At 42.8% G+C, this 66,834-nt stretch overlaps 1 protein-coding gene across 1 annotated transcript; it reads left to right on the top strand.

Moving 5' to 3' along the window:
• Positions 1-11,931: 11,931 nt before the first annotated feature.
• Positions 11,932-57,548, top strand: LOC124254327. The gene is made up of 3 exons (XM_046688249.1): positions 11,932-12,259; positions 52,459-52,710; positions 54,042-57,548. The coding sequence occupies exons 1-3, from the start codon at positions 12,193-12,195 to the stop codon at positions 54,422-54,424; spliced, it is 702 nt and encodes a 233-aa protein (XP_046544205.1). The 5' UTR covers positions 11,932-12,192; the 3' UTR covers positions 54,425-57,548.
• Positions 57,549-66,834: the final 9,286 nt, after the last annotated feature.

Genomic DNA, 66,834 nt, shown 5'->3' with positions numbered 1-66,834 from the left:
AAACACGCATCAGACACTTCCAAAACTGGCCATCGCATTGCAGGAAGAGTGGGGAAGAATTCCGCAAGGACGACTTACTCAGTCTGTGCCGAGACGGCCTCGAGCAGTAATTGCTGCCAATGTTGGCCATACAAAGTATTGACTTTGACGCCATCTTGTAGACTCAAGTAAACAGAAACACAACAATAAAGTCTGCTGGACGTGTGAATTTTCACCATTTGCTATTGAAATTACATGAAATAATTGCCCTAACGCAATAGATTCTTCTAAAACTGGCTTATGCGTTTTTGTTTTGTTTTTTAAAGTGTGTATTATCACCGTCATCAGCACCATTGCCGTCACCGCCATAATCATTTCCATTGTCGTCATCATAAACATAATCACTATCATAGCCACCATCACAAACACCATCACCGCCGAAAACATTAACACCATCACCGTCACCGTGTAGACATATCATCACTTCTTCATCACCGTCACCATCATAAACGACGTCATCGTCACCATCATAAGCATAAACACCATCAACATCACCGTCACCGTGTAGACATATCATCACTTCTTCATCACCGTCACCGTCATAAACACAATCATCAGCAACATCGCCATCCAAAACATAATCACGAGTGTCATCATCGTAAACGACGCCATCGTCACCATCATAAATGACGTCATCGTCACCACCATAAGCATAATCACCATCAACATCACCCTTAAAAGCAACATCACCGTCATATCATCATCCTATCAAAATGATCATCGCCGCCGTCATCATCATCATCATCATCATCATCATAACTCTTTCATCATCAGCGGACATCTATCTCGTTAGGAACTACTTGGGAGAAATTGACCTCTATCATAAATTGTAACTATGTATATGTATGACAAATTGGCTGTTTTTAAATTTGGTGTTATGGCTTTTCTATTTGCAAATAATACTGTAATGAAGAAATAAATATTTTGAGAAACTTCTTTAAACTTTGTAATTAAAATCGACTTATGTAGATGTGCAGACTTGTTCGCTACATGGCTAACATAATGTCGATCCGACATAAAATTTAAAGTCATTCACTCATTCCTTCATCTTATAGAGAGACTTGATGTTTTTTTCAGCTTTCAGCAAGACAAAACTATGACTAAATAATTTTTTCGAAAGATATATACTGTCGTAACAATATAGGTTTTTCTTTTAACAGTCTGAATCATATGTTGTTTTCTACACGAATTTCTTGGACCGTCTGTGAGTTTCTATTAAACAACCAGCGGTATGTATGCAAAACACACCAGTCCCTCGTCAGCTGTAGGGTTAATCCACGGATATGCTGAAACTGACAGGGACGGATCGTGTCAAGAAATTCGCCGAATAAGATATTTTATTGGTGTATTGTGGTACATTATAAACAGGACTGTCTACCTTCGAAGTCGAATAACTCTCATTTAATGTCTGACAGTTGATAAATTACGCCATGGACAAAAGGAAAATATATTTGTGTATAGGGGATGTTTTATTCATGGGCACTTGGTTGCTTTTGCCATGGTTGAGCATTTATACTGTATCTTTATGTTGTACTGACTGTATACAGCACACTCGCTCCTGACGTGGGAAAATAGGGGACACCTTCACTAGCATACTCGCTCCTGACGTGGGAAAATAGGGGACACCTTCACTTGCATACTCGCTCCTGATGTGGGAAAATAGGGGACACCTTCACTGACACACTCGCTCCTGATGTGGAAAATAGGGGACACCTTCACTGACACACGCTCCTGACCTGGGAAAATAGGGGACACCTTCACTGACACACTCGCTCCTGACGTGGGAAAATAGGGAACGCCTTCACTTGCACACTCCCTCCTGATGTGGGAAAATAGGGGACACCTTCACTGACACACTCGCTCCTGATGTGAGAAAATAGGGGACACCTTCACTAGCACACTCGCTCCTGACCTGGGAAAATAGGGGACACCTTCACTGGCATACTCTGCTCCTGACCTGGAAAATAGGGGACACGTTCACTGACACACTCGATCCTGATATGGGAAAATAGGGGACACCTTCACTTGCACACTCGCTCCTGACCTGGGAAAATAGGGGACACCTTCACAGGCATACTCGCTCCTGACCTGGAAAATAGGGGACACCTTCACTGATACTCTCGCTCCTGACCTGGAAAATAGGGGACACCTTCACCGACACACTCGCTCCTGATGTGGGAAATTGAGGAGCCACCTTCACTGACACACTCGCTCCTGACGTGGAAAATAGGGCACACCTTCACTGACACACTAGCTCCTGAAGTGGGAATTAGGGGACACCTTCACTAACACATTCGCTCCTGACGTGTGGAAATAGGGGACACCTTCACAGACATACTCGCTCCTGATGTAGGGAAAATAGGGGACACCTTCACAAGTACACTCGCTCCTGACCTGGGAAATTAGGGGACACCTTCACTTGCACACTTGCTCCTGCCCTGGAAAATAGGGGACACCTTCACTTGCACACTCGCTTCTGATGTGGGAAAATAGTGCACACCTTCACTGACACAGTCGCTCCTGATGTGGGAAAATAGGGGACACCTTCACTGACACACTCGCTTCTGATGTGGGAAAATAGGGGACACCTTCACTAGGATACTCGATCCTGATGTGGGGAAAATAGGGGACACCTTCACTGACACACTAGCTCCTGACCTGGGAAAATAGGGGACACCTTCACTTGCACACTCGCTCCTGACCTGGAAAATAGGGGACACCTTCACTGACACACTCGTTCCTGATGTGGGAAAATAGGGGACACATTCACTGACACACTAGCTCCTGATGTGGGAAATTGAGGAGCCATCTTCACTGACACACTCGCTCCTGGCGTGGAAAATAGGGCACACCTTCACTGACACAGTCGCTCCTGATGTGGGAAAATAGGGGACACCTTCACTAGCATACTCGCTCCTGACGTGGGAAAATAGGGGACACCTTCACTTGCATACTCGCTCCTGATGTGGGAAAATAGGGGACACCTTCACTGACACACTCGCTCCTGACGTGGAAAATAGGGGACACCTTCACTGACACACTCGATCCTGATGTGGGAAAATAGGGGACGCCTTCACTGACACACTCGCTCCTGACGTGGGAAAATAGGGAACGCCTTCACTTGCACACTCCCTCCTGATGTGGGAAAATAGGGGACACCTTCACTGACACACTCGCTCCTGATGTGAGAAAATAGGGGACACCTTCACTTGCACACTCGCTCCTGACCTGGGAAAATAGGGGACACCTTCACAGGCATACTCGCTCCTGACCTGGAAAATAGGGGACACGTTCACTGACACACTCGATCCTGATATGGGAAAATAGGGGACACCTTCACTTGCACACTCGCTCCTGACCTGGGAAAATAGGGGACACCTTTACAGGCATACTCGCTCCTGACCTGGAAAATAGGGGACACCTTCACTGATACTCTCGCTCCTGACCTGGAAAATAGGGGACACCTTCACCGACACACTCGCTCCTGATGTGGGAAATTGAGGAGCCACCTTCACTGACACACTCGCTCCTGACGTGGAAAATAGGGCACACCTTCACTGACACACTAGCTCCTGAAGTGGGAATTAGGGGACACCTTCACTAACACATTCGCTCCTGACGTGTGGAAATAGGGGACACCTTCACAGACATACTCGCTCCTGATGTAGGGAAAATAGGGGACACCTTCACAAGTACACTCGCTCCTGACCTGGGAAATTAGGGGACACCTTCACTTGCACACTTGCTCCTGCCCTGGAAAATAGGGGACACCTTCACTTGCACACTCGCTTCTGATGTGGGAAAATAGTGCACACCTTCACTGACACAGTCGCTCCTGATGTGGGAAAATAGGGGACACTTTCACTGACACACTCGCTTCTGATGTGGGAAAATAGGGGACACCTTCACTAGGATACTCGATCCTGATGTGGGGAAAATAGGGGACACCTTCACTGACACACTAGCTCCTGACCTGGGAAAATAGGGGACACCTTCACTTGCACACTCGCTCCTGACCTGGAAAATAGGGGACACCTTCACTGACACACTCGTTCCTGATGTGGGAAAATAGGGGACACATTCACTGACACACTAGCTCCTGATGTGGGAAATTGAGGAGCCATCTTCACTGACACACTCGCTCCTGACGTGGAAAATAGGGCACACCTTCACTGACACACTCGCTCCTGATGTGGGAATTAGAGGACACCTTCACTAACACATTCGATCCTGACGTGTGGAAATAGGGGACACCTTCACTTGCATACTCGCTCCTGATGTGGGAAAATAGGGGACACCTTCACTAGTACACTCGCTCCTGACCTGGGAAAATAGGGGACACCTTCACTGACACACTCGCTCCTGACCTGGAAACTAGGGGACACCTTCACTAGCATACTCGCTCCTGATGTGGGAAAATAGAGGACACCTTCACTGACACACTCGCTCCTGATGTGGGGAAAATAGGGACACTTTCACTGACACACGCGCTCCTGACCTGGAAAAATTAGGGGGACACCTTCACTGCACATACTCTGCCCTGACCTGGAAAATAGGGACACCTTCACTGACACACTCAGCTTCTGATGTGGGAAAATAGGGGACACCTTCACTTGCATACTCGCTCCTGATGTGGGAAAATAGGGGACACCTTCACTGACACACTCGCTCCTGATGTGGGAAAATAGGGGACACCTTCACTGACACACTCGCTCCTGACCTCGAAAATAGGGGACACCTTCACTGACACACTCGCGCCTGACGTGGGAAAATAGGGGACACCTTCACTGACACACTCTGCTCCTGACGTGTGGAAATAGGAACCACCTTCACTGACACACTAGCTCCTGACGTGGAAAAGAGGGGACACCTTCACTGACACACTCGCTCCTGATGTGGAAAATAGGGGACACCTTCACTGACACACTCGCTCCTGATCTGGAAAATAGGGGACACCTTCACTGACACACTCGCTCCTGACCTGGAAAATAGGGGACACCTTCACTGACACACTCGCTCCTGACCTGGGAAAATAGGGGACACCTTTACAGGCATACTCGCTCCTGACCTGGAAAATAGGGGACACCTTCACTGACACACTCGCTCCTGACCTGGAAAATAGGGGACACCTTCACTGACACACTCGCTCCTGATGTGGGAAAATAGGGGACACCTTCACTAGCTTACTCGCTCCTGATGTGGGAAAATAGGGGACACCTTCACTTGCATACTCGCTCCTGATGTGGGAAAATAGGGACACCTTCACTGACACACTCTGCTCCTGACGTGGAAAATAGGGGACACCTTCACACGACACACCTCGATCCTGATGTGGGAAAATAGGGACGCCTTTCACTGACACACACCTGCTCCTGACGTGGGAAAATAGGGAACGCCTTCACTTGCACACTCCCTCCTGATGTGGGAAAATAGGGGACACCTTCACTGACACACTCGCTCCTGATGTGAGAAAATAGGGGACACCTTCACTTGCACACTCGCTCCTGACCTGGGAAAATAGGGGACACCTTCACTGGCATACTCGCTCCTGACCTGGAAAATAGGGGACACGTTCACTGACACACTCGATCCTGATATGGGAAAATAGGGGACACCTTCACTTGCACACTCTGCCCTGACCTGGGAAAATAGGGGACACCTTTACAGGCATACTCTGCTCCTGACCTGGAAAATAGGGACACCTTCACTGATACTCGCTCCTGACCTGGAAAATAGGGGACACCTTCACCGACACACTCGCTCCTGATGTGGGAAATTGAGGAGCCACCTTCACTGACACACCTGCTCCTGACGTGGAAAAAAATAGGGCACACCTTCACTGACACACTAGCTCCTGAAGTGGGAATTAGGGGACACCTTCACTAACACATCTGCCCTGACGTGTGGAAATAGGGACACCTTCACAGACATACTGCTCCTGATGAAAATAGGGGACACCTTCACAAGTACACCTGCTCCTGACCTGGGAAATTAGGGGACACCTTCACTTGCACACTTGCTCTGCCCTGAAAATAGGGGACACCTTCACTTGCACACCTCGCTTCTGATGTGGGAAAATAGTGCACACCTTCACTGACACAGTCGCTCCTGATGTGGGAAAATAGGGGACACTTTCACTGACACACTCGCTTCTGATGTGGGAAAATAGGGGACACCTTCACTAGGATACTCGATCCTGATGTGGGGAAAATAGGGGACACCTTCACTGACACACTAGCTCCTGACCTGGGAAAATAGGGGACACCTTCACTTGCACACTCGCTCCTGACCTGGAAAATAGGGGACACCTTCACTGACACACTCGTTCCTGATGTGGGAAAATAGGGGACACATTCACTGACACACTAGCTCCTGATGTGGGAAATTGAGGAGCCATCTTCACTGACACACTCGCTCCTGACGTGGAAAATAGGGCACACCTTCACTGACACACTCGCTCCTGATGTGGGAATTAGAGGACACCTTCACTAACACATTCGATCCTGACGTGTGGAAATAGGGGACACCTTCACTTGCATACTCGCTCCTGATGTGGGAAAATAGGGGACACCTTCACTAGTACACTCGCTCCTGACCTGGGAAAATAGGGGACACCTTCACTGACACACTCGCTCCTGACCTGGAAACTAGGGGACACCTTCACTAGCATTCTCGCTCCTGATGTGGGAAAATAGAGGACACCTTCACTGACACACTCGCTCCTGATGTGGGAAAATAGGGGACACTTTCACTAACACACGCTCTCCTGACCTGGAAAATAGGGGACACCTTCACTTGCATACTCGCTCCTGACCTGGAAAATAGGGGACACCTTCACTGACACACTCGCTTCTGACGTGGGAAAATAGGGACACCTTCACTGACACACTCGCTCCTGATGTGGGAAAATAGGGGACACCTTCACTGACACACTCGCTCCTGATGTGGGAAAATAGGGACACCTTCACTGACACACTCTGCTCCTGACCTCGGAAAATAGGGGACACCTTCACTGACACACTCGCGCCTGACGTGGGAAAATAGGGGACACTTTCACTGACACACTCGCTCCTGACGTGTGGAAATAGGAACCACCTTCACTGACACACTAGCTCCTGACGTGGAAAAGAGGGGACACCTTCACTGACACACTCGCTCCTGATGTGGAAAATAGGGGACACCTTCACTGACACACTCGCTCCTGATCTGGAAAATAGGGGACACCTTCACTGACACACTCGCTCCTGACCTGGAAAATAGGGGACACCTTCACTGACACACTCGCTCCTGACCTGGGAAAATAGGGGACACCTTTACAGGCATACTCGCTCCTGACCTGGAAAATAGGGGACACCTTCACTGATACTCTCGCTGATGACCTGGAAAATAGGGGACACCTTCACCGACACACTCTCGCTCCTGATGTGGGAAATTGAGGAGCCACCTTCACTGACACACTCGCTCCTGACGTGGAAAATAGGGCACACCTTCACTGACACACTAGCTCCTGAAGTGGGAATTAGGGGACACCTTCACTAACACATTCGCTCCTGACGTGTGGAAATAGGGGACACCTTCACAGACATACTCGCTCCTGATGTAGGGAAAATAGGGGACACCTTCACAAGTACACTCGCTCCTGACCTGGGAAATTAGGGGACACCTTCACTTGCACACTTGCTCCTGCCCTGGAAAATAGGGGACACCTTCACTGACACACTCGCTTCTGATGTGGAAAATAGGGGACACTTCACTGACACAGTCGCTCCTGATGTGGGAAAATAGGGGACACTTTCACTGACACACTCGCTCCTGATGTGGGAAAATAGGGGACACCTTCACTGAGGATACTGCTCCTGATGTGGGGAAAATAGGGGACACCTTCACTGACACACTAGCTCCTGACCTGGGAAAATAGGGGACACCTTCACTGACACACTGCTCCTGACCTGGAAAATAGGGGACACCTTCACTGACACACTCGTTCCTGATGTGGGAAAATAGGGGACACATTCACTGACACACTAGCTCCTGATGTGGGAAATTGAGGAGCCATCTTCACTGACACACTCGCTCCTGACGTGGAAAATAGGGCACACCTTCACTGACACACTCGCTCCTGATGTGGGAATTAGAGGACACCTTCACTAACACATTCGATCCTGACGTGGGAAAATAGGGACACCTTCACTGCACACTCTCCTGCTCCTGATGTGGAAAAAAGGGGACACCTTCACTAGTACACTCTGCTCCTGACCTGGGAAAATAGGGGACACCTTCACTGACACACTCGCTCCTGACCTGGAAAATAGGGGACACCTTCACTGACACACTCGCTCCTGATGTGGGAAAATAGAGGACACCTTCACTGACACACTCGCTCCTGATGTGGGAAAATAGGGGACACTTTCACTAACACACGCGCTCCTGACCTGGAAAATAGGGGACACCTTCACTTGCATACTCGCTCCTGACCTGGAAAATAGGGGACACCTTCACTGACACACTCGCTTCTGATCTGGAAAATAGGGGACACCTTCACTTGCATACTCGCTCCTGATGTGGGAAAATAGGGGACACCTTCACTGACACACTCGCTCCTGATGTGGGAAAATAGGGGACACCTTCACTGACACACTCGCTCCTGACCTCGAAAATAGGGGACACCTTCACTGACACACTCGCGCCTGACGTGGGAAAATAGGGGACACTTTCACTGACACACTCGCTCCTGACGTGTGGAAATAGGAACCACCTTCACTGACACACTAGCTCCTGACGTGGAAAAGAGGGGACACCTTCACTGACACACTCGCTCCTGATGTGGAAAATAGGGGACACCTTCACTGACACACTCGCTCCTGATCTGGAAAATAGGGGACACCTTCACTGACACACTCGCTCCTGACCTGGAAAATAGGGGACACCTTCACTGACACACTCGCTCCTGATCTGGAAAATAGGGGCCACCTTCACTAGAATACTCGCTCCTGATCTGGGAAATATGGGACACCTTCACTTGCACACTCGCTCCTGACCTGGAAAATAGGGGACACCTTCACTGACACACTCGCTCCTGACCTGGAAAGTAGGAGTCATCTTCACTGACACACTCGCTCCTGACCTGGGAAAATAGGGGACACCTTCATTTGCACACTCGCTCCTGACCTGGAATATAGGGGACACCTTCACTGACACACTAGCTTCTGATGCAGGAAAATAGGGGACACCTTCACTGACACATTAGCTCCTGATGTGGGAAATTGAGGAGCCATCTTCACTGACACACTCGCTCCTGACCTGGAAAATAGGGCACACCTTCACTGACACACTAGCTCCTGATGTGGGAAAATAGGGGACACCTTCACTAACACATTCGATCCTGACGTGTGGAAATAGGGGACACCTTCACTAGCATACTCGCTCCTGATGTGGAAAAATAGGGGACACCTTCACTAGTACACTCGCTCCTGACCTGGGAAAATAGGGGACACCTTCACTAGCATACTCGCCCCTGATCTGGAAAATAGGGCACACCTTCACTGACACACTCGCTCCTGATCTGGAAAATAGGGGACACCTTCACTGACACACTCGCTCCTGATGTGGGAAAATAGGGGACACCTTCACTGACACACTCGATCCTGACGTGGGAAATAGGGGACACCTTCACTGACACACTCGCTCCTGATGTGGGAAAATAGGGGACACTTTCACTGACACACTCGCTCCTGACCTGGGAAAATAGGGGACACCTTCACTGACACACTCGCTCCTGACCTGGAAAATAGGGGACACCTTCACTAGCACACTCGCTCCTGATGTGGAAAAATAGGGGACACCTTCACTGACACACTCCTGCTCCTGATGTGGAAAAATAGGGGACACCTTCACTGACACACTCGCTCCTGATGGCTGGGAAAATAGGGGACACCTTCACTGACACACTCGCTCCTGATGTGGGAAAATAGGGGACACCTTCACTGACACACTCGCTCCTGATGTGGGAAAATAGGGGACACCTTCACTGACACACTCGCTCCTGATGTGGGAAAATAGGGGACACCTTCACTGACATACTCGCTCCTGATGTGGGAAAATAGGGGACACCTTCACTGACACAGTCGCTCCTGACCTGGAAAATAGGGGACACCTTCACTGACACACTCGCGCCTGATGTGGGAAAATAGGGGACACCTTCACTGACACACTCGCTCCTGACGTGGGAAAATAGGGGACACCTTCACTGACACACTCGCTCCTGACCTGGAAAATAGGGGACACCTTCACTGACACACTCGCTCCTGACCTGGAAAATAGGGGACACCTTCACTGGCACACTCGCTCCTGATGTGGGAAAATAGGGGACACCTTCACTGACACACTCGCTCCTGATGTGGAAAATAGGGGACACCTTCACTGACACACTCGCTCCTGATGTGGGAAAAATAGGGGACACCTTCACTGAGCACACTCGCTCCTGATGTGGGAAAATAGGGGACACCTTCACTGACACACTCGCTCCTGATGTGGAAAATAGGGGACACCTTCACTGACACACTCGCTCCTGATGTGGGAAAATAGGGGACACCTTCACTGACACACTCGCTCCTGATGTGGGAAATAGGGGACACCTTCACTTACACACTCGCTCCTGACCTGGGAAATAGGGGACACCTTCATTGTCACAGTCGTGAATCTAAAGTCTAAAGAACTAAAGTCTCACCTTGTTTTAAGATTTATTTTTAAAACATTTCTGGTTTGTCAAAATGATTGTATGACACGTTGAAGCACTGTCAGAAACTGATGCTCGAGTCAGCTGTTGCAGCGTAGCTGAAGAAGTAGTTGTAGTAAACAACGTTTATATTTCAAAGGCGAAAATTGATCAAGATGCTAATGTTGAGGAGGTAGAAATATGTTTAAGGCGACGACGAAGACGATGATGATCGTGATGGGTTGAGTTGAGTTGGGTTACGTCACATCGGCATTATTCCAGCCATATAGTGATGAGATCATGTCTGCATTCATAAGCATTTTAAGTACAAAGTCCAAATGAGTTTTGTGTTAAAACATATATAGAAAAACATAGAAAAATATCATAGCACCAAATTTAAAAGCAAGCAATTCGTTATTCACATTACATAGTTACAATTTGTGATACACGTCAACTTCTCTCAGGTAGTTCACAATGAGATTTTCGTGTTCGTGATGAATGTTGTTTGTGATGATGAGTATAATGCTGCTGCTGATACTGGTGGCGAAGATGACGACGACAGCGAGAACGATGGAAGTCATCGACGGTGACGACGACGACGACGACGACGACGACGATGATGATGATGATCGCGACGAAGACGCGGCCCATAAGGATGTTGTCTAGACGATGGTGTTGTGGTGAAGATTCGGTGCTTGTTAAAGGCTGACAGAAAACAGACAAGATCACTGACATAGGCGTTGTTCACTAGTATCCACCCTAGTTCCACCCCGAACCTCCCAGTGCTACCCAGCACAGTGGCGACCCACCCACAAACTACGGGCAACATCCACAATATTTGTGTTGAAGATGATAAACGCCGTTTTCGGTGTTGCTGCTTGACCTACACCTGCGGTTGTGTTATAACAAGCCAAAACAAATATCATACATTAAGTGTTTGTTTTAGTTGAACAAAATGTTTAATTTTCCAGCTCAAAACAAACAAATCAAACTGTCTACATGCTCCTTTAGAGCTTGACAAACATGTGTTTTCCGTCATAAGCAGCATCACAATACGCGTAACAGAGGCCATTTGATTCCTTTCTCTTCAATAAGGGGCGCCTCAAGTGAAGCATGCCGGTTACATAGTATTCTGTAAACTCATTAAATATGTAAACAAGTCCCTTTCCACGGGAGGTTAGTCGCCAGCCAATAGCACCCCAGAAAACTTGCTAGGAGATCATAATGCTGTAGTATCAGGTTGCCGATTTGAGCTTTACGGGCCTAGCGAGAGAGATCGCCCGTTCAGTCAAGCCACAGTCACGGATTGGAACGGCGTTCGCCTCGCTCGGTGTAAGACGAAGGAAGGCTTCGCCAGACTCACGGAGTTAACCGACGTTCGATATCAACACACCAGCAACGTTGAGACAGCATCAGTGTTGTGAGCGACTACTGCAGCGATGAATGTGTGGAGAAAGATCTTGATTCTGTTTCTCCATGGAAGTTTACTCTACGTTGTATGCAGAGGTAAGTACGGTTTCTGTTCAATAGACGATGAGAGTTGGTGCAGGGCAGTTTCTGCTTGACTTGTGTTGTTTGCTAAGACGGGCCACACTGAGGTTGTTAATACACCGGCGTGTGTTCTGCGGTCTATACGTTCTTTGTTGGTTTACAGTCACGTTTAAATGAATTGCTAGAAATTAGATTTTGATGAGGTGACTCTATAAACTGAGTGAAGGGTCTTGACAAGCGTGCGATGTATATAGTTGACGGTAACGGCTCAGGAGCAGGTCGTCGGTGCGGGCAAAGGGAACTATCCGATCTGTTATGAATGATGTTCACTTACAAGGTACTATTGATTCAAGCTTAATGGGAAGAATCCACGGAAACTAATTCATATTTACATTCCTATTTGAATAGCACAGGAAGCACAAAATACAGGTGTTTTCGTTAGAAACCGACCCCGTCAGTCACGGACCGCGGATTGATCATGTTGTCATTTTGATTTATGGGGGTTGTAGATTTCGGAAATTGACACCACGTATAATCCTGGGTTAGTGACGTTGTCTGTGAACTGACCTACATGTGTACAAAACACATCGTGTATGTGACCACGGTCAAGATGGGTGCTGACCCTACCCGTGGCCAGGTCTGATACTGAGGTGGGACAGGGCGAGATCACGTGCATGGCTCGCGTCCCCCTCCCTTCAAGCCCGGGGGTCTGGAGTCAGAGCGTATATTCCCAAACACCTTGCTTTGTTTACAGTAACCCGTCCTATCAATTTTCCGTGCGTAATGTGCCGTATGTCTAACAAAAAGTCGTGCCAACTCACAAAGGACAGCAGAAAGTCAGAGAGGCTTTTAGCCCAGGGACGCGAAGGACAGTAAAGAGTTTAGAGCTGTGTTTGTTTTGGGGATAGGGAACGTGCTGCTACCGGCTCCTGTCTTTATATCACCCGTGTAAAACCTTGTTCAGTTCTTGCGCTTTGCTCTAACTGCAACGGTCGGAAGTCTAGGCTAAGGAGGTAGAAACCCCGAACCTCCCTCCGTCCGAGATGGCCAGCGCTGATAACGCCAGGATAATACACGCTATACATATAACAGCCTTTCTCTATTGTTTAAGCCTACTTTGCACCAGTGTCGGGTTCGCCCTTTTTCTCGGTGACTGTGGCTTCCCGACACAAGGGCTTGTTTTCACCTTGTCTGTTTCAACAACGATGCACGTCGAAACGAAGAATGTCGTCGGTTTCTGTGTACACCATGTCTATTTCTGTCTCCATGCTCCCGATAGCCATCGATTGTTGGAAAAGTGGGTCTATTTCTTGTCCGCCTCCAGCCTTGTATCGATCAGAACATTCTCACTGCATCTACCTGTGACTGCCGAACGAATTTGTTACAATAATTGTTTCTAAATTACAATAATTGTTTCTAAACACCTTATATATACCTGGAGTTATTTTACTTACTGCTAAAAATATCTGCTCTCATAAAACATTAATGTCTGACCTCATAAAGCCAACGATAGTGTTCTGAAGAAATATCCTGAACAAGATTGAGTAAAACCATGTACAAAATAGAACCGACATCAAGTAGTATGCAGTTGTGAGTAGCACTCGTCTCAGTATATAAGTATACTTATTTCCTCTGAGAGTTAACCTCATAAAAGTCTGTAACACTAGCTGAGATGCGCCTATGATATTTCTGGTTCGTTATGAACAATGGACTACATTATACAATTCCACAGGTTTTATACTTTCAAAACATTATGTAAATCCACATCTTGGGTCTCATTTTAGAATAACGCAGTCTAATTTACAATAAAGGTATAAGATCTATTTATTTCAAAAATGACAGATGATATGTGTCGGGAATTTCAATTAGGTTTATGTCTCAAGTCCGCGCCTCCGACAGAGATGTGTGTGACATTGATTGAGATGAAGCATGTACATATCCCATGCAACGGGAGGCCTGTCAACTCGCCCAATGTTGTTCATGCCTAAAACACAAGTTCTCTTCGGGATATCGATTTTAGTATAAATATAGCTTTATTCTATCTGTAAGCTGCTGACTGTGGGGCCCTGAGACAGATTAGCAGGGGTTCTGAAGCGATGCAGAAATATTCGTTCTATACCGTCCCAAAGGATGCGACACTCGTGAAGTCCATTTATTAAATATGAGCGTCTGTAAAGTATTATACTACAAAGCTTTTATGTTAGTGATGACTCAATAACAACGACTTTTTATGGAAAATATTCCATGACGTAGATATGTATTTGTTTATTATACCTTTACATCACGAATAATTTTACTACGTTAAAAACGAACAGTACACGTGGTAAACAGCTTAAGCATTCAAGTTTAAATAGCTCATTATACAACTGCTTAAAAAGAGACGATATATTTCCATGAACTATTGCATTTTGCAAGATGGATTCGTACCACATAACCTTTTTCAATTTTTCAGCAGCGATTTCTTATCAGCTGTTTCCTTGAAAAATTTATTAGCACAAAAATGTGAACGTTGACGCCATGAGAAGACTGTAAGACGATGAAACAATGCCCTGTATCATTCCGTACTAGAACACATGGAGTTTTTATCCAGATTTCCCAGATTATATTCGTCGCTTGTACTTTTTATGAGCCGAATCTCTGATGGTGAAACACATGCCCTACTCCGTCAGACGGGGAGTTTCATGAGTTCCCACGTGATAATAGGGATTATTACGGTGAAATATTTTGCCCCCTTTGGAATCAGTTTCGGCAAAACAATATCACATATTATGAGTTTAAGGTTATACGTACCATTATGAACTCGTCGGTATTACGGTATATCACAGAGCCTGTATCCAGCCTGAACTAGATAACCTAGTGGTTGATAGTCTAAGCAAGGTCCCATAAACCATCGAATCTACTTTACTCACTTAACTACTATCAGTACACTTGTACTAAGGAGTACCACATATATAGGCTCTATATGTATACATATGGCATTGTCATGGTATTGCACGTCACAGAAGTATTTTGTATGGATACTAATCTACCAAACCTGAAGAAACAAACAAACAGTCACGATTTAATGATTATTGATTCATAAAACACAGTTCGTACAACTTTGGGATTCAACCAATTTTACCCTGCCTAATTCCACAGTGAGATGAAACAAAAATATGTGCTTAATATTGCCACGTAGTTATTTTATGCTTGATACAAGTTTTATCTTTCAGTAATAGCTACGTTTCTGTAGCCATAAACACAAAAATAATGATCGTTGTGAAAATCGAATGTGAACACATTACCATAGAAAATCTATGCTATTTACAAAGGCTGTGCGTTAATGACAACTGCCACACTCTCCCCTTCCCCCTCCCCCCGAACCTAACCACGGCCAGACTAGCGTCATGGGATATACTAATCTTGTTGAACAATCTCAAGCCTTTTGTTTAACACCGGAGCTGGGTCGAACCCAGAAGCGCTTATTAGCCGCGTTTGCGTGTCTGAGGTAATTTGCCACGCTGAAATAAACTGCCAAATTGCCAAGTATGGAAGGAAAATAGTAGCTGTGGCTCGGAACCCTTGTAACAAAGGGGAAGGGGGTTGGGAGTAAAGGCTTGAGAATAATGGAACCAGAAACACTGCCTAAACACTGTTATAACAGGACAAACACACTCCATTCACGACCGATGGTGTTGTAATAAAGAGTTGCCACGAAACATGTATTGTCGAGTCAGGGACATATTCAACTGATCAATTTGCTCACAACGGTGTGCGTTTAATGTTTGAAAACTAAATGCACAATTTGGGTTGGATTCCTTTAAAACATTTTTTTAAGAATGTAAAAAGGATTATTGTTTGTTAAGTGATGAGATGAAAGGTTTGTTGACTTTACAAGAACAAAATCGACAGCAAATATTAGTTTTATCGGTTGATCGGTTGAGAAGCAATTAGTGATTAAGTGCATTGTTAAATACAAATAAAGTTTAAAAGTTGACGGTTATGGCAACTGGCTTGAGTAAATTACATGGTTTGAGTGACAGGTAATCATATGTACATTTTCATGTAGAGAACTATTTTTTAAATATTGTGAATCTATTGAAAATCCTCCAAACAGACAATTCGTTCTAAACAATGTTACTTATTTACATTAAGTCTTATGATCCATTTGTGAACGTGAGAAGAAAAGACAACGTCCGTTTTGTAAAGATAAATGTCAGTGAAATGTTCAGGGCCAACTGCTGACGTTTTATTTTTAATAGACACATATCGTTACCTTGTTTCTTTTTTCTTTCCATGTCTATTTCACCTGAGGCCAAGGAGCAGTTTGTAACAAAGGATGGGGCGTCGGGGTAGCCTAGTGGTTCAATCGTCCAGTCGTTACGCCAAAGACCCGGGTTCGATTCCCGGCATGGGTACAATGTGTGGAGCCCATTTCTGGTGTCCCCCACCGTGATATTGCTGGAAAATTGCTATAAAACTAAACTCACTCACTCACTGAATGTAAGATACGACCATGTTTACGTTGTTAATTGCTTGTCAATTTCAGTGATGGATCTCAACGCCCTTGTTAATAAGCTTTTATATTCAAGGCAAATATTTGCATTCCTTCCGTTGATAAAACGTCAATATACTCCTTACTGATCAGAAATAACTCGACGGCGGTTATATCTTCATAAGAAAGTCCCATTGTGGAAGACATTTCCGCTGTGGCGTGTCTGCCGTCAAGCAATTAGCGTTGTATATGGTGATTGAAGGTACGTATTTCACCACTTTGTGAAATAGACATGGCGAGCAGATCGTGTTCATGGCGTTCTGTCGTTTCATTCACCAGGACGTCGTGGACTACTTGTTGACTTACAATACGGACCTATTGAGGGGCATTTGGACATGGGGCTTCGCTTAACGCCGAGTCAATATACTTCTCCTCAAATCAGATTTGTAAGTAGCTGTCAGAGCCGACAGTAATGGCTGTAAATAGGTGTATAGTTGGAGCCGGGACTGCGGAAATGACTCGAGTGTAGGACCAAGATCAAATTTAATATTGGATTTTAGATATTCAGGAAAAAAATGCGAAATGGGTTTTTTAATGCTTTCTCCTCGAATTAAGTGCGATATTGTCTGAGTGGTTTTCCAGGCTGTACAAAATCGCAAACAAATTGGTTTAATATGCTTTCTACATTTTTTATACACTTTCAAGTAAGTCGAGTTGTAGCCCGATCCGCCAGGCGCTCAACGAGGCCTACATTTACAGGCTAAGTCTATTCACTGTTACTATCCCTAGTACCTCTGTCTACTCATTTTCCTCACACGTCCCTAATTTTACCTCCACGGTTCAGTGACAGTGAGCAGGCCCTGTTGCAGAGTCGACATTTGATCTCAATTATGAAGGGTTTAGATGGGTCTCCTTTCCCAAACAGCGTGTACTTGGCGGAGGATCGACTGGCGATACGTATGCCTCTATTAACGGGTTTAATTATGTACATCGGGATTACGATAGCCATTTCATTTCCAGAATAATGTCAAGTTGAATCGTAGCCGTGTACACATTTGAAGTTGTTAGAATACATGTGGCGTTTTCATTCAACACGGACGTCGAAATGGCGCGCCTCTCATTTATCAATTTACAAATGGAAAACACAGTTAAGTATTGTTGTCTCTGTCGAACAATATCCAGTTGCCCATTAACGTCTGAGTGAACTTAAACTGGATTAAATTATGAGGGGTATGTTAATGCATTTCTAAGCAATATTGCAACAGACAGTGGGAACTGTCTAATTAAGATATTAACCACAAGGGTTGTGAAAGTACAGCTGGGTGCTCTTGTCCAATGGGATATCGACATTTAATATCCTGGTAGACAAGAGAACATACAACTACTGCATCGTTGTATCTAGAGACGTTTTCAGATTATTTTACCCTCATGAAGCTTGAATGGACAGGAGTACGGATTAACAGGGTTAGACTGTTCGATAGTGAAACCTGACAGTCGCCACACGAGCAGTACTTGCACAACCTGCAACTTGTGTCATTAGCACAACGTGCAACTTGTGTCATTAAAACGGACACCACGTCACTGTGCAACTTCATAGATAGGAAATCAGTCGTTCCCAATCAAAATGTACATTTTGTCAACTTTATGCATCAACAACGTCAGTGAGCCTGACCACCTGATCCCGTCAGTCACCTCTTACGAGACATATGGGTTTCAGAAAGCCAATTGTATCCTTCACCAAACCATGAGATGAGTATCGTGACCGGGGTTGGGTTCATGCTTATTAGGATACTTGACTTCGATCTCGCTATTTTTTGTGACTTTGTCTTGCTCCGTAGACATCCTCAAATTGAGCTGGAATATTCAAATCCATATTCAATTCGTTAATCAGTATATATTCGCAGTCTTCCGTCATCTTAACAGAGGACACATCCGCACCTTTAGTCTGTCGTACAGACCCTGAAGCAAATATATCCAAGAAAGCCCACACAAGTCTAGAAAATGTGGCAAGTCTAGATTTCCTCAGCAGGGCTCCTTTTCATTATATTTTATATTTTTTTACTATGAACTTTTTTCAGTAAAATATGTTCATTTCAGAGACTAGTTGTTAGTCTACCGCACCTTGAACACACAGAAACTATGACTACATTCAGAGCAGTTTGTGGCCCAGTGGTCAAAGCGTTCGCGCGCCACGCCGTAAAGCGATATTGCCATTTCTTGTGATATCTTATGCTGTGCTATGTTTTGATATACGGTAGAAGGGATCCAGCTTCATATGGCAAACATCTGGACTGTCTACAGCCGTGTACCCTCTGCTAACGCTTAGTCTCTAAATATATATCATTTTAATTGTAACAAATAAACCCATTTAAATTGAAAAGGAGCCCCGGAGAGACCTAGAGATTCAAACCTGGGGAAATCTAGACTTGCTTCATTTAGGGCTTTAGCATTGAAGGGAGGGCTTGGCTGTAGGGAAAATAATATGGTTCAGGGACTGTGAGACAGACTACCTCTCTTGGAATGTTACCCACTATTTTTGTGACAGGCTCTGTTTGAGACAAAGACCTTCATTGCTAGCCACAGCGAAGCTATTTTCGTGGATTGTTTTGTTCTGACCGAGTTATCAATCTAATACACTCTGACCTCTTTAATCCGCACACTTGTCTAGAAACCGCGCACTTTCTGAATTAGTCTATATCTGTACTGACGCAATATCAGAGAGTTTATCAGAGAGTGCGGAGACAACTGATTCCTTCAACCGGGAATGTGTCAAATCTGACGATTTTACTGAGAATAGTACCGTCTGTTTAAACCAGGTTCAGTGTATACAGATCACAAATGACCTAGAACGGTATTAAATCAATTTCCACGCTTTCACATTTCAGGAGCTATGCGAAAATGGGTTAAATTCACATTTCACCTACATTATGCTTAAATGCTTCATTTCTCGGACAGAAAAATAAATAAAAACATCGGGCGGTTGTATGGCGTGAATATCGACTGTCTATTCTTCGGGTCCAGTCAAAACCCGCCCCAAGGGATCATGTAATAAACAGCGCTAAACAATTTGATACATATGTTTGGTCGTGCAGTGGACATAATCTCCCCCCGGGGAGACGTGATGTTAATGACGGCAATAAAACTCAATTGGGATGTGCCTGACAAATTCTTTTATATTTTCTACTCTTGCTAATGACGACAATGTACCCAAATCGGTAGTGGTCTGACCATAATTATTTTACTGGATGTTGATACAGTTGCAGTTAACCCGCCATGTAAATATGTTAACATTGATTGTCAGACGGACTCCTCGGTCGGAAGTGTGTTTCACAAGGTCTACTGAGTGGATAGAAATGATGTCAGAAGCTTCGGCAACAAAATGACTCCTTGCCTAATAATGATCATATGTTTAATGGCATGCGTATTTCAATATACGAAGGAGAACGATGATTGATCGGTCGTGGTTGTCATGATTGAACACACAGTGTTGTAGATGATAGGCGTCATATTACTGTCAATATTAATGAGGTTGATAGACCATGCGGCACCAGCCTCTGACAGCCTGAGCCTGTGGTAACAGACCGATTGTAACATGGTCGTCACAAGTGACTTTGTTAAGAGAAATGTGAAAACTTCACGTCATGATAATAATCAACGTAACTTCGCGTTTCAGTGAAATGTAAATCGGGGTCTGATTTCTATCGATACAGATGTTGTTTATAATGAGTTTTATTATATACTCATGCCAATAATGGTTGTCAACCCCTTCAATATTTTTAATTGGAGAGGGTGTGGGGGTTGGGGTGGGGAGGGGATGACAACCATTATTGGCATGGGTATATTATCCACACTATTGGGGTGTAATTCGACAATGTGACCTGGCGATGTAGATCTATCATCTTTCACTGTAACTAGTATCAGCTCTGTAACCATGTTCCTGTAGCACTGTAACCATGTTCCTTACGAACTTTAAACCCATGTTGGCAGACCGCGACAGTAAAGGCACACTCAAAACCCATTTCAACCTATCAAACTTTAACTGGTTTGCGAACGCCGTTGACTGAGAGGTGGATGAGATGTTATTAGATAAGCGTCTACCAAACATGCGACTAACAGCCCGGTAAAAGCGCCCACAGCCTCAAGGCGGGAGCAGTCATCCTCTGACAGATAATTTCTACTATTTTCGTATTTTCTCAGCAATTACATGGTATTGTGCAACTCAATGGCGCCACTTGCATTGTACCTCGGGCAAATTTGACATTCTGTACTAAAACATATTGGCAAGATAAGATCGCCAACGTCTGCCTACAGTTACCGCGCCTTTGCTTGGCTGAATTCGGAAGAGCAGACGATAATTCAGACCGGAAACGCCGCCATCTTGACTCGGTTGTGCTATAATTCAGTCTAGCGATCTTTATCAATATTATGAAATCCACTGAAGTACCCTTGTCTAATTAAATAATATTTGCCAGTGGCGCCTATTAGGAGTTTGATAGCTTGGTGCCTCACTATTCCCACGTTGGTGGAAGGGCGCTCCAGTGTACCGACGTGAAAAACGTCACCGGCATGACGACTAATGGACGTCGGCCTGCTTAGAGGGAATTTACAATCTACAATCAACGGATTGACTTGCACTACAAATGTCAGAGTTTCGTGTATTGCTGTTCACTATCACCGGGCAGTTAGTGTTTAGGGATACATTACCTCCGATATTTCCTCCATTGATGCTCTGTCATCTGCCTGAAACAGATATATTTAAACTTGCAATCGGCCATTAAGATATTCAATACAACTTCAAATGTGCTCCAGCTTTGTTATCAGGGATATTTTATCACAGACGTACTTTCAAGTTTGAGTCCCGATAAAAGTTATTTGTATTGAATGTACATCCTCTTTTATCAAGGATATTAATTTCCATTGTTACATAGAAATATCCTACTGGCTACCATTGCTTCATCTGTCAATCAACGCCATCATATTTTCATCTCCATCCTGTATATAGGGAGCAGTGGGGCGGCCCAGTGGTTAAAGCGTTCGCTCGTCACACTTCAGACCCATGTTCGATTCCCCACATGGATACAATGTCTGAAGCCCATTTATGGCCGTGATACTTCTGTGACATTGCTAAATGCGGCGTAAAACCGCATTCCATCGCTCCTCATTTCAACACATTTTCCCTCAAACACAAATATGATTTGACTGGACGAAAATTGTGAGAGTTTAATATTCGAATTGAACTCAAGACATTTGTGTAAGGGGTGTGTATCTAAACTTGCAATACCCTGATCATCGAACATTGTCCAAGTGTCACGTTCCCTGTAAGCATCACTATTGCAAACAATAGAAATATGATAAACAATATAAATGTGATAAACAATATAAATATGATAAATAATAGAAATATGGTAAACAATAGAAATATGATAAACAATAGAAATATGATAAACAATAGAAATATGATAAACAATAGAAATATGATAAACAATAGAAATATGATAAACAAAAGAAATATGATAAACAATAGAAATATGATAAACAATAGAAATGTGATAAATAATAGAAATATGGCAAGCAATAGAAATATGATAAATAGAAATATGATAAACAATAGAAATATGATAAACAAAAGAAATATGATAAACAATAGAAATATGATAAAAATATAAATGTGATAAATAATAGAAATATGGCAAGCAATAGCAATATGATAAACAATAGAAATATTATTATTGTTAGTGCCGTACTGTATAATACGAACACAGTTTTCAGACAAATGCAGTTTATATGTTTAATGGCACGTGAAATGTAGAGTTCATTATCCCCATAAATATATATCGATTTGCCAATTTAAGGTCGATTTACCAATAGGATCTGCGCATATGTGGGGGGATACGTCCTTTGTCTGTCAGTGAACCCTGACCTTTAAACACATAACAGCGCAGGTTACACAGAGAGGGACCAACCAATATTGTACAACACGTCAATATCCACGACAAAACGTTGTTGACATCACAGCACCAGTAAAACTGCAACGAGTTGACGAAACATTGGATATGTATGGTATCCTTCAAGGGACGTCATCCTAAGTGACGATCTCTGTGCCTGTGTGTTAGAAATGGAAACTGAACCACATGCATACGTATGAATGGTTAGTTATGAACCGTGTGATATATACGTATTGAGTCATTACAAGCCAGTGCCCACGTATAGCCTCCCTACACGCCATCAAGCTCCTGCATGGAAAATATACTGCTTGATATTCCTGGACCGCGATACCGGGTTCAACATCAATTGCTTGCAGTGGTTTTCATGATTCCGCTTGAAGAACTTCGTTTCAAGTGATAACAGATTCTGAATGTATTTGAGCATTCTCGCGGGGAAACAATACATAACAAATAAATGTTGCCGTAATCAACATTACGTTTCATTAGCTTGCCATATCTAGTTTTCCTGAATTAAGTCCAATGTTTACATCAAGCCTTGATTACGAACAGGTACAACAGCTAAACAGCTAATAATTATTGTTTAAAGAAAGAAAAAGGAAAGAAAGGAAACTTCAAAGAAAGAAAGAAACGCATCTGCTTATTTACCTTCTGTTTCATTCATCCGCTCATTTGCTGGACATTAAATCGTGCTATTCAAAAGAGTCTGTTACCATATAGAGTATCAGTGCTTTAAAATCTCGGTGCCCATTGTGGAGTTAATGACCTGAATTATTACAGGGGTCAGCGGTTTGTTTACTTTGTCCGTGTCTTGTTGACCACTGCGGCTACTTTGTTTGTTGTAGCGTGACGTGGCTACAGAGTCTGTCATGGCGGGCCCATTGATGTCGTTTTGCACGAGAAAATGCGAGATTAGCCGTGTTCTCGTGATTATTCAAGATATGTGTTCTGTGAACATTTCTTAAATCCACCATAATATTTTCTGACACTTCACCGGAATTTATGACGCTATTATTTCTTGAGACTGCAGACTCCACTCCAACCCCCCTACCCCACCCCCAACTCACTCACACCAGAAACACAATGCGTTATCAACTCCTTGATCTAAAGACTACCACATTTTAAAAAATGGTGTACACAGATAATCTACACACATTTTGCTGTTAATGTGCACATTCAGTTATTCTTGAAGTGAAATATGTTTAGTGCATCAAGTGTGCTTTGTTGATGGTGTTAAATGATGGTGTTAAATATTGGCCTAGTCTCTTCTTTGTTTTCACAAAGCGATGTTCTTGTAAAGCAAGTCGACAGTGAATGTTCATTTGGCGGTGTTTATTCATCTGCGACAACAAACAGACATCCTCTGCCTTGTCACTTGCCCCGTTAGCTGTACTAGCCCGTCGATACACCTTCAAATCAAGTGGGTTATAAAGAGGGCTAATTTTCCAGGCTTTCGATAGGGCTATTCACACTGTATTAGCTGTGCATGAGAGAAAAGACCCCGGCACGGACCCCTCGCTGGGACTGTATTATAAAACGTCTTTTGACGCCATATTGACGCCGATCCCGCAGCAAAACTGTCGTCAGTCTGCGCTTGACTGCCTCCGTGGGTTTTGCAAATATTCGGTTGCGATATGGCGATGATAATCAGTTTTTTGTTTAAAAAGGTATTCAATTCGTTATGAGTTATTCAGTCATTTTGTTTCTAATGAAATGTATTTTTAACTTATTCATTAATGTATACATATAATGTGTCCTCTGTATTCACAGCGCATGAAGTAAAGCGGGTGACTGTGATACAGAAAGTCGGGACTGTTTTCGATTCGCCACAACTCACCTGTGTTCATTTCTCAGAGTAAAAGTGGGATGGGTTTTACGTCGGTGGGAAGTCACACATTCGGGACGACGTGGTCATCTCGGGAACTGCCACTGACGTGTCTGAACAAATCTATTCGGCATTCATATTACATATTGCGCCTTGACGCTAATAGGGTAAGGGTTGATGGTAATGGCGCCATTGTATTACAAGTTAAAGATGTCAACCGAAATAATATCTGAGAAATCTTGTACCAACAAAACGAAACACACACACGCGCGCGCGCACGCACGCACACACACACACCATAAACAATTCCAGACAATGTATAGTGTGTCTTTAATTGATCATGTTGCAAGTCCGAAACTTCAGGCCTATCAATATCAACATACATGTTCACAATTACCAACAAAATAAACGATAATTGATTGAAGTCCAGATTTGTCCAGGACACGCGAGCTTTTGTAACAAGCGAAAGTTTGTTCTGTAGATGTTCATGCAGCTCTTTTGAAAAGCGAACGAAGGTTCTGTAGCTCTACATTCAGTTGTCCTCTGTTCCCATTCCGACTTCTGTATTAAATAAACATTAACAACGAAGCCTGTAATCCATGACTGTCATTTTGTGATCATATCACTATTCTGTTTTGGCGGAATTGAGTATGACCATCCAGCGTGTCCCATCCACAGAGTGCCGGTCGACCCAACAACAAAGCCCTCGACTCAAATGGCTGGCTTCTGAATTGGGGAAATATTAACTCGGAGTCAATTGTTTCCTTGAAGTTTGTGAATAGATTACAGCCCTATAAACGTTTCAAGTTTTCCTTCCAAATGAACGTTTCTAGCCTTGACACAAAAAAAGTTAAGAACACCATATTCTTACATATGGCTGTAGTCAATCTCCCATAGCAGATAGGTTAACTGAGGGGGAAAATAGAAGAACCGGTGTTCCTCAACGTCTTAAGGATACTTTGAAATAGTTGGGTTTTATTTGTTTTGTTTTGGGTTGTTGTTTTTGTTGGGTTTTGTTTTTGTGATTATTTGTACTAAATGTGAATGTTCAAACTTTTATTTGTAAGATTTTGTTTGTTTGTGTAAAGCTTTGTCTGTTCGGTATTGACATTGCTTACATCCTTAATCCGCTTGCCTGTGATTTAGTTGCCTGGCCAGTGTTGTGTAGAATTATGTGATGTTACAAACTCCAGATTCATCTTGTCAAGGCGTTTGTTACTTAAAAGATATCAGTGTAGACTTGTCGAGAAATCTGAATCGCAAGAGAATAATCAGTGTCGATATCTGCCGAAACGGATTGAACTGGGTTTGGAAGGCAATACGTTTTGACAGATGTATTTGGGCAATGAAAATCGGTGCTGACACTATGTAAAGACGAAAACATCTCTCACATCTTTACGGTGTGTGTCACTATTCCCGAAAACGACCACTTCAACTGGCATGTTACACAGTGTTTTGATGGACCCTCTAACTGATTTAGGGGCGTTGTGGTAGCCCAGTGGTTAAAGCGTTTGCTTGTTCGATTCTCCACATGGATACTATGCGTGAAGGAAATGGCTGGTGACCCCCGTGATATTGCTGGAATATTGCTAAAACGGCGTAAAACCCAATTTACTCATTCCAACTGATTTGAATACGTATGATTTAACTAAACAATATGCTTAACACACAACACCTCGTACAGAAACCACAATAGCTTTTAATATTTACCTAAGAAACAGTGATCAATAATCAGTTTTATTGTGTTTTGCTTGTCTGAAATCTCATACTATGTCTATGGGCATTGGCACCACGCACGATGTTTCGTTTATCAATTAATTCTGATTTGTTTTGCAAAACAGCCTTCCATAGCACTGATTGAAGCATGTGGTTCGTCTGGATGGTTTGTTCATTAAGCCCAAGTCGCCCATGAAGTGTAGAGCAATCGGAATTACATCCCCTTCGCTTCGTTTCCCGATGTTTTCTGAATGAAATGAAGAAACATGTGTAACTCGATGTTGAAAGCCACGCTTCTGTGGGTAGAGTAAAAATATTGACTTTTCGTTTCGTTTCGTTTCCGTTAGGGGCAGCGATTACTAAAGTAAACACCGGCTTGTACAAACGAAACGAAACGATTACTTCCAATGACAACGCTTTGAGCTATCAATATTGTTTTGGGTCAATCTTTTTAGGTGAAACATGAAATGCCATCCCTTTTGTTATTCGATGTAGGTTTAACAACCTGGAAAACGCTTGGTTAATGATATGTTTTCTTAAAAACGTGCTAGCTTGGGGGAAAGTCTTAGAGGCTGGAGTGCCTTATACGTGGAATAATGTGTTATATTTGAACGTCAATATGTGACTCCATTTTGTGTTTTGTAAGTGAGGCGCAATTTGTAATCATCAGTTACCGAAATTAGTTCTATTGAGAGTTGAAATGTTGTTAAATGAGGTCAAGGAGAGAAAAGTGACAACGGTGATCATGATAATGATGCTGACGACGACGGCGATGATCGTGATGATGATGTTTGGATTTTTATAAACTATAATATTTTCTTTAACACTTTTCCGTGTTACATGAGAGTGGAATGGTTAAGATAAGGGTATGTGTGTGGGGCGGGGGTGGGGGTGGGGATTGGTGGTTTGGTGGGTTGGATGATGATAGGGTGTGATAAGTCAGAATTATATGGGATGGAGGGGGACGTGTTGGGTAGGCTAGATGAAGGTGGTTGGGTCAGATCAGAGTGGGAGAGGGCCGAGTCTGGGTGTGGGGGATACAGATGGGGGTCGGGGCAGGGACACCAAGTGGTTATATGTACAATATCCATAAAGTATTGTACTTTTCTTATGCTAATAGCAGCCTGGCGATATAACGAAACGTTTTGTAATACACCTTCATGATGATCTAATAAATACATCGTATTAACGAGGAGCGACGTTGCCGACGAAAGCCCCATATTTTTCTTAATATTGTTAAACAAAGCAGAGTTAAGCATTTAAATAACATTGTCCCTTCCGACCTATTTAGAGAATTCAACCATTTCAAAATTCTTCAATACCCGAGAAAGATACGCGTTCTTCAAAACAATCAGTGAAATTTATTACGCTGCTTCAATGTTCGACATCGTGCTCCGTGCTAACAACATCTCCACAACGGGGGCGGTCTGCATGTTTGTGTAGTGTGTGTTTTTCTCACGTGTGTATTTATTATTATTATGCCGCATCCTTTTCCTCAAAATAAACACAGGGAGATGCTTCATTTTGCATGCCTATAAACACTCGCTTAGTTTTCATAACGAGCTTGAAATCAGCAATCTGGGCGCTTTCCGCGACGTGTCAACAGACTGCTTGTTGCCATAGCACCTGAGTGCCGTATTGGCTGGGAGTGATACGTACTTCATTACCGTTTGATAGCATGTTTGACAGTATACAAATAATTAATTTTCTTCTCATTTTTTTAATTGTCGTATATCACTTCTTGAGTAGGGTGTAGATACCGCAATATGTTTCGTGCGCTGTTCACTGAGTGTAGATGTTTTGGAAACGTTTTGTTACGTTGGGTGATTTTTCAGATTGGAGACTTTTTCTTTCACTTTGCTTAGATGTAAAACTATGTATTTAGATGTCTGTTACTATGGCAATATTTACATTGAATTATTGTTTGATAATTTTAATTTGAATATTTCCTATTTAGTTTGATACGTCACTTCTTTTACCTTTACACAATATAATTTCCTTTCGGCTCTTCCTATCATCTCCCACCTCCCGCCCTTACCGTCACCCTCGACACCCCCACCCTCCCGCCCGCACCGTCACCCTCAACACCCCCATCCTCCCGCCCGCACTGTCACCCTCAACACCCCCACCCTCCCGCCCTTACTGTCACCCTCAACACCCCACCCTCCCACCCTTACCGTCACCCTCAACACCCCAACCCTCCCGCCCGCACCGTCACCCTCAACACCCCACCCTCCCGCCCGCACCGTCACCCCCTCAACACACCTCACCCTTACCTTCACCCTCACCACCACCCACCCTCCACCCTTACCCCCCACCCTCCCGCCCTTACCCCCACCCTCTCGCCCTTACCGTCACCCTCAACACTCCCACCCTCCCGCCCTTACCGTCACCCTCAACACTCCCACCCTCCCGCCCTTACCGTCACCCTCAACACCCCCACCCTCCCGCCCTTACCGTCACCCTCAACACCCCCAACCTCCCGCCCTACCCCCCACCACCCTCTCGCCCTTACCGTCACCCTCAACACCCCAACCCTCTCGCCCTACCGTCACCCTCAACACCCCCACCCTCCCGCCCTTACCGTCACCCTCAACACCCCCACCCTCTCGCCCTTACCGTCACCCTCAACACCCCCACCCTCCTGCCCTTACCGTCACCCTCAACAACCCCACCCTCTCGCCCTTACCGTCACCCTCAACACCCTTACCCTCCCGCCGCATGAACCCGGCTCTCTTCCCGTACCATATCCTCCATACCTCGACCCTCTCTACACCAACCCACCCTCCCCTCCCGTCCCCCACCCCAAAGTTCCACAGACACTTAATAACGAGCACTAACAGTTAGTACCGCTTCCAGCCTTCCAATATCGCTTGATAATTTCGCCTACATCAATAATTCCAGGACGATTTATCGCCCGTTTGTACGTCGACCGCAGGGGAGCGACACGGTGAGAGCGGGGCAGATAAACATATGGGTTCCGTAATGGAGGGGAAAGGAAAGTTTACATTGCCAAAAAGCTTAACTGATAAGAATTCAGGCTCCGTTTCCAACCGCCGGCCGAGGCTATGGCAGTAGTGGTTAGCTCTAAACGCTTAGCTCTTGTCGGGAAACGTTTACACACCGATTTCCCTTGCTTCTCTGCGGTGTTGACGCCATGAACGGAATGGGAATGATAAAAGAACGGAATGGGAATGATAAAAGAACGGAATGGGAATGGTAAAAGAACGGAATGGGAATGATAAAATGAACTTATTGTGAGACCGCGACAGGAACAGTTGTATGGAACAGAAATATCAGAATATTTGGTTAAAATATCAAACGAAATGATCAACTGGAACCTTGGAATGGCTGATTTGCGAAACATTTCTCGTAGTTTCTCGGTAGAAGACAATGTAATGAACGAGAAAAGCCGTGATAAGTTTAGATGCTATCTTCCTGAAAGCAGCTAACAAAAAAATACAACTTCCCCACAGGCAACCTCCCTCTTCGACTGCCGTGTCAAGTCCGCTTGGTGCTGATAATTGTGATTAACAGTTTTAGGGGAAGTAGTTTTTCTCTCAGCCCCGCCGTTTCTATGGTAACGATCTCTAGGATGATGTATTGCTGAACAAATGTAAGAAAGTTTTTTTTCTGCTCAGAATGCTGTCTTATGGCTAGAATGTTGGTAAATGTTTGTGTGTGAGAGAGGCAGGTTCCTCTGTCGCATGCGAGTAGTATCGTGAGGTCACGGTCAGAGGTGAAGGGTTAGAGGTCGGCGAGGAACGGTAACAGTCCCTGTTTGATCAGCACACGTGTATAAGATAGTATTGAATAAATACCACTTACTAAAACTTCTTTGTGCTTGTGTTGACATAATTGTTGCAGTCTTCTTCCTGAAACAACATGAACAATTTGTGACAGTCATTGGATTTGAAAGGGGGAAAAATACATTTACACAGTTAAAAAATGCAATCAACCTTTAAAATCTTGAACGTAATCTAGTTCCAACATTGATTTCACAGATACACTTTCCTACTTCTCAGAAACTAATATCAAACACTTGACTGTTTTTGACAAAAAGGCCAATTTTCGCCATAATGTTATCCCGGGTTTAATTCTAAGAGGCTGTCAAAACTTAGACGTTAATTTGGATAGTGTCTCGGATCAAATTCATAATTAACATCATAATAAACGCGCCTGGCAATTTCCTCTATGAGTCAGAAAGAACAGTGTTGTCTAAAGAAAAATGATCTTTTTTTGTTGTTTTTTAGTCAAAAGAGGGGGTTGTTCATATCCGGAGTTGATTGACAGGTAGAACTAGAGTTGCCAATTTCAGCCTTCCAACTAACGGGGTTCGCCACCAGCTATCTAATTTGTTTCGGCGATCGGACGTGTTTTGTCGACCCTCTTTTGCAATTTTAGCTTGCGTATGCTAATTCAACAATCAATTTCCATAATATCCTAATTTGATAATAGTTATGCGAAATAACAGGTTTTTCTATGGAATGGGATGATGGTGGATATCGGCCTCGTAGAACAAGACATGCATGCGCCATTGCATTTAATGTGGAATTTTAATGGGAATATGTTAACCAAATTTATGTTTTTCGTTGATGCTTGAACATTGACAGTCCATATATTGGTTGAACTATGCATGGGTATCTTTAACTGAACGAGTGCTTGTGGTGCTTGTGTTAGTTCAAATGTATAACGATAATTCATGTAAATATTCATACCCGCTTCAAACAAACAGATCTTGAGAGTAGAACTCGTAATATCATCAAGTGCCCTCTACACTGTATACCAGGACTGGAAGGATTGCATCTCCGCCGAAATGATCAACTGGAACCTTAAAATGGCTGATTTGCGAAACATTTCTCGTAGTTTCTCGGTAGAAGACAATGTAATGAACGAGAAAAGCCGTGATAAGTTTAGATGCTATCTTCCTGAAAGCAGCTAACGCCGTTTCCCCCACGCCCTTACCCATTCGCCCCACCCCCACGCCCCGACCCATTCACCCCACCCCCACGCCCTGACCCATTCGCCCCCCACTCCAACGCCCTGACCCATTTTCACCACCCCCACGCCCTGAGCCATTCGCCCCACCCCCAACGCCCTGAGCAATTCTCCCCACCCCACGCCCTGATCCATTCACCCCACCCCACGCCCTGACCCATTCGCCCCAACCCAACCCTTTTAGTGCTATTTATCCCTGCTGAAAACTGTTTCCAAGGTAACCATCATTGTCTGTTACAAACTTTTCAAAAGTTAAAAACTCTAAACTGTAACATGTGTAAGGAAAGCAATTGTTGCAATTAATGTCACAGACAAGATGATTTAAACACTGACAGAGTTGTAGGGACGACATTTCGTCTCAAGTGTTAAACAGCCAAGTGTTTTGTGAAGGCTTAGCCATGGTTGCGTTTTGGCGGTCGATATTTTAACCAATTTGTGAGAGTTTTTTTTTTTTTGTATTTTATTATTTGGTTAAAAACGTTGAAATTACATAATTATTGTAGACCGACTGAAATCTAGGTCAGTCTGTGTTTTTCACATACTGCCGTACAATATTTTTGGCAGACAGATCACACGTCTATAAATTGGTTTGTTTAGGTGACATGTTTGCAATAAAATTCTGTTGTTGTCGACCGAACGCATCAGAGTTCACTCGACGACGTCTGGGGGCATGGTTCTTTAAAGCTGTCATTCTGTCAAAAAACAAACAAAACCCTTTGTCGGGACCGACCTACTCTGCCCGCACTTTTCATGTCACTCGTTTTGTAGATGACGTTTAAGAATGTAGCGGGAAGTTATAATTGCACCTTGCCCCAGACCGACTGCGAAAAGGCCTCGTAATTTCTAAGGTGATATTTCATCCTCCTTTGAGAGGGATCGGGCTGTCAGTGAATGATTCCCTGTATAGAAAAGGTCCGCGGACATTCTATTGTTGTGGAATAAAGTCTCCCCATGTCGCGGGTGCTGGTAGGCGCAATTTGGATTGTCTGTTCACGGGAGATGGTAGAGTAAGCGATATGGCCAAGGCTATGGTGGATGTATGTAGAAGAGAGATGAAAGCTTAAAAAACATCCAATAATTTACATTTAATAGATGGTTGTCTTTTAATTGACTAATGATCGAAGAAGGTAGGCGTTGAACCTATCGTCGAGTGACAAGGGCTTCGACGCCAAGTAACTCAAGACCACCGTCCAGATCAAATGGAAATGTATCCATTACTTTGACTGGTTCTACAGGTTGTATGCGTTGCTACGTATACGCCTTGTGGCCAGGAACCAGTTCAACAAGTATATCCCAACAATCTGCTTACTTGGATAACCCATACAAAACGACTAGTGTTCAGGGAATGATGTACGTAACTGTAAACACTACACTAACATCTATGCTCTGAAATTTAAATCAATAAACGCAATTGTTAAATTATATTTCTGAAATATAACAACAAGGGGCCCATACACTTTCTTTATTTTCAGAGAATGAGAGTTAAGAAGATATAATACATACCCAAACGTTGCATGCGCAGTAACCTAGACTTGCGGACTATTCTAGACTTTAGAAGGGCTGTACTGGATGAATGTGTTTCTATTCGACAGAGTGAGTGAGTGAGTATGGTTTTACGCCGCCGTTAGCAATATTCCAGCAATATCACGACGGGGAAAAACCGGACATGGTGGTTTTTCACATTGTACCCATGTGGGGAATCGAACCCGGGTCTTCAGGGTGACGAGCGAACGCTTGAACCATTAGGCTACCCCACCACCACAAGGCAGACCGAGGAGCAATGGTTAAACGTGTGGGGTGAATATTGAAATTATACTTTTGAAAATAAACGGCAGTCAGAAAAGGGTTATTTGTTAAGCTGTTACAGATGTTTCAGTGCTAGGGGGGTCAAAAAGATGTCGTGTTATTGACGTGAACATTTATTGAGGATTACGTTTGTGTATGATGTCGTAACGAAGACAGGCAGGGTTGGCGACACACGAAAATGATTTTTCGTCCCACGAGTGTATATAAATCCTTGTTGCCCGTGCGCCGTTGTCTTGTATTTCAACTACTGCAGCAAACGGTGCCCCGTCGCCAGGAAAATGCGTGTTCAAATACGTTCCTTCACACATTAATAGGGAAATTACTTTTGAAATGTCTATCCGCCAGCAACGCGCGTGTAATCTTTTCTGAAGAATGCACTTGTCAGAAATTATGCGCAGACGGCCACTGCGTCGATTTAATGTGTTATATGATTAGCATGTCGTCAGCGCAACCCTTGTAATCGCAAGAGAAATCCCCACGGTGTGGGATATCGTTTCACGCCTTGATGGCAAGTTCCCCTTGGACCAGGTTGAACCCGACTGTTAATTGACCTTGGCAAAGGTGATAGACGGGGAATTCTCCTCCAGGCACCGTGGAATCTCGCAGAATCTCGTGGAGCTCATGGGAGACAGAGGATTAGCGTTCTATTTATTATTCATATAAGAAATTTCATAATTTGCATGTTGGATCCGCCAATGGGTTATGGTTAGAGGACATTATTATACATTATTTGGAAGGGATATGGTATGTTGTTCTTGACCGAGCGGCCAATTGGGAAATATGAAAAAAAGATATACAACTTGTTTTCGTTACTATACGGATAAACGTATTATCAGGGTACGTTCTGTTGATGAAGGTTGAGCAATTATCATTGTTAGATCTAACCGGGATTATCTCCACCTCCTGCTTCTTTGGAAAGTTAAATTACCTCCATTATTTGAGAAAAAAACACACCCAGAAACATATAGATTTGTTACTCTTCTTTATGGTATAATTCTAAAATATTTTACTCTCTGATTCGTGAAATAGGATCAAAATACGATGTAGTGTTCCCTGCTTTTTTATGAAACGTTTGCAACAAAGCTGCGGTTTAACGAACCTTTAGTTTTTTCACACCCAGAGTTCACTCCCCTGAATCGCTCTCTCAACAGTCAGACATAGAGACGGGGAAATAAGGTGGAACACGCCAGCTACTAGCCTTAATACGATAACGGACAATAATACAGCGTCCCTCGGAGCCGTGTTTTCCTCACCGGCACGAAAAAGTGTGATAAAAACGACCAAGTCGTAAAATTATTTCCCAAATGCATTTGTGTGCAGTAATTCTGTGAACACGTCTTGCAAGGCCCACGGATTAGGACGGGATCCAAGCACCGGGAGTCTAGCACCATGGGGCATCGCCATCCCTGTTGTTCAGAGCCCATCACATTCCGGATCCGAGACAACCATTAAGACTAGGCCACGGATTAGTTGAACACCGTAAAGCAATATTGCCGAGCAGACCCTTGTCTCCTTTGTCATTTGTCTGTCTAGGGTGCGTTATTTGGTTCTGTCAGAACCGCTAGAGATGCGCCTTCCAGGAAATGCGTGACCTCTTCACAGCTTTGGTGGAGATCTGTTTTTGGTGCCGAAACATGGTCTTTGTGAGAATGTTTCTTGGTGCCAATAGCTGTTCTTTGTAAATGGCCTTAGATTACAGGCAGACTTTAGTCTTAATTTCTGGTTCAGCTGCGCGTTCCTTATCCTTGAGTTGGTTGTCAGGGAAGCTGTATTGAAGAAAACTGATTGTACGGGCGCGTTTGTGTGTTTGTGTGTGTGTGTGTGTGTGTGTGTGTATGTGTGTGTGAGAGAGAGAGAGAGAGAGAGGGTGTAGTTTGTGTGTAGCTGTGTGCACTTGTATGCGTACAGAGCAGTGTTGTGTTTAGTTTACGTATTTGTGGGTGTGTCTGTGTGTAGATTATTTGTGTGTGTGGTGTGGTCTGTTTAGTAAGCATGTGTGTGTTCACAGGCTGTGTAGTGTCTGTGGTGTGTGTACACCGTGTTTATTAGATATATATACAGTGTTTTGGTTTGTGTATCTATGTAACATATAGACAATTTGTCATGAATTCATCAGTATGTATTGTTACCGTTAGGAAGTACTTATACACACTGACGTTCGCGGAGGGGACATGACTTGTGTGCATTGTTACAACTTGAAGCTATTACAACATATTAATTCCCCCTCTTCATCACGTGACTCTGTACATCACCAAGTGGCACATGCTCTACACAGTCAGATTCAATATTTCTATATGACTCACCTTGGCACAACCAAACATTAAAGTATATTTCGCATGTTAATTTTTTCACAAGAGGATACACAAGTAAACAGCATGATTGCGAGACGGTAATTACAGTTTTTGATAACAATTTCCGTTCCATTTTGGCATTTTCAGACGCTTTTAATTACAAAGTGTATGTAACACTTGCCCGATTGTGTCCAATACTTACCATCAGCAACTGTTGTGCGTTTCAATCTTAATCACTGTGGAGCCAAGCAATGCTATCTCCCGACGTGAGATAAGTGCTTCGAGTATTAAAGAGCGTCTTGGGAACGATGGTATCTTCTGCTGGTGCCTGATTCTCAGAGAGATACCATCCTTTCGTGTCTGATAATCTCACGGTGAGTGCGTCATTGGTTCAACGTTTGAAACAGTACCGCAGTTTCTTTCATTTGATCTCATTTAAATCTATTCTCAATTATGGGCTGTAAATATAGCTTTAAGAAATGGGAAAAGGGAACCCCCGTGCACCTTGGTGTGAAATGCAGACCAGTTTACAGGGGTTGTCTGTAGGAGCGTTGTGGGAATTGGGGGAGAAAGACGTGGAACTAACAATCACGTATTCTTCATGTTTGGAGTGTGGGTTTGGGAATGGGAGACACGGAAATAGAAAGTGGTTTGATGATCTGGGTGAGGGAAATGACGTGGACTTGGTGTATGTACATGAAGGTGTGGTGGTGTGTAGGGGGAGGGGTGGGTGTCGGTAGTTACTTGAGTAGTAAGGACGGGGTGGGGGCGTTGTGGTACAGGTAGCACTGATGTGGCTGGGTGGCGGTTGTCTGTGTGTGTATGACTGTCTGTGTGTGTGGTGTGTGTCTATGAGTGTATGTGTGTGTGGATGCGTTTGTATCTGTGCGTGTTTGTCTGTGTGTGGCGTGTGTATGACTGTCTGTGTGTGGCGTGTGTATGACTGTCTGTGTGTGGCGTGTGTGTATGACTGTCTGTGTGTGGCGTGTGTGATGTCTGTGTGTGTGGCGTGTGTATGACTGTCTGTGTGTGGCGTGTGTATGACTGTCTCTGTGTGTGGGCGTGTGTATGACTGTCTGTGTGTGGCGTGTGCGTGTGTATGACTGTCTGTGTGGCGTGTGTATGCGTGTGTGTGACTGTCTGTGTGTGGCGTGTGTATGACTGTCTGTGTGTGTGGTGTGTGTATGACTGTCTGTGTGTGGCGTGTGTATGATGACTGTGTCTGTGTGCGTGTGTGTGACTGTCTGTGACTGTCTCTGTGTGTGGCGTGTGTGTGTGTGTGACTGTGTGTATGACTGTCTGTGTGTGTGTGTGTATGACTGTCTGTGTGTGTGTGGTGTGTGTCTGTGAGTGTAAGTTTTGGTGTGTGGATGCGTTTGTGTCTGTGCGTGTTTGTCTCTGTGTGTACGTGTGTATGACTGTCTCTGTGTGTGGTGTGTGTTAGTGTATGTGTGTGTGTTGGTGTGTGGATGCGTTTGTGTCTGTGCGTGTTTGTCTCTGTGTGTGGCGTGTCTGTGAGTGTATGTGTGTACGCGTGTTTCTGCACGTGCGGCTTTGGAATTGTCTACATGGACGTGTGATGGAGGAGTGGGGTGGATGACGTCTGCAACCTCGGGGAAGGTTGGGGTATGTCCGCAAGATGGATGGGTTGTGTTGACGACATACGGTACGGTTGACCGCCTGTGGATCATGTTGATAGTCCAGCATGTGTGGTGGGGTGTGAGAGTGGCGGAGCGTCTTACATCTGAATATATACTACAAGACACGGAACAGTGCTCTGCATCCTCAAGCACTGAGCATTGATCGCAGAGATGGTCCTCCAAAGTTATAGGTGAACTTGTTCGTCTACCCAGTTCAATTTTAGCTTGTGACCAGTCTGATGGCCCCAGCAGAGAAATTTATTTAACAACAAATAATCTCAAAATGTTTTGACAATTTTTAAACTTTTGACAATTTATGGGCTCATTCCTACTTGACAACGGTACAAGAATCTGTATCGAAATGTCGCGAGTGTATACCACTTGTTATCCATAAAGTTTGTAAATATTGGGCTCATAGAAGTCATCCAGGTACTCTACTGGTTCCCCATGCCTGCACTAACACCGGCGTCGTCTCGCTGCCCCGTCAGTATCAACGCACCACGTTAACACCGCGCGGACACGATAGCGAGAGCCGTCTCCTCTTGTGCTAACGTATTCAGTTCCCGCAAGGCAAGCAAGCTCACAGAACATGCCCCAGTGTAAATATATTTCTTGCTTCCTGAAAATGTGTATGGCAACTATCGGAACAATGTAGAGCACGTGTGTTGGTGTAATAGCTTCCTTAGGATACAGCGTTCGCTCATCATCAGGCCATGAGATGGTGTTGGGTGTGTGTATTCAGATGGCGGTAATCACGGCCTGGATAACACACGCGTCACGGCGCCACATGAAAATGTTGCACGGTAGTGCGCACGTCTTGTCGGCGACGTTCCATGAGGGCGCTTCCAGTTGGTGTAGCTCATTATGTTCTCACAGCGTTGCAGGGGACGCCATCACAACCAATTACATCCCCAAATGTAACAACGTAATCAAAAACCATTAAAGGGATCGTGTGGTCAACATGGCTCCCGAGTATGTCTGTCGACCTATGGTTCGACTGATCCAGGTCCGATCTCAATTTCGTGAGATGTTCATACTTGATAGAATACTTTATATGTCGCTGTTTTAGAATCAAGTATATGTATCTCATCAATAATTACAAATGACAAATGCTCGACGGACAGTTTTCACCTTAGAATAACTATCTTACATACTTATAATAAAATATCTTGTTACTTGTAGAAAGATATAGATCAGAACATTATTTTAACATTTTGAAAAAAAGTAAGTTGAACAAAATAGACGTGATGAAAAGGGTATGGATTTTGTTCTCAAGGGGAAGTAACCGGTGTATGACACATCCGGAAATAAGAGAGGAGCATTTTGTCATATTGTGTGGTCTCACCAAAACGAGACTGGGCAACATTTGTTTGACTTGTACAGCTCTTGACCCACTACACGGCTAGCTATAAAAGTCGGCAACAGGGCATCAGAGCGTGGTAATGCCCTGGGCCTGTCCGATCGTTCAGAAACGAACAGGTACTGGAAATACTAGTACCTCCAAGCGACGGCTTCGGTCATCATGGCCGCTTCTACTGCCAGGGATACCACAGACAATTCTCGTGTTTCCTCTATGAGAGAAATGCATTGACACTTAAGCATTTTCTTCTGTGCGTGGAGCGTGGATTTCCCAATGACTGATCCCTTCCCCGAGATTCTCTCCGTCTTGCCGTCTTGGAATGGTTGTTGGGCTTTTCGCTGACCCAGATACTAGTTTCCTAAGAACTATTTAAACGAGTTTGTGTTCACATGTTTTGTTTGCTCGCTTCTACTTCTGGTAGCTTTGAAAAGTCAATTAACAATCAGTGTTTCCGAAATCTAATTTTCTTGGAGTAGTGATTTGTTTTCATATGCCTCGCGGAAGGTAGTTTTTGTGTGATCTAAATACGATTGTGAAATGGCGTGCACAAGGTTACAACGTTTGAATTACTTTGTACAGTAGGCCATTCTTACAAGTTTCGCGAGTACATCGTGTTATGTCTGATGTTCAACATTTCATTCAAGTAATGTTCACCATTATTTTACCTTTAATGCCCAATCGCAAATATTTCGGCAGATAACGGAGAGTGGTTATATCTGCTGTTGACTAAATCCATGTTTTTACTAAATTAAATGAAGAGGTTCGCCATTGATGTTTTTGATTGAAGTCCTGTGCCTGCTACAAGCATTAATTACCAGTCAGGTATTGACTGAATAATGGTATTGCTGACTCGCGCATTTCTCACGAACAAGGTAAACACATCCCTTGGGGCGGGTTACATGAACTATATTTCTCTCAAATGATTAGGTATATATGCTATATTGAGATCTGAGCACACTTAACTAATCAGAAATCAGCATACTCAGCTCTGTAGTGATCGAAGTACATTATACACTTAACTGCCCAGAAAGCTGAGCGTTCGTCAGCCATGTAGTGATCGAAGTACATTGTACACTTAACTGCCCAGTAAGCTGAGCATTCGTCAGCCCTGTAGTGATCGAAGTACATTGTACACTTAACTGCCCAGTAAGCTGAGCATTCGTCAGCCCTGTAGTGATCGAAGTACATTATATACTTAACTGCCCCGAAAGCTGAGCATTCGTCAGCCATGTAGTGATCGAAGTACATTGTACACTTAACTGCCCAGAAAGCTGAGCATTCGTCAGCCCTGTAGTGATCGAAGCACATTGTACACTAGTCTGTCTCACAGTCCCTGAACCACATTAATTTCCGTACTGCCAAGCCCTCTCTGCTCTGGTCTCCCTAGGGCTCCTTTTCAATATAAATGGGCTTGTTTGTTACTATCAAATTATATATATTCAGAGACTAAGCCTTAGTCTAATTGTACACTTACCTGCCCAGAAAGCTGGGCATTCGTCAGCCCTGTAGTGATCGAAGCACACTGTACACTTAACTGCCCAGAAAGCTGAGCATTCGTTAGCCCTGTAGTGATCGAAGTACATTGTACACTTAACTGACCAGAAAGCTGAGCATTCGTCAGCCCTGTAGTGATCGAAGTACATTGTACACTTAACTGCCCAGAAAGCTGAGCGTTCGCCAGCCCTGTAGTGATCGAAGTACATTATACATTTAACTGCCCCGAAAGCTGAGCGTTCGCCAGCCCTGTAGTGATCGAAGTACATTGTACACTTAACTGCCCAGAAAGCTGACCATTTGTCAGCTCTGTAGTGATCGAAGTACATTATACATTTAACTGCCCAGAAAGCTGAGCGTTCGCCAGCCCTGTAGTGATCGAAGTACATTGTATACTTAACTGCCCAGAAAGCTGAGCGTTCGTCAGCCCTGCAGTGATCGAAGTATAATTAACTATCTATAGATCTGAATATTCTCAACCCTGTAGAGGTTGAAGTATACTTAACTGTCCAGAAAGATCTGAGTATGCTTATCTATGTAGAGATCTGAGTATACTTAACTAACTTGAGATCTGAGTAAACTTAATTAACTTGAGATCTGAGTATACTTAACTATCTAGAGATCTGAGTATACTTAATTAACTGGAGATGTGAATATACTTAACTAACTGGAGATATGAGTATACTTAACTATCTAGGGATCTGAGTATACTTAATTAACTGGAGATGTGAATATACTTAACTAACTGGAGATCTGAGTATGCTTAACTACCTAGAGATCTGAGTATACTTAATTAACTGGAGATCTGAGTATACTTAATTAAATGGAGATCTGAGTATACTTAACTATCTAGGGATCTGAGTATACTTAATTAAATGGAGATCTGAGTATACTTAACTATCTAGAGATCTAAGTATACTTAATTAAATGGAGATCTGAGTATACTTAACTATCTAGGGATCTGAGTATACTGAACTAACTTAAGATCTGAGTATACTTAACTAACTGGAGATCTGGGTATACTTTAGTAACTTGAGATCCGTGTATACATAACTATCTAGGGATCTGAGTATACATAACTATCTAGAGATCTGAGTATACTTAACTAACTGGAAATCTGAGATACTTAATTAACTTGAGATCAGAGAATTCTCAGCTATGCATGTGTCTGAGTTACCTCACCTACCCAAAGATGTGAGTATGCTCAGTAATCAAAGAGATGGTTTTGATTCCAACTTTGCACGCACCAACCCCTCTTTAGATTTCAGTCGTGTGCACAGTCAACCTCCTGTCGCCGCATCATCCCATGAATTTATAAAATAAAATAAAATCCTGTAAAGTGTTCATGAAATAGACTGCATTATGGGTTGATCAACCATCAAACACAAAGGGTTATACATACACCCTTTGTCCAGCGAGGCACCCTACGTGTACCGGAAGGGGCTCATATTCATACGCAGTTTATCGGTCGTGTTATGGCCGATTAATGTGCGTAAATAGTTCCCTGAACTGACTCAACGACTTTTACTGTCTTTGTTTTAGGATCCCAACCGTAGCCAACACATCTAATATTTAAACGGGAAATCTATTTTGTGTAGTATTATTGTTCCACTCGACATGTGAGGACAAAATTTAAACACAAAAACTGCATCTCTGACTAAATTTGCATAATATTTCCACAGAATGGGCCATGGGTCATTTCAAGCCTGTACCCCGCTGCTCCATTTGTTTAGGATCAAATCCACGTGACACGCTATTTCCCAAAGACCCACGCAGATGCTGAGTTTCAACCAAATTACATGCAAAGGTTTATTCAACAAAAGACGTTGTTGTTGGAATTATATTACAGATAAAAAGCCGATTTGCATTTCAGGTCTTGCATTGAAGAAGGGAGACAATTTAGCTTTAGAAAAGTGAATCATTGCTTTTTCTTGCCATGCCGGATTTTGTTTATTACATGTATATTTGATGTGGACATATTATATTTTCTTCTGACAAGCAATACCATATTTTCACGGGGTACTATAACAGCAACTTTACGACGGAACTATTTCCAACCAACCGGAACTACTTTCAGCTTGTCCAGACTAAGATTACTGAACAGAAATAGTTCTTTTAAGAAACATATTGGTTTCACTGAGTGACAGAAAATAAAATTTGTAGTTTCAACGGCAAAGATCACTGGACGAAAGGTTACAAAGGAATAAATCTCAACTGACTCACTCACTCTCTCTCTCCCACCCGCACCCACTCACTCGCTCTCTCACTCAGATTTGGTTGATAATTTTATAAGAAGGACACATGGAATGGTATAGTTTGGAAGGAAACCATGCGTTATCATGACAACAAATCTCGAAGCACATATGTTTTGGCAAAGTGTGATGAAACTGTTTCCAAAATGTGTTCGTATGAAAATCCGTTCATTTTTAAGGATGATTTTACGCAAGAAATGTTAATTATTTGCTGATAAGCACTATCCTTAGCGTTCAGCCATCTTGATCACACCGTGTATGCGCAGTTTCCGTGTTAACTGATCGTAACACTGGGTCTTAGAGTAATTATTTGTGGCCGTGTGTCATCAGCTATCTACAATAAAAATCTTAATGAGTGTCTAATTTTAACACGAACCAAGCTTTTTCCGCTTTCTGAAGCTTTTAAAATTCCCCAATTGCGCACAAGTGATATTATCACAAAGACAAATACCGGTTCCCTAACGACATATTGTCACCCCTCTGTCAGAGAGTGATGTATTGAGGCAGACAGTTGCTTTATCTGAATCTTGATAACTCTGAGAGGCTTGAGACTGTATTCTTGATAACTGTTTGAATATGCTGAAGTCGAGATCGGAACTTATTATGACAGACCCGGGGAGTTTCAAGATCTCCGATAAAATCCCATGCGAGGTTTATGATCTGCGTTGAGATTTGTTATCAGGAAAATATGATCTGAGAGTTGGACTGGAATGGGAGTTTTTTCTGTCTTCCCCCTCCTCTCGCCTTTCTCCCCCATCCCCTCACCCCTCCCCTTCTCAGCTCTGCAATCGGCTTCTGTTTGGTACGCGACCAACATCCCCAATATTTTATTACGTTGCCCATCAGTTTATTGCCGCTGCGCTCCGAAAAACGTTTCTGTAGCTTTTGGGATACGTTTTTTAAAGATTATGATACGGTGGAGCATAGTGAGGAATTTGTGAGCAACTTGTTTAGTTACGGAGCAGGCTTATTTGTGCGGGTTTTTCATAAGAAAATTGGCCTTACAGGCTACAGGAAACACCAGACAAACTAGCATTCTCACTTGTCTGCGGGAACTATGTTATTGTCAGTTTTACTAAATGTGAATGCTTAGCTCACCTGAGTAACACACCAAGGTCTTCGTTGTTGCAGGCGAACGCTTTAACTAAAGGACTATCTGTTGCTTACGTAAACCACTGTCCCGATTTGTAATTGTAGTAATGTCTACGAAAATGTTTATTGAAAAGCTTCGGATGATCACGGATTTTATTGCTGATTTCGGAGGCACGGCTCTCCCCTCCCCCACCCACACACACACACCCGAACTAAGTTGTTACCAAGTTATGACACGACATACATCTAACGGATGTTGAGGTTTTAAATCTACTTATCATCTTGACGTAACGCACAATAAATAACAATCACCATGGTAATAATCACAGTAATATGGAAATAATAAAATATACAGATTTATGTCTCGGTGGCCTTTGAGGAGGACGTCACGCCGAAGACCAGGGTTCGATTCCCCACATGGGTACAATGTGTGAAGCCCTTTTCTGGTGTCTCCCGCCCTGATATTGCTGGAATATTGCTAAACGCGGCGTAAAACTAAACTCACTCTTTCTTTGATGAGGAGAAATGGGAAAAAAATGAAACGCTGAGTATTGGCCAGTAACACAGATGAGTTTTGACGACCATGACATAAACCTCCGGCCATTTTAACCATGGAATCTCCTTCTAACAAGCTGGAATATTGGTGCGTGCGGCGTTAAACAACAATCCACCCCAACAATCACATGGATATCAGATCGTATACTTCGACACAATACCGCTGTGTGTGAGGAATTCACTCAACTTTGGGAAGCATTCAGACCATCATATCTGATCTCCGTATCTCTAAAATGAACTAAAACGATAAGTTCCGAATGTAGATAAATGGAATCGCGGGAGTATATAGTGGATATTTTATTCACCCAGCTTGAGCGTCATAGTATGTACACTTTCTGTGTGGGTATTAATTTGTGCAAGTCGAAATTTCAGAATCAAAGAATATTTCTAGAAATATGTCCTGCGATCAGCTCGTGAACAGACGCGTTATTAAGATGTACTGGGTGGTCAGAGATGGCTGCGGGTTCACATGAATGGATGAGTGAGTGACTTTTTAGTTTTACGCCGCTTTTAGCAATGTTCCAGCAATATCACGGCGGGGGACATCAGAAATAGGCTCTATACATTGTACCCATGTGGGGAATCGAACCCGGGCCTTCGGCGTGCCGAGCGAACGCTTTAACCACTAGGCCGCCCCACCGCCCGTCATTAGATCTTTACGCCGAGAGTTTGAATTTGAATAAAAGATCTGGTTTTAAATAGACTGATGTTTTAATCGCGTTTTACGACAGTACAATGCTATGGTTAGCGGACCGTTTCCTGCATGCCCACCCATAACGTCCAAGGTATCATGCAGAATCTGGTGGAAAGCAGAATATATTTTGGCAAGGCATCGTTTCATCGGTTTCATTCAGAAATGTTAAACTTCTGAATAACTACAATAAGAAAGCATGTGCCGTGCTGTAGTACTCGTAAGAAACCAGAGCAAGTAAACAGAAATGGGTTCGTGGCGAAAGGAGGTAACTATTGTAGGATGGAATTTTTACGACAGCTGCCGTATTCCGTCAAAGTTGACGTCAGTTGTCGTGCAACGAAGGTAGGCCGTTGAAGCAAGTGCTTCACTCGCAGCTACATCCGGGGACTTATTAGCGAGCCGCTTGAAGTAAGCAACGACAAACGACTCCGGTGTTGATGAGAATAGATAGACAAATAGGCCAGGAATCTTGTTGTGGTGTTTTGAATAGTAGGACACGCTGTGTACCTTCAGCAAACGTTATGCTCAGGATAAATAGAGTGATATGTTTCTGATATGCACGTCTACGTTTGTTTTTTTTGCTCTGGCTGAGAACAATAACATGACATGTTTACATACAATGATTACAATCCTATCAGATTGAGAATCTAGCCACGTTTCAACTACGTTGGTGGTATAAGTCTGCTAAAAGTATCACAGTCATAGAACCGGATTTCCCGTGAATTATATCCCCATACCTCTCCCCCTTGCACCGGGGATTTATTTACCTGTTTACGCCGATTCTGCAATCGAAATAGCCGTGGATACGCCCGTGTTCATATCAACGAAGTTATGTGTATATTCCGTAAAAGTCTGGAGTAGGGACATTTTCTCACGTTTTTAAGTATCCGGGGCTCTGTTTGGTTCAACACCGGCGGTGTGCATTTCAAATAGGTTCAGAGGAGGCAGGTATCGCTACACGTGATACACATGTCAATCATTGAGATAAACATAGACAAACATGCACTAGAAACACATAAACACTACCAGAGGGTTGCCCGACTAGTCTCTGCCTTGCGCTTGTCTGTAATGGACTCAAGGGTCACGGTTTGGCTCTGAAAACGGTAAAATGCCGCGTTTTTTCTTGCGTTAATGCTGTCATCTTGCAAATGCTAACATTTATGTGTGCACGTTGATATTTTCTAGAATATCAGTTTTCAATTTAAGAGGCGTTTCTCATTCTATGGGAAACATGGAAACGTGTTTCCTATTCCGTAAACAGCCAGGTTACATACACACGAAATATGTATATATTATTCTTTATAAATATTATTAATAGCGTTTGGGGATCTTCTACCGATAATGTGTGTTGTTTCATGCAGACAGCATACAAATGACCAGGCAGATTCGGTGGAAGAATTCGTACGGTCGGGTAAACGTTTTCTTATCTAATATCGCCATGAAATTTCGATTTATTAAAAAGTGCCAGATAGACATCTAAAGTTGCAGGTTTATCGTGAAATAGATTAAAATTGCTTTAAAAGGATGGATTTCAAACACCAGTTTTAAAACACGGCATTTGTTCACACATTTTAGAGCATTACCACGCAACATGTTGACACATAACGAGAGCATGTGTTGCACGTGATCACTGTGATTAGAATCTCGCTGTCTTCAAGGGTGTGTGTCTTCACACTGTTTATATCAGCCAATCATTAGATCTGATGTTAGACGGATGTTTAAACTGGGCTATAATTGACTGTTAAGCATTTGTTCTCTGTTTTTGTTTCACGTTTTATCAGAAAACACAACGGCAGTATGTATGTCTTACTGCATCTGTTATACATCTACTGTGAACGATGCTATTCATTTTATATATGTTTATTCTGAATGACCCCATGTTTGTGACTGTGCGTGAGTGAGTGAGTTGGGTGTGACGTCGCTGCATGATGTGACAGCTTGATGGGAACGAGGTTCGAGTCATTGGTAGCCATAGCCACTTGGACCAGGGCCGATCGTACGCTTACCGCGTGTATGATGAACGGAAATGAGGCAGGTGTTCTAATGAGACACAGACGCTGACGCAACTGTGATTGTGTCTATTTGTGTTACACAGACACAATGAAACGAGGCAGTTATGAGTGAGTGAGTTAAGTTTTACGCCGCACTCAGCAATATTCCATCTATATGGCGTCCGTCTGTAAATAATCGAGTCTGGACCAGACAATCCAGTGATCAACACCATGAGCATCGATGTGCGCAATTGGGAACCGATTACATGTCTCAACCAAGCCAGCGAGCCTGACCACCCAATCCCTATAGCCGCCTCTTACGACAAGCATGGGTTACTGAAGGTTCATACTAACCCGTACCTTCACGGGTGAGGCAGTTGTGACTGTCTGGTGTTATACAGAGTGAATGAGTGAAGTAGACTATCGGATATCCATGTGATTGCTAGGTTTGGATGTTGTTTAAAGCCGCACTCACCAATATTCCAGCTTGCTAGAAAGAGATTCCATGGCTAAAATGGCCGGAGGTTTATATCATGGTCGTCAAAACACATCTGTGTTACTGTGGCCTCCTCAGCGAGTGAGTGAGTGAGTTTAGGGACACCAGAAATGGGCTTCACCCATTGTACCCATGAAGGGAGTCGAACCCGGGTCTTCGGCGTGACGAGCGAACGCTTTAACCACTAGACTACCCAACCGCCCCTGTGTTTTACAGGGACCATGACATATGATAGCTGTATAGTCCGCCCTCAATATAAAGGACACCCGTCACAATTCCATGTACATGTTCGGGGCCCCAGCAGCCGATGTTTGCTGTAAGAGGCGACTGATGGGATCCGGTGGTCTTGGTGTCCAACCTGTTGTTTGACCGCTATTGTATCCCAGTTTTACCGGCCGGTGCTCATGACGTCAATCACTGGACGTTCGGGGCGGACTTTGTTATCTAAAACCCGCCGTCACATGCGGAAATATAGCTGAGTGCAGCTTAAAACAACAAACAGTAATGTAAAGTCCAGCAACATCACGGCGGGGGACACCATAAATCAGCTTCACACCCATGTGGGGATTCGAACCGGGTCTTCGGCGCGACGAGCCAACGCTTTAACCACTAGGCTACCCCACCGCCCCGTAATGTAAAGGAAGAAACGTAATTAGTAGAAGACAAACTATCACCAGCACTGACGTGTCACGGATCATAATCTGCCTGGACTCGAACCCAAAACAAGCAGGTACAGGGACCTTTCAACCACCTACGTATCAAATTTTTCGCACATATTTGCAGTTTGCTTACTTCGAACAATTGCGAGAAACACCATCCATGTATTTTTTGTTCCTGTTCTGCGAAGAGCTCCGTTCCACAAAGACATCGTAACACGATCGTAACTCGATCGTAACACGGTCGTATATGTTAACATTGACGTACAAACGTCGGCGTGCCACGGTCGTCACGGGAACGACGTCGGGGGCATATGCATTGAGACTGTTTTAAATGAATCCACAGAAAGCACAAACAAAATTATACCACTGGAGTAAAAGACGTGTTAAGAATATTCAGACGATGTGTATGATAAAGTATGGGAATAAAGAAAGACGTATATAGTATTACACCTTCCCGTCTCCGGGAATCATGATCGATGGAAAATACAACCAACAATGTCACTTAAGACGTCTGTTATAAATCACAACTTTAAAAACTTGTTATGTTATTAGCGTTAAGAACACAGATTCGCTATAGTCTGAAACAAACCCACCATAATAACCATGGACTATTTTGCTTTGAACGCCGTATATATTTCTATAAGGGATTGCTCGGACAAGACAGGGTAGACACGAAAGCGGCCTCCATAAAAGCCTATTACTGAAAAACGTACTTTGTCTGAGAGAGTGAGATTTACAATGAACAGCAATAAGTATCCGAGACAGCCCGCCCGGTAGAGGGCGCTGCGATGTCTGAAAAGGAACTGATTTTCATGTTCAGGGTCAATTTGAGGAAAGATTAGAAAGACCAACGTTCCAAATGTGGTAGGGTCTTGTGCAAATTGGATTGCTTGGAAGAGGACTTGCTATCTAGGTTCAGACTGTGAATTGTGATCTCCTGTTTTGACAGGGCAAAGAGAATATATGCTAGACTTAAGCGGTGTTTGCCTCCTCGCGGTCTGCCTGGCAGATTGGGAGACTGTTTCTGACTCTCGAAACAAATCTGATGGGTTGATTGGGTAGTGGGTTCAATGATGGCTAAGAAGTTGTGTGTTTGAGAACCATTTTGAAGGAGGCTGGCAAATGCTGTAATGATGTCTAATGTCAGAAGAAGAGTATTGAATGGTGTTTGCGTTTTTGTCAACCTTGAGATGCTGTGTTTGCTCAGACTGTTTTAATGCTAATCTAGTGTTACAGCTAGAAGATGTTCGGGAGAAAGATAACAAGATATTTCTGTATGTTATTGGGTTTTGTGAATGAAACGGAACCATAATATACGTTCCAAAAAATAACCTAATATTGATTTTGAGCATAATTGCACCTATTCACCGATCGATAGGCTGATCTATACTTACAAACAGAATCTTAGATATTGGTTTCCTTCGCCGTGGTGTCGCGTGATCGGAATCTTGAAATTACGTGATATTGGAATGGTAAATTGGAGGACAAATTTAATCCCACCAACTAAATTGACCAGTCCCGCCGAACGGAATATATGGTGCAGTTTACCAGGGACTCGGTCTGGAAGTGAAGTTCCTGCTTGTCTTCGATCAGTCTAGATGGCGCTGTGCTGATGGATTGGCCCTGACAGTGTCTCTTCGCCGTCGGGGTTGCTGGGTTTGAATCCTGCAATGTGAGACGTAAACTTTAAACAGGACCCACTTATTGTCTGATTGTTACAGCTGAATGACGAACAAGTTGACGGGTGTGTGGTGGGGAGGGGAGGGTGTAGAGCTGTATGGTCGTTGAAGGGATGGGAACGGTGGGATTCTGGGAGGGACTGGGATGGGCGTCTGGATGAGGATTGGGTGGGCTAGGGGAGATGCATTATATATGTATTGAAGGGTAGCTTTATGGGTTGATGATTTGCCTCAAGAGAATTTTTTATTTTTATTATTTACGCCCTAAAAGAAATGGGTTGTAAGAATGATGCGTTTGTTTGCGACATTTAACTTGCATGTATGCTTGGCAAACAAATATGAGTGAGAGACGGAGAGGTTTGGGAGAATGAGTGAGTGAATGAGCTGGTCGCTGGGTGAGTGTGGTTAGGTGAGTGAGTGGGTAGGTGGGTGTAGCTGGGTGAGTGGATATACCGCATTAAGCACTATGCCAGAGTTTATACAAACACAGGTGAAGAAAGGCCGAGTCAAGCTATATTGGTCGGATTTCAAAGAATCCTAACATTTAACATTTCAATATGGAGATCAAACGGATAACTATCAGCATTCAAGAGCAGAATCTAGGGTTACCCATGCACCATGGACTGAACGTCTTAATCTCTTGAACCGACGCCTAAATATTCACTGGACAAACAATCGTTTAGCTAAGTGGTCAGCAGCGTCGAACTTGTTTTATCTTAGTTTTATCTTAGTTTTATCCATACCTTAGTCCGGGGAGACCTCATCCATCTCATCGTTGACCGAGACGGTGTCACGTTTCCAAACATTTATGCTAATTCCTGCAACCCCTGAAGTGCTGAGTTTACACTGTAGTCTCGTGTACCGCTAATACACTAATATTTATATTGAATATTAAGATGCTCGGCGCATCCTATCAGTGGGTATATATCGTATTTCGGAAGGGTTTGCCATGATTCGCGGCGCCTTCTGGAGGAGTTATCCGTGGCAGATAACATTACCTATACAGATGGGTTACCATCGGGTGTTTTTGCACGAAGCCTAAAAAACTATTTTTTGTATTACATATATGCTTTCAACGGTTAAGATATTTGGTATAATTTTGTTGTAAGCAAAAAAACCAGATGTAGTGAAGCTGAAAAGTTAATCAAATATTTTTAGATGAAAGGTGAGAATATATAACAGCGGTTATCACATTATACAGCGCTTATCGAAGCTGATATACTGACGGTGTAAATAACGCAACATATCACTTTCACTGTTCGTTTCAATTCCGACGCGCCTATCAGCAACAGGATGTCAGTGTCAGGTTGTCACGTGCGTCACTTCCGGGTCAGTAAGGTCGAGTTTGGTTCACAAAGAGGTTCCACGTTAATCGCTCTTCGATTATGGCTTCGTAGGGACAATTTGAGATAGCTACAGACGGTGAAGATACTATGGAGTGTAAACGAAAGTATGATTCATACGATGCAATGTACACAGTAAGCGATAAAGTTCCGCGTTATAAACATGTATAAACTTTGTAGATTGTTCAATCAATAGACAGTAGACACGGAAGCATTAGACAGTGTAGATGTAGACGTGTATATTGTTTCCTTGTATTTCTGGAATACATTATCAACTGTCAATTAATTTTGCGAAACACTTCCACCCATCTGAGTAGGGTAATCGCATAAGTGAAATGGCGACCGGGCCAACTTGAGTAAACATGTCGCCCTTCCACTCACTCTGTATGGAGAGATGAAATATGGAGCTCCAGTTGGGAAGTAGACAAGCTGTTGAACAAGCAGGGCATCATATTTCCACACAACCTTCTGTTTATTTTTCCTCTGTAATCTTACCGACCGTGAATAAGTAATCGTGTTAAAGCCGCGAGGATAATCCTATTTGTATATAGATCCGCCGAATGGGGTCAAAGGTCGCATTTCTAGACACAGCAAGCTCATAAGATTTCAATTTGATTGGAAACCTGGTGTATTTTCTCAATGAAGCCTAAACAAGCAGATAGTTAACGTTTAACACCCGACATACCTATCATTCAAGGCGTATCGGGTATTAGTTGTGACTTACATCCGAGGAGGGAAAAGGTCACTGTTGTATGTTCCCAATGGCGCTCCATTGATTAGCAATCAATCGTCAGGGCAATGTTCGAGCATGTTTACCTCGTGGCGAAATGACCACCATATCTGAAGTGGATGAGCTGTATATCAAGCTCGTCTATTTTCGGTTAAACTCATCAATTTCATCCGAGACGAACACCCGCCATGTTTCGATTGGCTGTAAACACACTTATCGCTTGTGAAAAGTACACGCCATTCCCCGTCCATTTTAGCTGAAGAACTCGAGATATTTTCACATGGTCGAAGTGCTGTCATTTAAAGCTGGGAAAATCTTGTTGATTTCTGCAATGTACATGGTTTTATTGATTATACGATCCGGCAACGTTCTCCGCTGCAATGTAACTTGTCAGTTTGGACACGGGAAATAAAAGTCGTACTTATCCGATCTTCCAATAAAATCACTTCCCAAAGATCAGAGCCAAATTTAGCACTCTGTGCCTATTAGAGGGTAGTGTGTAGCATATCGTCTGTAATTATTGTATTCATGGTTGGGGCTGTTAAAATAGCCCACAGGGCCCTGGTTAGCTTTCCGCTACCGTGTTGCTCATACCAGGCAACAAATAGTATCGGAAAACACTTCTACTGCAAATACTTCATGGTCATATTTTCTAAGCAACTAGTTCCAACATCCAACATTCCTACAAATACGAGAAGACTTTTTTTCAGAAAATGCAATGTTTACTTTAGTGGCCATTCATTCATTGGGTGAAAAATGAAGTCACATATAAATAATAAAAGACAAACACGACCCATTTTAAGAGTTTAAATAGCGGTTGTGACATCAAGACCAGAAGCACACGTTATGCCAGTGCAAGGCTCGAACACATGACTTTAAAGGAAGTATGTGTAGCGTTCACAGCGACCAACAGGGGGCGCTCAGATACACCGCCATCTTGCAGTGTTCTTGTTACCCAATATGTTACACTAGTTACGTTTCCTTGTGTTTAGGACGGTGGGGTAAGCTATTGGTTAAAGTGTTTGCTGGTTCGGTACTTGGGTAAAAAAGCCCATTTCTGGTGTCACCCGCCGTGATATAGCTGGAATATTGTTAAAAGCGGCGTAAAACCATACTCACTCACTCGCTGTTGATATGGTGCTTCATGTTTTTCTAACTAAAGTTTTTCTATTTGTAGCATCGTTCCGATGCCAGTGCAACACAGAAGAATGTCGAATGGAAGGGGAGACATCTTGCTTCGCGAAAAACTTCTGTTACGTTGAATATCTCCATGATGTTCTGACCAGAGGGTGCATCGACAGCCCAACCCCGCTCAACTGTGGGAATCGGAAGCCCACAAATCTTCCCAACACCCCCTGGCCCGTGATGTACTGCTGTAAAGGTGAAGATTGCAACAGGAACGTCCTGCCAACGTTGCCATCCGATACAGGTAAACCTTTTTTTTCTTTCATAGTGAAGAATTGATATTGGTCCGCACACCGCTTTTCAAAACAAAATTCCCCTCCGATTGCAACCGGTAACGATTATATGCTTCTGCGTCTGTTTGGCCTAAATGTGCGCAAACATTCTTCGCCACGGTCGCGCTCTGTTACGTTCCGGGGAACTTTGTTTTGAACGGTAGTGTAACTGTATAAAGTACGGGGGATTTCAAGCCGAAATACCGTAGTACAAAAAATGCCAGGTGTAAAAAGCGTTGTGCTGTTATTCTATGAATAATATTCTTTGAATGAATATGACGAATATCGGTTATATTTTTTTATAGAGATAGCATGAAAGTGTTTAAAGCATACGTAAAATGTAATGGGCTTCTAGAACTTGATCTTCTCACGGTGGTACACATTTTCCTCTGAAATGTCAAAAATGCATTATATGATGGAAATGATTTGTATAAACCAAATATGCTTGTGTTATATGCTGAAAAAAATTGTTACATGTTTACCATACATTTCATCTATAAAATTGAATATATTACATCATGAAATTAGCCCAGTGGGAGATATTATTGTCAAAATTCCATTCAAATATACATATCAATGATATTAAGCTATTTGAAATTATAATTGTTATCCAAAATCATTTCTTAAGCCGTCATAATAAGTGCATCGTGTGTAAAAAGTACGCGCAAATATATTTCAGTGCCAGAGAATTCGTTTGAGTGTGTGTCATGGTAGCCAAAGACTTTGTCAGAGCATTGTGATGTAGTTTCATTGTGGCGATATCTCCCGGGCGATGTTGCCTGATTGCTTTTTGTGGATGACAAATGAGGACTTCAAACTTATCAGAACACTGTTCGATTTGATAAATTACCCGATTATGTGCAGATTAAATAACTAAATGTGGTGTATCCCATTACATGTATTGAATGGAGGAATGCGTGTTGATGACATGACCTGCTCAATACAAATGTCTCTTTGATGAGGCCTCGATATTGATTTGTGAATTAACATTACACCTCAAACAATATATCAGTCTCCAATACATGTCATCATTAATGTAGTGAGTGAGTGAGTTTAGTTTTACGCCGCACTCAGCAATATTCCAGCTATATGGCGGCGGTCTGTAAATAATCGAGTCTGGACCAGACAATCCAGTGAGCAACATGATGAGCATCGATCTACGCAATTGGGAACCGATGACATGTGTCAACCAAGCCAGCGAGCCTGACCACCCGATCCCGTTAGTCGCCTCTTACGTCATTAATGTAAGTAATCACAATTACATAATCTTGATTCGTTATAACAAGAATTTGTATTTTTACAGAGGAAAAAGAGGTTATCACGCAGAAAACGGAACCGGAAATAGATGAAGCGCCCTCTAGATGCAGTAACCCGGATTCTGATCCATTATTCCGGACTAACGCAGACGGGGCCAAAATCATCAACCCCATCTACATCGCCGTCCCTGTTGCCGGCGTTTGTGTGCTCCTGGCTCTCATTATATTCGCGATGTACTTGTTAAGGAGGAGGAATGACTATTATGAGGGTTATCATTATCATGAACATGTCCCTGCGCTACACCAGAAACAGTGCGACCCTCGGAAGGCCGCGCCCACCACGTGCAGTAGTTGTGGCAAAGTTAACCGATGTACGGACAGCGAACGTTCTTCCTCAGGAAGTGAAACGAAATTGTTTTTGCAGGTTTGAAAGAGATGTGTGTTGTCATCAGTGTGGATCCATTGCTACGAGTAATTTATTGTGAAATATTGAACTGCAGGACAGTTGAGGACGGATGAGTGTGGACGCGTGTGAATGGACGAGATCTCTCGAGAGCATGAACGATACTTCTGAATGATTCGTGTGTATTTGGAGCGTATTGAGACGCGGGGTGTTTGTCACCTGTGAAGAAACACAAAGGAGAGACAATCAGCGCTCAGGACAAAGTGGATCAAGCCAACCGATACACAAATTATGATAATTATGATTATGAATATTAGCTTTAAAATACAGGTCGACGTTTCAAGTAAAGTGTTCTTTAAAATTCCATCACTTTTGTTGGAAACACGAATCAGACCGTATTGGATCGTAAGAAACAAATTTGATCAAATGACTTGAAGAAACTGAAACTGAATTTATTGCCACAATTCTGAAAACAGTGAATGAAGTGCCATAATTTTGTATAGTAACTACTAGGTGCTCTGAATGTTTTATTGTCATCTGTTGACGAAAATGCCATACAGTCTAAGTAAACGAAATCTTTCACATTTGAAACAAAAGATGATATGATGAACATTTCAGCACCGGCGTTCCACGTATTCAAGTGATTTGAAAGAGTGTGTACAAGTTTTGTATCGAACTAATTACTCAATGTACATTACATGAAAGTCTCCATTGTGTATATTTCGCCATTTTCTGTCATGAGGGCAATGTTTATTCCCTCCCGAAACTGAAGATTACACTGCCAGAAATCATTCCAATGTCGTAATGATTTCCTTCACATCGTCTCGGATTCTACCTGTGTAACTGTTTTTGTAAGAGAGCTAAAACTCCAAGGAAGTGTATGAAACACCGGAACCGGAAACACGGTGTGATCCTTACCGGAACCGGAAGTAAGTTTCACATTATGTTTATGGTTATGGTTGATTTCCCCATTGATCGATACCATACCAATTTTCGAAAATATTTTGAAAGGAATGATGTGAAGGAAATCCGAAAACTTATCACAACAATTTTAGCTCAAAGTATTAGTTTGCCTAAAGGCATGCGTTTGCTCAAACAGAACATTGTGGGAAACCTGAAGTTAAAGTTGGAATTCGTGAGCTATTAATTCAACGATGCATTTGTTGAATTAAGCTTTGTCTATTGTTGGCATGGATACTGTCTTTTGAATGTAGTTTTACGGCGCATGAAAGCGTCTATACCTCCTTGCCGATCGTTGTATGCCTATATTTCACCTCTTTATAGCATAGCTTTTTGTGATTAAAATGGTCATATCGAACATATCATTGACAGAAAGTACATCATCATGTTCCCCATCACTGACAGTGCTACAACCTTGTAAATAGTTTCACGGATGTTGTATATATCATCTGTTTGTCAATCGTCATTTTGATACAATATGCGAGTGTTTTGAGAACTGATCTAAAATGTTATGGCAAGCACGTTGGACCATATTTTGGGAGAACATAATATTATGCAGGCAAGTGTAGAATGCGTATTGTATTTAAAACAGAACTAGTAATTAACAGAGTCCGACAGTGAAAGCACTAATTTATAATCTTCCTGACAAGGTGAAAGAAATGTGTTAATGATTCCAGGGTAGAGGTCCCATTGTTCCTCTTTTGGGGACTTTATGAAGGTGAAGGTCGTCTTGTCTGCCCGATGTATTTAGTCTTCATCTTTACACTAACCTCTCCTTGGCATTTTGTTCTCGATACAAGAAATATCAAAACAATTTTGTTGGAAATGTCGAAACGATTTGACAAATTGCCCTCGTTAATAATATTTGGTCTCCGAAAACTTACCCACTGGCGACAGACGAATGATTGTCTGATGTTGTTGAAAGGTTATAGTTATAAAAATACGTGAGCGTAATTGGAAATGTTGTATCGTTTAGACAGTCGCATATATTTCATAACATCTATGCAATCATAAGCTGTCTTTATCTACAGTGCCAGGGTGAAGGTGATCTGTGATGTTTCGGAAAGGCTTTGTGTTTTAGACCCTTTTTCATACCTGTTTACATATTCGAAAGCATGAACGGACTCGAAGACGTCCTTTTAGTGATCAGGCATTATTCATGGAAATAGTTTAATTCAATACAGCAGTTTAGATATGATTTATTTCCGAGATGTTTGCTTGAAACGACTGAATGTTTGCCTTACTAGCGCAGATACAGTTTTACAGGATCGACCATCATTAGAAAAATTGTTTTTTCGTCAAAATTGACTACTTGTTCTAGAAGCACCGTTTATTTGTTTTTAAGTTCCATCGCGCTTGCTTCATCAACATTTTATATGTTGTATAAACATGGAGCGTCAGAGCCGGAATAACCAGTCAGACTACGTCGAAATAGATTCCATTTGGCGTAGAAAAAATACAGTGGTGTATGTTACAAATTTAATGTCTCGTAATATATATGAATAGATTTACTGCCTCAACAGTACTGGTACAAGACGTGATTCAATGAGTCGTGTGCCAACGCCTCTCTTTCATGGTTTGAATTGCCTGTTAAAAATAAACTATTTATGAAACATTGTACGTTATTTAATGCTAAGTAATATCAACTTATCACTTTCAGATTTAAAGGATAAATACGTTATTAATGGTCCTGCTTGCTTCAGAGAATGAAGTCTTTCCAGACATTTAGAATTTGATGTAATCACGATCAGGGGTATTATGGATAACGACTTTATTATCCTTACACAACGTATGAGGACTGCTTCTTTCACCTTTCCGGGGCTGAAGGCGCATCTTGTTGCCCTGCGATTTTGTGTATATATAATAAAGTAGTTATTATTTGTTATGCTACTTTTCATGATTTGTCAGTTCATCTGTTTCTTATTCGGATTTGGACGAAATGATCTGAAATCATTTTCGGGTACCCTGTGATGTCCGTCATTAAGCTGTGGCGCCCCCTGGTGTACATATTCCATAATGTTGTAAATCTCGCATTTTCTCACGTGTCAACGTGAAATTGACATCGCCTAGTGCTACGTGACACACGTGTCTATTTCAGCACTCAATTTCAATGCAACTTGAAGTTGATGCTCACATTTTAAATATTGTTGTATGTATAATGTCATCCTGAAATAAACATAAAATTTGTGTATGTGTGTGTTTTAGTTTCGTATACATTTTTTAATACTGTCGACTGACACGACCAAATTATGGTATGTGGGAATTCATGGAATACTGTCGACACGACCGAATTATGGGATGTGGGAATTCATGGAATACTGTCGACACAACCGAATTATGGGATATGGGGAGTCATGGAATACTGTCGACACGACCGAATTATGGGATGTGGGAGTTCACGGAATACTGTCGACACGACCGAATTATGGGATGTGGGAATTCATGGAATATTGTCGACACGACCGAATTATGGGATGTGGGAATTCATGGAATACTGTCGACACGACCGAATTATGGGATGTGGGAATTCATGGAATATTGTCGACACAACCGAATTATGGGATGTGGGAATTCATGGAATACTGTCGACACAACCGAATTATGGGATGTGGGAATTCATGGAATACTGTCGACACAACCGAATTATGGTATGTGGGAATTCATGGAATACTGTCGACACGACCGAATTATGGTATGTGGGAATTCATGGAATACTGTCGACACGACCGAATTATGGGATGTGGGAATTCATGAAATACTGTTGACACGACGGAATTACGGAATGTGGGAATTCGTGGAATATTGTCGACACGACCGAATTATGGGATGTGGGAATTCATGGAATATTGTCGACACGACCGAATTATGGGATGTGGGAATTCATGGAATATTGTCGACACGACCGAATTATGGGATGTGGGAATTCATGGAATACTGTCGACGCGACCGAATTATGGTATGTGGGAATTCATGGAATACTGTCGACATACCGAATCATGAGATGTGAATATTAATATGAATAGATATGTGGACTTGGTTCAGCCTGTGTCATTGCTTATGGTCAGTCACTAGTCTGTCTGGCCTGGCAATTTACAAGAGGCATCATATTGCTGATTGCTCCGTAAGATAACAAAAACATAAACAAAACGAATGAGTTCATGTGGTTATCCAACGGATACACAAAACCCAACGTTCTTAGATTAACAGATCGTAGATAATAGAGTGATGCATTACAGCAGTTAATCGAACCCATCCGGGTTAGAATTGGTCTTCAGCAACCCACGCTTGTCATATAGCTGGAATATTGCTGAGTGCGGCGTTAAACAACAAACCAACCAGCCAACGTTAACCCACGTGGTGGAAACATGAAGACGGGTAAAAACGTCACCACTCTCACTTCACAATCAGCTGACGGGGGCTTTCTGCGAAGGACCCGTGAACTCTGCAGTGTCTAATATATAATAATAATAATATAGAAACCACTAGGGGTGAAACGGTACGCTCTTACCACGGTACGGTACGTATTGCGGTACAAGTCCTTCGGTTTGGTCAGTTTCGGTTGGGAATATGAAATATAAAATAGCGGCCGTCAAGCAAAGAAATGCATAGATTTTGAGGAAATTTCTAGACATTTTAGAAAAGGTTTAAAAAGGTTCATAATATGACGGTACGAAACCGAAAACCGAATTTTTGGATTTCATTACGGTATACCGAACCGAAGGCAAATGCCGCAGTTCTACTAATACCGCGATATACCGTTTCACCCCTAGAAACCAAGGGTCGTAATCGGGACGAATGTGGGATTCGAACCCATGACTTGCGTATCTTGTCTCTGATAGGGTCTATAACTGTGCGGTTTATATCAGACACTGACATGTATTCAAGTGACGCATGTCTTAGACTTCTAATAAACTGTAGGGGAAAACGTATACACCTGTGCAGAATGTATACGTTTTGGCAACTATTTTCAACCCCGTGACCTGTTGATGATGTTTGTAGTTTCTAGGAAAACTGGACACCCGGACGTCTACTTCGGTAGACTGTACAAGCAGCTGCAGGTGTATAGCATTGACAGACCGAGGCCATAATCAGGGTGAAGTTTGACCAGCCACATACACACACGATACATAGGATCCTGGCAACCCAGGGTCATCTCTAGTGACCGTGCAGGCAGTGCATACACGAGTGGACATGTTGACCTTCTACTTCCCACTGGACACAGTATCAGCACAGTGAACAAAAGCAGTGGGGGGAACGATGCTGCAATATATGGTCAACAGACATCAGACTGAGCAGTGGTGACGGTGGATCTACCTGTTGTTGCCGAAGGAGTTTTACACCGCTTTTAACACAAGAAACACATGCCCATGATAGGTGCAATAATGACAAATTCTTCTTCTTATTTATTCTTTTTGTGAGTGCGACCTTTCAATACACTCTTGTACCTTTGCCAAGCAGGAAGAAGAGCCAGGGTGTATTAGTACACACGACAGAGAGAACAAAGGTATATTGATATGCACGAGTACCACCAAGGTATATTTGCACACACAAGAACAAATGTGTATTAGTACACACAAGTAAAACCAGGGTGTATTAGTACACACAAGTAGAACCAGAGTGTATTAGTACACACAAGTAGAACCAGGGTGTATTAGTACACACACGTAGAACCAGGGTGTATTAGTACACACAAGTAGAACCAGGGTGTATTAGTACACGCAAGTAGAACCAGGTTACATTAGTACATACGACAAGTAGAACCAGGGTGTATTAGTACACACAAGTAGAACCAGGGTGTCTTAGTACACACAAGTAGAACCAGGGTGTATTAGTACACACAAGTAGAACCAGGGTGTATTAGTACACGCAAGTAGAACCAGGGTACATTTGTACACACAAGTAGAACCAGGGTGTATTAGTACACACAAGTAGAACCAGGGTGTATTAGTACACACAAGTAGAACCAGGGTGTATTAGTACACGCAAGTAGAAGCAGGGTACATTAGTACATACGACAAGTAGAACCAGGGTGTATTAGTACACGCAAGTAGAACCAGGGTGTATTAGTACACACAAGTAGAATCAGGGTACATTAGTACACGCAATTAGAACCAGGCTGTATTAGTACACACAATTAGAACCAGGGTGTATTAGTACACACAAGTAGAACCAGGGTGTATTAGTACACACATGTTGAACCAGTAACACCACACGAGTAGAACCAAGGTGTATTAGTACACACAAGTAGAACCAGGGTGTATTAGTACACACATGTTGAACCAGTAACACCACACAAGTAGAACCAAGCTGTATTAGTACACACAAGTAGAACCAGGGTACATTAGTACACGCAATTAGAAGCAGGGTGTATTAGTACACACATGTTGAACCAGTAACACCACACAAGTAGAACCAAGGTGTATTAGTACACACAAGTAGAACCAGGGTACATAAGTACATACGACAAGTAGAACCAGGGTGTATTAGTACACACAAGTAGAACCAGGGTGTATTAGTACACACATGTTGAACCAGTAACACCACACAAGTAGAACCAAGGCGTATTAGTACACACAAGTAGAACCAGGGTACATTAGTACATACGACAAGTAGAACCAGGGTGTATTAGTACACACAAGTAGAACCAGGGTGTATTAGTACACACAAGTAGAACCAGGGTACATTAGTACACGCAATTAGAACCAGGCTGTATTAGTACACACATGTTGAACCAGTAACACCACACAAGTAGAACCAAGGTGTAATAGTGCACACAAGTAGAACCAGGGTACATTAGTACATACGACAAGTAGAACCAGGGTGTATTAGTACACAAGTAGAACCAGGGTGTATTAGTACACACAGAAGTAGAAGCAGAGTACATTAGTACACGCAATTAGAAGCAGGCTGTATTAGTACACACATGTTGAACCAGTATCACCACACAGGTAGAACCAAGGCGTATTAGTACACACAAGTAGAACCAGGGTACATTAGTACATACGACAAGTAGAACCAGGGTGTATTAGTACACACAAGTAGAACCAGGGTGTATTAGTACACACAAGTAGAACCAGGGTGTATTAGTACACACAAGTAGAACCAGGGTACATTAGTACACACGACAAGTAGAACCAGGGTGTATTAGTACACACAAGTAGAACCAGGGTACATTAGTACACGCAATTAGAAGCAGGGTGTATTAGTACACACATGTTGAACCAGTAACACCACACAAGTAGAACCAAGGCGTATTAGTACACACAAGTAGAACCAGGGTACATTAGTACATACGACAAGTAGAACCAGGCTGTATTAGTACACACAAGTAGAACCAGGGTGTATTAGTACACACAAGTAGAACCAGGGTACATTAGTACACGCAATTAGAACCAGGCTGTATTAGTACACACATGTTGAACCAGTAACACCACACAAGTAGAACCAAGGTGTATTAGTGCACACAAGTAGAACCAGGGTACATTAGTACATACGACAAGTAGAACCAGGGTGTATTAGTACACACAAGTAGAACCAGGGTGTATTAGTACACACAAGTAGAAGCAGAGTACATTAGTACACGCAATTAGAAGCAGGCTGTATTAGTACACACATGTTGAACCAGTATCACCACACAGGTAGAACCAAGGCGTATTAGTACACACAAGTAGAACCAGGGTACATTAGTACATACGACAAGTAGAACCAGGGTGTATTAGTACACACAAGTAGAACCAGGGTGTATTAGTACACACAAGTAGAACCAGGGTGTATTAGTACACACAAGTAGAACCAGGGTACATTAGTACACACGACAAGTAGAACCAGGCTGTATTAGTACACCCAAGTAGAACCAGGGTACATTAGTACACGCAATTAGAAGCAGGCTGTATTGGTACACACATGTTGAACCTGTAAAACCACACAAGTAGAACCAGGGTGTATTAGTACACACAAGTAGAACTAGGCTGTATTAGTACACACAAGTAGAACCAGGGTACATTAGTACATACGATAAGTAGAACCAGGGTGTATTAGTACACACAAGTAGAACTAGGCTGTATTAGTACACACAAGTAGAACCAGGGTACATTAGTACATACGACAAGTAGAACCAGGGTGTATTAGTACACACAAGTAGAACCAAGGTGTATTAGTACACACAAGTAGAACCAGGGTGTATTAGTACACACAAGTAGAACCAGGGTACATTAGTACATACGACAAGTAGAACCAGGGTGTATTAGTACACACAAGTAGAACCAGGGTACATTAATACACGCAATTAGAAGCAGGCTGTATTGGTACACACATGTTGAAGCTGTAAAACCACACAAGTAGAACCAAGGTGTATTAGTACACACAAGTAGAACCAGGATACATTAGTACATACGACAAGTAGAACCAGGGTGTATTAGTACACACAAGTAGAACTAGGCTGTATTAGTACACACAAGTAGAACCAGGGTACATTAGTACATACGATAAGTAGAACCAGGGTGTATTAGTACACACAAGTAGAACTAGGCTGTATTAGTACACACAAGTAGAACCAGGGTACATTAGTACATACGACAAGTAGAACCAGGGTGTATTAGTACACACAAGTAGAACCAAGGTGTATTAGTACACACAAGTAGAACCAGGGTGTATTAGTACACACAAGTAGAACCAGGGTACATTAGTACATACGACAAGTAGAACCAGGGTGTATTAGTACACACAAGTAGAACCAGGGTACATTAATACACGCAATTAGAAGCAGGCTGTATTGGTACACACATGTTGAAGCTGTAAAACCACACAAGTAGAACCAAGGTGTATTAGTACACACAAGTAGAACCAGGATACATTAGTACATACGACAAGTAGAACCAGGGTGTATTAGTACACACAAGTAGAACTAGGCTGTATTAGTACACACAAAGTGAGACCAGGGTACATTAGTACATACGCTAAGTAGAACCAGGGTGTATTAGTACACACAAGTGAGACTAGGCTGTGATAGTACACACAAGTGAGAACCAGGGTACATTAGTACATACGACAAGTAGAACCAGGGTGTATTAGTACACACAAGTAGAACCAAGGTGTATTAGTACACACAAGTAGAACCAGGGTGTATTAGTACACACAAGTAGAACCAGGGTACATTAGTACATACGACAAGTAGAACCAGGGTGTATTAGTACACACAAGTAGAACCAGGGTACATTAATACACGCAATTAGAAGCAGGCTGTATTGGTACACACATGTTGAAGCTGTAAAACCACACAAGTAGAACCAAGGTGTATTAGTACACACAAGTAGAACCAGGATACATTAGTACATACGACAAGTAGAACCAGGGTGTATTAGTACACACAAGTAGAACCAAGGTGTATTAGTACACACAAGTAGAACCAGGGTGTATTAGTACACACAAGTAGAACCAGGGTACATTAGTACATACGACAAGTAGAACCAGGGTGTATTAGTACATACGACAAGTAGAACCAGGGTGTATTAGTACACACAAGTAGAACTAGGCTGTATTAGTACACACAAGTAGAACCAGGGTACATTAGTACATACGACAAGTAGAACCAGGGTGTATTAGTACACGCAAGTAGAACCAGGGTACATTAGTACATACGACAAGTAGAACCAAGGTGTATTAGTACACGCAAGTAGAACCAGGGTACATTAGTACATACGACAAGTAGAACCAGGGTGTATTAGTACACACATGTTGAACAAGTAAAACCACACAAGTAGAACCAAGCTGTATTAGTACACACAAGTAGAACCTGGGTGTATTAGTACACACAAGTAGAACCAGGGTGTATTAGAACACACAAGTAGAACCAGGGTGTATTAGTACACACAAGTAGAACCAGGGTACATTAGTACATACGACAAGTAGAACCAGGGTGTATTAGTACACACAAGTAGAACCAGGGTGTATTAGTACACACAAGTAGAACCAGGGTGTATTAGTACACACAAGTAGAAGCAGGGTACATTAGTACAAACGACAAGTAGAACCAGGGTGTATTAGTACACGCAAGTAGAACCAGGGTACATTAGTACATACGACAAGTAGAACCAGGGTGTATTAGTACACACAAGTAGAACCAGGGTACATTAGTACACGCAATTAGAAGCAGGCTGTATTAGTACACACATGTTGAACCTGTAAAACCACACAAGTAGAACCAAGGTGTATTAGTACACACAAGTAGAACCAGGATACATTAGTACATACGACAAGTAGAACCAGGGTGTATTAGTACACACAAGTAGAACTAGGGTGTATTAGTACACACAAGTAGAACCAGGGTACATTAGTACATACGACAAGTAGAACCAAGGTGTATTAGTACACGCAAGTAGAACCAGGGTACATTAGTACATACGACAAGTAGAACCAGGGTGTATTAGTACACACAAGTAGAACCAGGGTACATTAGTACACGCAATTAGAAGCAGGCTGTATTAGTACACACATGTTGAACCTGTAAAACCACACAAGTAGAACCAAGGTGTATTAGTACACACAAGTAGAACCAGGATACATTAGTACATACGACAAGTAGAACCAGGGTGTATTAGTACACACAAGTAGAACTAGGGTGTATTAGTACACACAAGTAGAACCAGGGTACATTAGTACATACGACAAGTAGAACCAAGGTGTATTAGTACACGCAAGTAGAACCAGGGTACATTAGTACATACGACAAGTAGAACCAGGGTGTATTAGTACACAGATGTTGAACAAGTAAAACCACACAAGTAGAACCAAGGTGTATTAGTACACACAAGTAGAACCAGGGTGTATTAGTACACACAAGTAGAACCAGGGTGTATTAGTTCACACAAGTAGAACCAAGGTGTATTAGTACACACAAGTAGAACCAGGGTACATTAGTACATACGACAATTAGAACCAGGGTGTATTAGTACACACATGTTGAACCTGTAAAACCACACAAGTAGAACCAAGGTGTATTAGTACGAACAAGTAGAACCAGGGTGTATTAGTACACACAATTAGAACCAGGGTGTATTAGTACAAACAAGTAGAACCAGGGTGTATTAGTACACACAAGTAGAACCAGGGTGTATTAGTACAAACAAGTAGAACCAGGGTGTATTAGTACACACAAGTAGAACCAGGGTGTATTAGTACACACAAGTAGAACCAGGGTGTATTAGGACACACATGTAGAATCAAGGTGTGTTAGTACACACAGGTAGAAACAAGGTGTATTATTACACACATGTAGAACCAGGGTGTATGAGTACAAACAAGTAGAACCAGGGTGCATTAGTATACACTTGTAGAACCAGGGTGTATTAGATCAAATGACAAGTAGAACCAAGGTGTATTATTACATATGACAAACGGACCCAAGGTGTAGTATAGAAGACATACAGAGACCTCCCGCAACAACTCCCCATGTTGCACAGTTACTTTTCAAAAGTCGCAAGATGGCCTACATTTAGTACTGGCTGGCTGAAGTGGATTGTATGCACCATACAACATACAATTGTACTCGAAATGATCCACATCGTAGGCATTTTTAATTCAGAACCTTTGAGCTCTTCTAGTATACACCGGTGCGTCTCGCTTAACTGTTTTTTCTATCCGTTAATGTGCGAAATATGTGCACGAGAACGACCTAGGAGAGGTGACAAACGACTTCCATTGAATTGCGACATTTATTTAAAAATGTGAAAAAACCCATTGTACTCGATCTATCTTCTAAATTGTTGTGCGTTGGAGTTAAAAGATCAATCAGATGTGTCAATCAAAGTGCGCATCTACTGTCTGAAGGCGTCAGCTGGTCGCCATGGAGTCGCCATCTCCATTTCCTTGTCCCAAATGTACTCGAAACAAAATTACACAATATTTTACAACTTTTTAGCAATATACAGGAAATGAGTTGATAAAAATCAATCGGATTCAATCCCAAGCACTGTACAACTATTTGCTGAAAAGTGTTTTTTGTTCCCTGCTGTGCCGAGGTTGGGATTTACAACACATAAATGCACTAATACGCTTTTCTACAGCTTGATACATTTTATAAATAAATAAACAAACCTAGGTCTCTATTCGTAATCGACGTCCATTGCCACTATAGAAGTTCCTAGTGTCTCATTATGAATTAATGTCAGAATGGAATTGTTTGCACAGTATTCTAGGTAGTTATTTATGTAGGAAATTGTTTCTGCGGTGGCATATTTTCATCAAATCACACATAAGTGGTATTTCGAAAACAACGCTAAGCATTGTTGCCCTTTTCCCAATTTTCAGTGTCGAGGGCATCGTAAATTAAAAAAATATCAGCAGTGTTATTAACGTAAGCTACTGGATATACAGTAATTTGATTGCTTGGTTGAAAAGAAATCTCTTTCTAGAAATCGTTGCTCCTTCTTTTAAGGGAGTCTGATAACAATATCTGACATACATGAAACGTTATCGAGTGA

This window comes from Haliotis rubra, unplaced genomic scaffold (genome assembly GCF_003918875.1).
Source record: "Haliotis rubra isolate DU_JTF1 unplaced genomic scaffold, ASM391887v1 Scf570, whole genome shotgun sequence".
Taxonomy (NCBI): Eukaryota; Metazoa; Mollusca; class Gastropoda; order Lepetellida; family Haliotidae; genus Haliotis; species Haliotis rubra.
The sequence above is the reverse complement of the archived record's forward strand: the minus strand, read 5'-3'. Positions and strand labels throughout refer to the sequence as shown.

Coding starts and splice junctions, on each gene's coding strand:
- LOC124254327 (XM_046688249.1), top strand. CDS start 12,193: ATGAATGTGTGGAGAAAGATCTTGATTCTGTTTCTCCATGGAAGTTTA. Junction 12,260..52,458: donor ACTCTACGTTGTATGCAGAG/GTAAGTACGGTT, acceptor TTCTATTTGTAG/CATCGTTCCGATGCCAGTGC. Junction 52,711..54,041: donor AACGTTGCCATCCGATACAG/GTAAACCTTTTT, acceptor GTATTTTTACAG/AGGAAAAAGAGGTTATCACG.